The following is a 71,378-nucleotide window of genomic DNA, read 5'->3' on the forward strand; positions in this document are numbered from 1 at the left end:
CCCGCTCCATTAGGACCTACCAGAACAAGAGATTCGGCGAGACGTTGCGGTGGGAGATGGCTCATCATTGATACAAGGCTAATTATATTCGCATTTATTACTTCTACCCTTGAAATTCTGACACAATATTGGCGTCAGTACTCCATTTGGGGGTGGGGTGGGGATAAACTACTATAACTAGATGATACCCCGCATGTTGTTGCGGGAATATTTTGCAACATATCTCAATGTGATTCATTGTATGAAACATATATAAAAGGATAAAACTGAAACTACATATAATTTATTATGTTTGATCACTATATAGTCGTAAAATGTTTATTAGATATAAATAGAATAATAGAATAGAAATTCGCATGTTGAGATAGGTCTTTTTTCATGCATGTTTCATGATGAAGTGGCATGCCTGCATGTTGCGAGACATATGGTAGTGAGTGTGGGCCTTTTTCTCGTGCATGTTGTCCGATGATGTGACATGCTTGCATGTTGAGAGAAATAGTTAGTGGGGGCTAGCTATTTAGATATAGAAGATTTGAGAGCGCCATAAAATATCGTATGTAGAACCTGTTTGATCCACAAGATTTTAGAATGCAGAAACACAAAAAATGCATAAACCCTATAGGATTTTGGTTTGTTTGGTTACATCACAAAAATAGAGGTTAATCATCTTAAGAAAGACGCATTCAAAACCATGTCTACGAGTTTTGAATTGACGCTAAATTTTCTACAAAATAAAATACAAAGAAACCATTTGGAAAAAGCCTATGATTTTTAATCCTATGAATTAAACAACCAATAGAGAGAAAAAACCAAAGATTTTAATACTCCAAAATTCCTGTAAAAGATCCACTGAATCAAAGGAGCCTAAAGAGAAGGATGAAAACACCAAAACAAATTGAAGTGATATGACATGATAGATGTGAATTGAAATTTGAAAGAATTATTTATCAAATGCGTGCTCTGGTTAATTCATCCAAAAGTCCAAACTATTGAAGAGGTCGTACATTATACTCCAACACTTCTCATGTTTATGCTCCTCTGGAACCCCCCCCCCCCTCCTGCAACAGAAAAAACACGCAAAAAAGTACCCCTTTGGAGCTCTGGCATGGATAGTGGAAGCGGGGGTCTGTGTAAACATTAGATTGACATGGGGTCTGTGTAAACAGTAGATTGACATGGGATCTGTGTAAACAACATTACTTTTTCACGTAATTTTGCAATATTCATGTTTATCTAGTCACCTGACGGGTCGCTCTCGGGGGACTCAGGAGGCCTCCTCGCCACCGCCCAAACCTCCACACCTCAACCGCACAAACCTCCACACCACCGCCGAAGGTGGTCGTCCAAGGGTGGACGACGGCAGTGGGGCACAACTGTCCTCTTCTCACCTCAGCCCCATCCCTCCCATGGCCATCCCCCTGAAGCCAAGGTCCCGTGCCTGATCTGTTCATCCCGACCCCTCAACTCCGTCAAGATCCATTCGCGGTGTCTCTAGTTGTGTTGCATGCCCTCGATGTGCCTTGGCACTCTACGGCGGCTGTCCTGTGGGCTGGTGTGGCTGGTGGCGCTTCGGGTTGGTTGCAATTGGGTTCCTGCACCAATGGCTCTCTGCGGTTCATGGTGCTGCTGGGGTGCCGTCACGCTGGGTGTTGCCTTGGAGCCTGTTGGCATTGTCATGCTCTGCTCCAGCTTTGGAGTTTTGGATCCAGCTTCCCCAACTGTAGGGTTGTTGATCTGCACCGACAGCCCTTGCCTGCTACACCTCTACCAGATGGGTGGCCCGAGCTCCTACTCCTGTTGGGCTGTGGTGATCGTGGTCGATGTGGCTGCTACGTCCAGATCCAGATGCACCGTTGCGCGACTGTAGACTTCAAGCGATGGCGACAACGTGGTTGTGGTGCGACGGTAGGCGAGAAAGGGGCGGTCATAGTGCCACGATCGGGAGACGCGACACTGAACTGTTGGTTGTGCGCTCCTGATCTAACGGCGGGCATGCACTGGTGATATGCTTTTCTTGCTCTAGCTTGGGCCATGTCGTGCAATGGACCGACGGGCCTGGACATGGCTCTTTTTGATGAGGTGGTAGTCTCGGTGATGGTGTGCGCTGCCATTGGTGTTGGTGGTGCTTGTGTTGAACACTCCTCCTATGGCGGCAGACTCGTTGCGGATTGCAGTGATCATCGAAGGTCTTCATGACGGTTTCTCTCTTCACATCCGGTGGTTGACTTCGACGGGGAGATGCAAACTATGAACGGTGACTTGACGCAGAGGGATGGTTGTGTAGCGGCGGCGATCGATGTAGCTACTTGGATTGGGGTAAAGTGGGGCGACAACACATAAATGACGTCGACGGTGCTGCTACTCGAGCACCCAGTCTTGAGCTCCGGGGTGAAAACCTAGGTCTAACCCAAATTGGCTATACCTGGCAATGATGATGTTTTTACATCGTTACCTTGTTGAAAGCATTGCTCGGATATCTCAGATCGGTTTTTCAGGGTGAAAATCTAGATTTTGGCCTTCGGTGGTTGGATCCGGTGACAATGACATTTGAGTGTTGCACCCTTCCTGAAGGTGTTGCTGTTAAAGAATGTCATCTTCCATGTGCTATCATGAGATGGTTGGTGTGGATATGGTCATCGTTATAGTTTGCCGATTACGAATCTGATAGCTTCGGGTTTTTTCTTTTTTCCTTGCCTACGGATAGCGTTGGTCTTAAAGAAGCTCCAACGCCGACCCTCAAACCACCTGCAACCATCCAGACCGGACCGCGCGGTCCACACGTGTTTTGTCATCCAAAGCGGTCCTGCATCGGTTCGCTGACCGTTTCAGACGTCATTTTTCCCGTAAATGGGAGACAAACTGGGCGGGGGGGGGGGGGGTTACGGGCGTCCAGACCACTACGGCATCCGTGTTGGATTAACTTGGCCCAGCAAAAAACCCTCCCGTGCTGACACGCTTTTCTGCGCAAAGCTAACTGCCCACATTCACGCTGCTCTAGAGCGGCTGCTCCGTATTGACACCGACCCAGAGCGGACGTGGCCGCTTGCTGGTGCTAGCAATGAAGTGACTCACCGGATGAGGGCGCTGCCCATGTCGCGTCCTCTCCGCGCCTGTTCAATGCCAGAGAGACGTTTACTGGAGGGGATTGATATCTACCACACCCGTTCAATACTCGTCCGTTCGTCTGTCACCATTAAACAGGCTCGCCAGCCGAGAAACCAACTCTGGTGCATGTGCATTGACGCACCCGGACGTTTGGCCTCACTGGCATCCACTATTTAAGGGCGGACACACCCAGCGAACAGCACACACAACCCCATCCTCTCCAGTCATCTTACCAAGCACCACATCCGCCATGACCGCTAGCGGGAACGCTATGTGGGAGAGCCTGTCGGCGGAAATGAAGCACGAGGTCGCCGCCCTTGCGGCCGCCTAGCAGAGCTGCCGTTCTAGGCGGATCGAGGCCGGCATGCCGGCCAACTCCCCCGAGCTTGCAACGATGAATCATTAACAGAGCCTGCGTTTGTGCATGTCGTCTTGACCATGGAGCAGGCACATGCGCACTTCAACGCCACCATGGCACAGGAGCAACCTTTGTCGGCGCCTATGTTGTTGCTTCGACAGGCGGATGAGGAGAAGTGGTACAACCTGATCCTCCTCGAGCAACACCGGCTGGTGGAGGGCCAGATCTACAGCGAGCGAGTGAGGAAGCCGTTGCCCCATGGCCGCGGCGAACTCCAACTTCGTCGACGAGCAGCAGGCGCTCTACGAGGCCGCTCGCGCTCAAACCGTCACTTGCACGCACAGGCGGCGCTAGCTGCGTAGGCGATCATGGACCAGAACGCCACCAGCTGTGCGTCCGACGTGCCGTCAAACAATGTTTGGCCGCGCCGGTGGGACGACGAGAGTGCTGACAGGTTATGGACTCCTCCGAGGCCGAGCGTCAGGGCATTGTGTCCCAAGTGGGCCAGTCTATTTCCCATGTTCTACTTTTCCTCGCCAGAGACCAAACCTTTACTTCACGGGTCTTGTCGCCGCCGCTCATCGAGACATCAGATGGAGGACGCGGTCGCCGGAAGGGAAGAACAAGGATTTGGATGGCGGACACCGCTGTAGTCTAGGTTTAGGTCCAGTCCCCCCCCCCAAAATGAAAAATGTCTAAAATATAACAGATGTGCTTCAGTTATCATCCGGTTTGCTTGAATTTCTTCCGGTTAGTTGAAATATTGTTTGAAATGTATGCGGGTAGACGGATAGTGTTGGATGACCGGCTTCCGCATCCGTATTCTTGGACTGTTACCCTGTCCGCGAACGGATGCGTTGCAGATGCCTTATGTATCTTTGCTATTTGTCGGCGACTCGGCGTATTATTTAGGTGCATGTGTTGATATTGCCTGTGCGGGTGTGCTCTTTGGGCGTGTTTGGTTGACGTTTTGAACAGTTCCTGCATCGCATACACTTCTCAACCCAGCCTGGTTGAGCAAAAACAGGCCCTAATACGCCATCTGCAAGTTGTTTGGTTGCCTGCATCTAGTGTCCCTGCATTAGGTAATACGCAAGTGCACTTTGTTTGGTTGCCTGCATTGGCCCGAGCGGGTACATAGACGTTTGGTTGCATACGGCGTACATGTTGTGCTTACCTTGTACCCTAGTTGGTGAGCTTACCCACAATGATCACACCTAGCACACCAACGCCACAACACAGCAATGGCGATGAACTGGGTGAAGATGATGAAGTTCTTCAGCTTCAGCCCAAACTGACGATCCACCTTGACACCTCCAACCTTGCCACTGTCAACACTGCTGCCTCCGTGCTTTTGCACCCAGTCAGAGTAAGCTTGTTCTGCTGCCTGCCTAGTCTTGAACCCTCTATGGCTGCTATTGCTATACGATGCCACTTGTGCACTGGCTTCTTCCCATGAACTGTAAACCCCTGGAGCCTTACCGATGAACACGGCATACCACTTGCCGTAGCAATGCACAAGAGCAAGAGTTGAAGCAGCAAATCAATGAAGCAGACAAGTAGCAATCAAAGAAGCACACAAACAACAATGGAGCAGAAGAGAAGAAGTAAAGCATGCATGATCATACTGCATAGCAAGTTCTACCTAGCACTACCTTGGTGTTAACCTACCACCACATCCAAAAGAGGGTGTCGTCCTACCACCGCAAGTTCACCATCAGCGTGAGGGGTTAGTATATACCACCACACCAAAGTATATAGACCATCAAATAGTTTTTGAGCCCTAGCTACACAAAATGTACGTCGTCATCGTCATCGTCGTCGTCGTCGCCACCGCCATCACCGTCGGGGATCATGCACGCTCACAGGCAGCACTACTCTAGTAGTAGTGCTTGCCCAGCTAGCTCCTGAGCCACATCACCCTGTGAGCGTCTGCCATGGCAACGAACCCAACACCCTGGGCCTTGTTGTCAAGCAGGTGGCTGAGAGCTACCATGAGAGCCTCGTCGCTGAAGCCACCCTGGGTCATGACAGCGCCATACAGGTCAGGGTGGACGTCGAGGGGCTTGCACTCCCTGACGGCTGTTGCCACCTCCTTCACTGCCTCAGTCATGCTGCAAAAGACATTGATCTCCTCCTCCATCGGGCCTCCTCTCTTCCTCTTCCTATCATGGACGGGGTCAAATGGCTTGTCGAAGGGCTTCACGAAGGGCTTGGCAGGGCCATCAAGGACCTCGACGTCCGAGGTCCCGGAAGTCTAGCATGGGAGAACCAAGAGGCTCCCCTGAGCCCATGGCATGCTTCCCAGTTGCCAGCCCGAAGGAGAAGATGTGTTGCATATGGATGTAGTTCTGTATGGGTGTGCTAAGGAACTCAGCGTCCCTTGGGTGGTCCTAAGAATGAAACACAAGTGGTTAGTTGCGATTAGGAGTAGGAAATGGTGGACAGTATGAAAAGGAAGAGGGTTGTGTGCTAACCGCGACATGGCCGGCGTAGTGCTCTGCCTCCAGAACTATGGAGCAAGTGTTCTCATCCCATGAGGCGCCGCTAAGGTCTCTCGGTTTGGACACTTGGATCAATCGACCTCTCCACTTCCTCAGGTGGTTATACACTTGGGTGGCAGACATCTCCTGCCCACAGAACTCGAACACTTGCTTCGCAACGGTGTTCAAGTGCACCTCCTTGAAGCCCTTGTCAGTCCTAACTCCATTAGAGATGAGCTCACACATCTTGTTCACCACGAACGTGGACATGAACCGCTGCCACTTCATGTTGTTCGACCTACCATCCATCTTTGCCTTTGCTTTGCTACCTTGAGTGCAACGACAGCAACAACAGCAGGAGTTGGCTCAACGAGCACTACTGGCACATAGAGGGAATCAGACGCGAACACCTCTGAATCAGGTGCCATCTGGGACATAGGCTGCGAGTCCTCGACAAACGATGGAGCAAACTGGCTGTCAGACAGGACAAGGGCCTGACTAAGATCTTGCGTCTGCGTGGTCATGTCCTATAATCGTAGCACGCATTGACAATAAGCATAGCACACAACATACCGGACAATCCGTGAAAGCAGAAGCATACATGTACATGGTTCATCACTATCATAGCAAGCACATGCTTCATCACTATCATGCTAAGCACATATGGTTCATCACTATCATACTAAGCATACCGGACAATCTATGAGCGCATCGCATACATATACAACAAACAACATGCTACAAATGGACCATCAATAGCTACAAATCACAGATCTAAGCACGAATCAACACAAACACAAGGTTCAACTTCAAACTCTACTACTAATCTAGCCTACCACATGCTTGAACATCTAGCCCTAGCATAAATTGCAACCGCAACATAGCAATCAACCATATGAGCTCACAAATCAGACCACTAATCAACCATGCATCTAGATCAAACCCTAACTGCAGCTCAGATCTAGCTAGAAGGGACAGAGAGAACGGGGGATTGAACTCACAGAGGCCATGGCTGCAGCTTGAGGACGAGGGGGGACGGCCGTAGAAGAGCAATGCCGGCCGGTGAAGGAGCACCGACGCCGTCGACCGCCAGCCGATGAAGATGCGCCGCTTACCTGCTCGTCAATGCCGATGCGGGTCGGCGGGAAAGTTCGAATGGAGGGAAATGGTGGCGGGAGTTGGGGCGGTGAGGGAGGGGGCTAAATAGGGGTGGACTCAGCGGGAGGTGAGCCAAAATCCTCCCGCTGATTTTTTGGCGACGCGGGTGAGCTCGCGCCTTCTCCCTGGTCACACCAGGAGAGAAGCGCGTCGCCCTCCCCTGCCTCGCCCAAGCCAGGCTCGCGAGCTACTGTCGATTTGGGCGTTTTCCCTGGGCCTGGCTTGTACGTGCTTTAAGTTCCGTGCGATGCGGGCCACGTAGTAAACTCAGGCAACCAAACGGGCCAAGTTCTTCCCATGCGGATCAGGCTGAGCCATATGCAGACAACCAAACACGCCCTTTGTGTATTCTCTTGCTGCTTCATTCATTTGACCGGCAGTGCGGCAGTACCCTGTACGATGGGGACCCCGGGCGCAAGGCCGGTGGTAGTCGTCGCTCTTCTCGTTGACTGACCTTGTATGTGCATGCCGACGCTGCACGCATGCATGTAGTGTGAGCACGTTCCTGCAAGTAAAGAAAAAAAAAGAGAAGGTGGGCACGTTTCAAGGCGCGTTTCAAGGCTTTGAACGCAAGAGGTCTACTGACGGCCGTGCAGATGAAGCGAGACTTGGATTGCTTGATGTGACTGCACAGGAATTCATGAATCGTCCACAGTACGATCGTGACTTGATGTAATTGACTTGGTAGTAGATTTCGCACTCCTGTATTATTCGATGTGGTTAGTGGATACCGTATTATATAGCCACTCCAGGTGTAGCAGACGCGCGTACTTGGTTCTTACTGCAGCAGTGCTGTCAAATTAATAAACATTTTTAAACTACAATCTGACTTTATTAAAGTATATGCACAGATAGTATCCCTCCGTTTCAAAAACGCAGTGCATATTTGTTTTTTCAACAAATTTTATATAGCTTGATTAGTTTTATTATATGGGGAAAATTATCAGCATGGAGGATACTAAACTTGGTGCATTGGTAGATTAACTGGCACAAAAACTGCCGAGAGGTGCCTCTTTCCCGAAGAGCAACAAGCTACTGTTGGTGAAATCAGTGCCATGCGCAATTCCGATTCATGCGATGCTTGCTCTCGGCATTCCCCCAAAGACGGTCGGCAACGAACATGATTTGTCGTGGGTTCTTGTGGTGCGCCAAATCAGAGGCTCGAGGTGGCTTGGGATGCGGTCTGTATGTCGAGATGGGCTGGTGGTTTGGGAATCCCCAACCTGGGCTGGCTTAGTATTGCTGCTCAGGCGAGGTGGTTGTGGCTCTGGAGAACCGACGACCCTAGGCCATGGTAGGAGTTTGCATAGGCTATTCCAAAAGAGGCTAACTTTTAGGCGGCCACGAGATCAGACGTTGACGAAGGAAATAACACATTATTTTGGGAGGATAGATGGTTGGATGGGATGCGTATATAGGAGCTAGCACCATCGTTGTATGACTGAGTACCAAATAGGATCAGGTCGATTAAGATGATTTCTTCGATTCCCGTGGAGGCTGTCTGGGCTTGCGATTTTGGGCCCAATCTGAATTGGGGCCACTCCATGAATTCCTGGTGCTATGGCCAGGGATACAATAGGTTCAACTGATTCCTGGAGTGGAGGACACGATCAGATGGTCCTGGGAACGTGATGGTGTGTTCTCGGTCAGATCGGCTTATGCGGCTAAGTTTGCTAACCGAGCGGTTGCCCTGGCGGCGGATTTCATGTGGAGTTCGAGAGTGTAGTGTTAGTTCTTTGCTTGGTTGGCCCTAAAAACCAATGTTGGACTTCCGACAAATTGACGCGTCGTGGCCTTCCCCACCAGGCGGCTTGCCCGTTTTATGATCAACGGGAGGACACGATCTTGCACATCCTTCTTACATGTGTCTTCGCTTGAACCGTTTGGACGTAGATTTTGCAGGCGATGGGCAAGGTAGATTGAACGCCTACTACGGACGATTCTTTGATAACGTGTCAGCGTCGACAGTTCGAGTTCTCCATAGGATCACCTCCAAAGTGCGAATATGGAAGCAGACAGGGCTTCTAAAGATGGAATGGGATTCCTTCTTTGTGGGCATGGCTAGGTGGGCGAACCATGTGTAGTTAGTTGCTAGCTTAGGTGGATCTCAGGTGGCTGGAGTGTATACCAGAGTTGTAACACTTCAAGTGGATGGGCTTTTTTGCCCTTTCTTTTATAATATATGATACTCATATTTGTGCGTATTCTAGAGAAAAAGGATAGTAAATCATCAAGAAATATATTCTAATATGGTATATGTATATTTTGTCCCTAGCTCTATCTCCCGTTCCCTCCTAAAATGGAACATACATGTAGATAATTTTCACTATAAATTGGTCATAGTTTCTAAAGTTTGACTTTTGAGAAAATAGATGTGCATTATATTATTATATTATGAAACAAAGCGAGTACGACAACACATCCAAGAAACTGAACATCTAGCACCGACAACCAGGACGTGCATTTCCAGTGGCGATCGACGTGCCTTTGCGGCGACACTGATGGAGGGCAAGAAACTCCGATGTGTGGTGACGTCGGTGGATAGGGTGGGTGGGGACATAACCGAGATGTTGGAGGATGTAGGTGCGGAAGTTATTCCTAAGGGGGGTGATCTTTGCATGCCATCAGTACTAGTGTTGGAGGGTCTCAAAAGATGCAGAGGTGGTTTCCTTGGTGGCCAGAAGATCAACGGTGGTGACATCAGTGGGGAAACGGCTACAATGGCCAAGGTGGTGGATTCAACGGAGTTACCGCGACGACTGTCTACGCTGGAGGCCCTGGTTTTGATGAATACGGTGCCAACAGCTACTACGAACACGGAGGTTACTGGAACTAGTGCCACTTGGCGGTCGTGACCGTGTGCATGTACCACCTCCTCAAGCTCCATCGCCGATGGCTATTGTTGGCACCGGTGCTATTTCTAGGGTTGTTATCCACATTGAGCGTTTGAACCTAGGTAAATCGTTTTTTATCATCTACTTCTTCATTCGAGTATCGTCGAAAAGATCCTTGTATTGCGCCCACTTTCATGTTTTGTGTACTATGTATTTCCCCATATACACAGATCTTTAATCCCTTGCAACGACATCCCCGACTCAGGCTCCTCGTTTTCCAGGCACTCGAATATTTCCCATGCCTCACCACCAACTTCCCTGAATACATTGTCGTTGGGGTCTCCGATGATTGATACATCCAAAACGTATAGCTAACTTTAGAAGTTTCCATAAATGTTTCATATCATTTTATGCAACAATTTATAACTTCTTCGAATAACATACTAATAAATTGCCAGATTATGGGTATAATTTTTATATCACACAAGTTTAGGAGACCAATTGTGTACCGCTTCGATAGATAAAAATGTCAAAGCCAACATGGAGTAGAAGAAATTAGTGTGCATAAAATAACAAGAGATTATTGCAAGTGCTAAAAGGCATAATCATGTTGTGTTTTGTTGCCAGAGAGTTACAAAAATGTAAATAGCAAGAAATGTAAAAGTGTGCAACTAGTGGTCCATCCCTTAATTGTGATAAGGACAAACCGATCGTGTTTCTTATGTGAATTTAAGACATAATTCCAACCATAACATTATCCTCTAGGCTCCCTATTCACCCGCCATGTTATACCTCATAAACTCAGGGAATAGTTATTCTGTCACTCTGGCCCTCCCTTCTAAATTTATTAATAATACAATGCTTCCACGTATGCGTCACATCGCCAAAAGAAGAACCGTATCTTCGAGCATAAGGTCGATGATTGCGTCATCTCCAAACCCGAGGCCCTCAGCGGTGCTGCCTATGACCACTTCACCAACATCCTGGGGACTTCCGAGGACTGTGACTTCTCCATCTCTCTGCATGATCTGCATGCTGGCGCTTTTGATCTTGACGTCCTAGATGAGCCCTTCTCTGAGGTTGAGATCTGGCACTCTGTCAAGGCCTCGCCTCTGGCAAAGACCCAGGGCCGGACGGGTTCACCTCAGAGTTCCTCATTAGCTGTTAGAACATTTTCAAGGAGGATTGTCCTCGAGCCTTTGGCAAATTCTACTCCCTCAACGCGCGAGGCTTTCAAAAGCTCAATGAGGCATTCATTACCCTGCTCCCGAAGCATCCCGACGCTGACACACTCTTCGACTTCCAGCCAATTACCCTTATGCATTTGATGTCGCACCTTGGCTAGATGCTCTCTACCAATCAGAGCGCTTTTATCTCTGGTCGTAGAATTCATGACAACTTCCTATTAGTCCAACAAACAACACGCCTCCTCCACAACCTCAAAGTTCCTCGCATCATGTTCAAGCTTGACATCGACAAGTCCTTCGACTCGGTACCCTGGCCCTCTCTCCTTGAAACACTGCGGCATCTCAGGTTTGGACCATGCTCGAGAGAGTGGGTTTCCATCTTGCTCGCCACGGCCTCCACTTGCGTGCTCGTGAACAACCTTCCCGGGCACCCAATCTCACATATGTGCGAACTTTTCCAGGGGGACCCACTCTCCCCCGATGCTCTTCACCCTCGTCATCGATGTCCTAACTCCAAGATCCAGCGCGTTGTGGAGGTCGGTCTGCTTCACTGCCTCACCGCTTCACACGTTGCCTCGAGTGTGTCCCTCAACATCGACGATGTTGTCATCTTCTGCCACCTTTATAAGCACGACATCGAGACGATAATTGAGCCTTTCTCTCCTCGGCACCGCATCTGGGCTGCATACAAACATCGCAAATTGCACGGCCCTCGATCTGCTGCGAGGAAGAGCATGTAAAGGTGGTCCCCAACGACATTTCCTGTCCCGTCTCGGTGTTCCCCTGGTGCAATACTTGGGCCTCCCTATGTCAATATGTAAGCTGCACTCCTCGGCCTTGAGACCACTCATCGACAAGCTTGAGAAGAAGCTTTCCACCTTGTGCGCATTGATGCTTTCCCTTGCCGACCTGCTCTCCCTTGTCCGCCACGTGCTCTCGCCGTTCCCACCCACATCTTGACCACCACCGCCCTCAACAAGTCCACATTGGCTCGCGCCAACTAGGTGATATGCGACTTCCTTTGGGTTGGCCGCAAGGATGCACATGGTTGGCAATGCAAGGTTAACTGAGCGTGGGTCTGCCACCCTATCCAGCTTGGAGAACTTGCTGTTCGAGACCTCCATCACGTCGCCATCATGCTTCATGCCAAGTGGATGTGGCTACAATGGACTAATGATGTCCGCCCCTGGGCTCGTCTATCGATTCCGCACGACCCAGACGCGCTGACAATTGTGCGTGCTTCCACTGCTTGGCATCTTGGCGATGGCTCAAGTTGGCATCACTGGCTAGATGGGCTCTGCATCACTAGCATTGCCCCCGCTCGTCCATGTCTTGGTCTCTCATAGGTGCCACATGTTGCGGACTATCCAGGAGGGGTTGCTGCAGCGCGCCTGGATTCGAGACATTTCTGACGCGCTTGGGCCCGCTGCGCTGGTGCAATACATTGACTTATGGCGTACTCTGCATCATATCACCCTATCCCTGGCCCCCGATTGTCTCACCTGGAGATGGACTGAGTCCATTGTCTACTATGTCACGAAATACTACACCGCCATGTTCTGTGGCTCCATTGAGGATCCCAACTAGCACCTTACCTAGAAGACGAGGGTTCCATTAAATGTCAAGATCTTCGTTTGGCTCGCTCTGCTCGATCAATGTTGGACCACCGAGTGGCTTGGCGGACATGCGCTTCCTCACGCGCTCCTCTGCCTATTCCATGATTAAGAGCCCGAGAGCATGCACTTCCTGCTCGTCGGTTGTTCCTTCTCGAGACAACTATGGCATGAGCTCCTTTCGTGGTGCCGATGCACTTCGAGGCCACCGCAACGAGATGACCGGTTCCAAGATTGGTGTGTGACCTCGTGCGCCGCGCGCTCGTGGCTGCTCACAAGGGGCTCTCCTCCTTGCTACTTCTAGGCACCTGGCTTCTCTGGAAGCACTAAAACAACATCGTGTTCGGTGGCGAGGTACCCTCCCTTCATAGTCTACCCAACCTCATCATCGGTGAGGCCCACCTCCGGTCCTCCTTTGTAAACATTGGCCAACATTCTTCCTGAGATAGTCCTCATGAGGCTTCATTCTCTTCCCCTCGTTGTAACCCCCTTCCTCCTAATCCTCTCCCGCTCCGGTTTTGGAACGCTGCTAGGGCACCTTGTACTATATGTACTCTCTACCTTCTACTTTTTTTTAGGAACCTCTATCTTCTACTAACCAATGAAAGATATGCAAGCTCTTGCGTATTCACGAAAAATACGACCCAATCCCCATGCAGGTCCGTCATACACTTTTTCAACACGTGCGTGATAAGCTGCAAGACCGCGGGCGTGATGCGAACCAACCTGTGATTGGATGGTTAGGAGGACAGTGGTATCCCTAGCCCACCAGGGTTCAAGTCCTGGTGCTCGCATGTATCCTGAATTTATTACAGGATTTCCAGTGATGCACATTCGATGGCCTACGGTGACTTCGTAAAATCTCAAGATGATATGTTGGCTCAGTCTCTCGGAGGTGCTCATAGGGGTAGGGTATGCGTGTGTGCGTTTATATGGTTGAGTGTATGCGCGTATATATGAGCGCTTATGTCTGTACTTTGTCCAAAAGAAATAGACTGCGGGTGTGATATACTCTATCATGGTCTATATGCAACAAAAGAGAAAAAATCATGTAGCAACTAAATCTCAAGGTCCATGAGATAGGTAGTGACAAGAGAAAATGAATTCGCATGCGCTCCACGCCACTATACAATTATTCTAGTCTAGAAAAAGAAATCCAAAAGAGTTAATTACATCTACAGTACAAAAACTTGCAGAGAACAAACAAAATCATACACAAACTAAAAAACCCAAAAAATGGTACACTAACTTATCTAACAGCACATTTTGATACCGTTTCCGTTAATCATACCGGTGCACCGTCTTAACTGCGTCCACGTGACCTTGCTTTCCCTCTACACTGTGCGGGTCCCAATTGTCAGTGGGACAGAGTAATAAAAGGAACGAAAAATAATGCCTTTCTGTGGGATTCGAACTGCAGACCAACCAATGTACAGAGCACTCGCTGACCAAAACGCTACCACAACCCTCGTGATAAAACTGAGGAGACACGTTTATATACTCTAAGTTTCAGACACGTACTCGCCTTTTTTGACTGTTATCGTTTTTTCTGTGTTCTTCGGTTTTCCCCTTTTTTATTTTTACACATTTCTTTTTTGTACACCTTTTGCAATATATGGTGAACTTTTTTTCCAATACGGTCGACTTTTTCCTAATATATGGTGCACATTTTTTTCAAATACACACTGGACTTTTTCATATATGATTTTTTTTGTAAATACACACTGATCATTATTGTATAAATTCACACTGAACATTATTAATATACGATGAATAATTGGTTATATATATTGAACATTTTTTAATATACGGTGATCTTTCTTTAATTATACAATGAACATTTATTAAATACACACAAATCATTTTTATATATGATGAATTTATTAATGTATATCAAACCTTTTTACGCTTATATTGAACTTTTTTTATAGAACACATACTAGACAATTTTCTAAAATAATTTTTTCTACTGTATCAGAACTTTGTTTACATAACACATACTAAAAAAGAACACACATATTTCCTAGAGCAACTCCAGTATCTTACGTAATTTTCAAAAACTTGATGAAATATAGAGCCCGAACAAAACCTTGAAACTTTCATCTCTTTAAGGGTCTGATATCCCATGAATGAATTACATCGTGAATTCTTCATATGAGATGAAATTTAGATACATTATAACCGAGCACCCTCCGAGCCCTCTCAGACCATCGGCATTTCTAATCATTGGATCGCCACTTGTAGTTGTTTTTGGCCGTCAGATTCATTGTTAGTCCCACCTAAATCTCGTCTGCAGGCTAACTCGCGCGTTAGACTCAAGCGTTAGGCTGCGCTGGCCTTTTCGGGCCGCTGCTCCGGTGGCTTTTTTGGGTGTCTTACGTTCAGTTGGGTCTACTGGCCTACTGGGCATGTACTGCCCTACTCTGTTCCGATTGCGCCACGTGACATGGCCTCGGATTGCATCGGCGGCTGCATTAGGTTTGCATCGGCGGCGTGTTATCTTCAAGATGGGGTAGAACCTGTACAGTATTTGTCTAGTACACCGTATATTACAAAAGGCATATAATGTGCAAAAAACCGAAAAAACGAAGAATCCCAAGATCTGAAAAAAGATAAAACGAAACAAAAAGAATACTAAAAAACGAAAACAACCGAACAAGGCCAGCACGTGTCTGAAGCTGTAAGTATACAAAGTTATTTGCCTCGATTTATACATGGTGAATGGCGTGGAGCCATAGGACAGAGGGAGATCAAAAGGGCAACGTAGCGGCAGTTAACAGCGACAGACCGTGCACCGTTATAATTGACGGAAATTGTACCAAAACGTGCTGTTAGTTAAGTTAGTGTACCATTTTTCTGGGTTTTTTTAGTTTTTGTATGATTTAGTTATTTCCCTACAAGTTATTGTACTGCACATGTAATTAACTCAATCCAAAATAAGGCTGGCACCATCGCCTTGTTTTTTCGTTTCTTTATTTCTCTGTCCCACTGACGACTGGGACCCACATAGGACAGAGGGAGATCAAAAGGGCAACGTAGCGGCAGTTAAGAGCGACAGACCGTGCACCGTTATAATTGACGAAAATTGTACCAAAACGTGCTGTTAGTTAAGTTAGTGTACCATTTTTCTGAGGTTTTTTTAGTTTTTGTATGATTTTGTTATTTCCCTACAAGTTATTGTACTGTAATTAACTCAATCCAAAATAAGGCTGGCACCATCGCCTTGTTTTTTCGTTTCTTTATTTCTCTGTCTCACTGACGACTGGGACCCACATAGGACAGAGGGAGATCAAAAGGGCAACGTAGCAGCAGTTAAGAGCGACGGACCGTGCACCGTTATAATTGACGGAAATTGTACCAAAACATGCTGTTAGTTAAGTTAGTGTACCATTTTTCTGTGGTTTTTTAGTTTTTGTATGATTTAGTTATTTCCCTACAAGTTATTGTACTACAAGTTTGGAGTGCAGCTACTGAAAACTGAACCCGCGGCATGGATGAGGCACGGACGGACGGACAGGGTGGCGAAAGGAGGAACCCCCGGCGGTTGTCACCGTCCGGCAGCAGCTCACGGTCCAACTTCTAAATTTGCGGCTAATGAATCCAGACCGGCTTGGAATGGACCGCGATCACGATGGATCAATCAACTATTCTGGTAAGAGGAATGGAATCGTCCACCATGATATGCCGGGCCATCTTATTCAAGTCAAAGCACTGCATTTTTACATCGAACAAAAAAAAAGAGGTCAAAGCACGGCAAGCCGCTGGTATCATGGACAAGCAAAGCACAGGCTGTCGGCCCTGAAACCCTCCTTTCTCGCCGCTGGAATTCCGGTACGCGACGACGATGCCTCCAAGTCGCCGTACCCCGCTTCCCCACACACACTCGCACCGCACCGCACCACCCAACCACACACATGGACGCCGTACTAGTAGCAGTACTTGTCTACTCGAGTCAACCCGCGTCCCACTGACCAGCCGCGCCGCGAGCTGAAATCCCCCCTCCTCTCGCCGGAGGTCCCTCCCCGTCTGCCATACCGACGGCGCGCCAGCCAATGCCGACGCCAGGCGCACGAGCCCTCATCCTCCTCCCGCTCCTCGTCGTCCTCCTGCTCTCCGCCGGCGCCGCCAATGCCGCGACGGAGGCCGAGGCGCTGCTGGCCTGGAAGGCCAGCCTCGACCGCCCGCTCCCGGACGCGCTCGCCACCTGGGCCAAGCCCGCGGGCCTCTGCTCCTCCTGGAAGGGCGTGTCCTGCGACGCCGCCGGCCGCGTCGACTCGCTCGCGCTCCGGGGGCTCGGCCTCGCCGGCACGCTCGACAAGCTCGACGCCGCGGCGCTCCCGGCCCTCGCCGCGCTCGACCTCAACGGGAACAACTTCATCGGCGCCATCCCGCCGGGCCTCTCGCGCCTGCGCTCCCTCGCCAGGCTCGACCTCGGCAGCAACAGCTTCAACGGCTCCATCCCGCCGCAGCTCGCCGACCTCTCCGGCCTCGTCGAGCTCCGCCTCTACAACAACAACCTCGCCGAAGCCATCCCCCACCAGCTAAGCAGGCTCCCCAGGATCCAGCATTTCGATCTGGGATCCAACTTCCTCACCGACCCGGACTACCGCAAGTTATCGCCGATGCCCACCGTCACCTTCATGTCGCTCTACCTCAACTACCTCACCGGCGGCTTCCCGGAGTTCATCCTCAAGAGCGCCAACGTCACCTACCTCGACCTGTCGCAGAACAATTTCTCCGGGCCGATACCGGGCTCCCTGGCCGAGAAGCTCCCCAACCTCATGTACCTCAACCTGTCCATCAATGCTTTCTCCGGGCGGATACCGCCGTCGCTGTCGAAGCTGAGGAATCTCCGGGACCTGCGGGTTTTAAACAATAATCTGACCGGAGGAGTCCCCGATTTCCTTGGGTCCATTTCCCAGCTGAGAGTTCTTGAACTCGGGATCAACCCGCTCGGCGGGCCGATCCCGCCGGCTCTTGGCCGGCTCCAAATGCTGCAACGCCTTGACCTCAAGAGCGCCGGGTTGAATTCCACTATTCCACCGCAGCTGGGCAACCTTAGCAATCTCAATTTGATGGAGCTGTCCATGAACCAGCTCACGGGTGTCCTGCCGCCGGCGTTCGCCAGGATGCGCAAAATGCGGGAGTTTGGCATATCGTCAAACAAACTCGCCGGTCAGGTTCCGGCAGATTTGTTCACGAACTGGCCAGAGCTTATATCATTCCAAGGGCAGAACAACTCGTTCACTGGGAAGGTTCCGCCGGAGCTCGGCAAGGCAACCAAGTTGGATATCTTGTATCTCTTCAGCAACAACCTTACAGGCTCTATCCCAGCAGAGCTCGGCGAGCTGGTGAGCCTGAGTCAGTTGGATTTGTCGGTGAACTCTCTCACGGGGCCGATCCCCAGCTCGTTCGGTAAGCTCACGAAGCTCAAGAGGCTGGCGCTCTTCTTCAACAAGTTTACCGGCACGATCCCGCTGGAGATTGGCAACATGACGGCGTTGGAAGTCTTGGACGTCAACACCAACAATTTGGAAGGCGAGCTGCCCGCCACCATTACATCGCTCAGAAATCTTCAATACCTTGCCCTGTTCGACAACAACTTCAGTGGTACCATACCACCGGACCTCGGGAAGGGGCTGAGCTTGACCGACGCAAGCTTTGCGAACAACAGCTTCTCCGGCGAACTGCCGCAGAGACTATGTGATGGCCTCGTGCTGCAGAACTTCACGGCGAACCACAACAACTTCAGCGGCACGCTACCACCGTGCCTCAAGAACTGCACAAATCTGTTCCGGGTGCGGTTGGAAGGGAACCACTTCACCGGAGACATCTCAGAGGCGTTCGGTGTCCACCCCAGATTGGACTACCTGGACGTCTCTGGGAGCGAACTGACCGGCCGGCTCTCTTCCGATTGGGGAAAATGCACCAACATCACCCGCCTGCACATGGACGGCAATGGTTTATCGGGTGGCATTCCAGCGGCGTTTGGGAGCATGGCAAGCTTGCAGGACCTCAGCTTGGCTGAGAATAATCTCACAGGAAGTGTTCCACCTGAGCTGGGCCAGCTCAGCCTCTTATTCAGTCTCAATCTTAGCCATAATGCCCTCTCGGGGTCAATTCCGGCAAATTTGGGCAACAATTCCAAGTTACAGGCAGTCGATTTGTCTGGGAACTCGCTTACGGGGACGATACCGGCTGGCCTTAGCAAGCTCAGTTATCTAATTTTTCTTGATATGAGCAAGAACAAGTTGTCAGGGCAGATACCAGGTGAGCTCGGCAATCTTGTTCAGCTGCAGAGGCTTCTTGATCTGAGCAGTAACTCATTGTCAGGTGCGATCCCCTCAAATCTTGGGAAGCTGACGAATTTGCAGAAACTGAACCTGTCACACAACGATCTCAGTGGTTTAATACCAGCAGGGTTTTCTGGCATGTCAAGCCTTGATACAGTTGATTTCTCTTACAATCAACTCACCGGTAAGATACCATCAGGGAATGCTTTCCAGAACACATCAGCTGATGCCTACATTGGGAATTTGGGGCTCTGTGGTAATGTGCAAGGTATAACTTCTTGTGACCTCGGTTCTGGCGGTGCATCTTCAGGGCATCACAAGAGAATAGTCATCGCAATAGTTGTGTCAGTTGTTGGGGTTGTGTTACTTGCAGCTCTTGCTGCTTGCCTCATACTGATATGCAGAAGGAGGCCTCGTGAGCAGAAAGTGCTGGAGGCTAACACCAATGATGCTTTTGAGTCCATGATCTGGGAAAAGGAGGGAAAGTTCACATTTTTCGATATCGTGAATGCCACAGACAACTTCAACGAAACCTTCTGCATTGGTAAAGGAGGGTTCGGGACCGTGTACAGGGCCGAGCTTGCAAGTGGGCAGGTTGTGGCTGTGAAGCGATTCCATGTCGCCGAAACAGGCGACATATCGGATGTTAGCAAAAAGAGCTTTGAGAATGAGATTAAGGCACTGACTGAGGTCCGCCACCGGAATATCGTCAAGCTCCATGGCTTCTGCACTAGTGGTGACTACATGTACCTGGTGTACGAGTACCTGGAAAGGGGCAGCTTGGCGAAGACATTGTACGGGGAGGAAGGGAAGAAGAAGCTGGACTGGGACGTGAGGATGAAAGTGATACAGGGGGTTGCTCATGCCCTTGCCTACTTGCATCATGACTGCAACCCACCCATCGTTCATCGCGACATCACTTTGAATAACATCCTGCTTGAATCTGTTTTTGAGCCACGGTTGTGTGATTTTGGCACCGCAAAGTTGCTCGGGTCTGCTTCGACGAACTGGACTTCTGTGGCAGGATCGTATGGCTACATGGCTCCAGGTACACATCTTATGCATACAATATATGACTTTTTAATGAGATGTATAAATGGAATGTTCATTAATTACCCGGTAACAGTAAGCTTTGTCGAAACAACTTCAATAATACGAAGATCCCCTGGTGTGGGACAATAACATGAAATATTATGTTTTAGATATTTCTATTCACAGTTCATGAGAACCTAGTGAATCAAAGACACTTCTATCCTAGTTGAGCAATTGCCATCAAAGAGTCAAGTACTCAGAAGTAGTTGCTGCTGCCTTGCTAATATGTGTATTTGGATCAGTGTCATTGTATATGCTCAAATCCCACAAAATTCAGATTACCTACTTAGCAATGTCATATTGGAGCAGCACACTAACATATGATGGCTCTTGTTGTTTTGTTGCAGAATTTGCATACACAATGAGGGTGACAGAGAAGTGTGATGTTTACAGCTTCGGCGTTGTTGCACTGGAGGTCCTGATGGGGAAGCACCCAGGTGACTTGCTAACCTCTCTGCCGGCGATATCCTCATCACAAGAAGACGATTTACTCCTCAAGGACATACTGGACCAGCGGCTGGATCCTCCAACGGAACAGCTTGCAGAAGAGGTTGTGTTCATCGTCAGGATAGCGCTTGCCTGCACCAGGGCAAAACCTGAATCCAGGCCTGCAATGCGATCCGTAGCACAAGAGATAGCAGCACATACCCAGGCCTACCTCTCCGAAGCATTCCGACTTATCACAATAAGCAAGCTAACAGACTACCAGAAGTGACGTACCTCTGCGCAGAAATTGTGAACCTACACAGAAAGGTGAAAATTGCAGACCTATTAATTCTGTAAAATGCAGTTTCAGATCCTCAAGTACTTTGTATGTCAGTTTAACTGCCAAAGACCAGCATTAGGAGAGCATATTGCGATAACTCTGTGATAAAATAGTTAGCCAAACTATCCTGAAGATTGTATGACTGAAACAATGTCGCCGGTGATGTTTGTATTTCTCTTTGTAGTTTGTACTTCATTATGCTATTTCCTGTGAAGGGCTAAGCAGTAAGGTGTAAGATATAGACAATAAAAAAGCAACAAGTATTATGTCTCTGAAAATGGATAAAAAGATCTTGTCCAAATAGATAATGGATATATTTATGTGATAAATCTTCTTATAGCTTCCTAAAGAAGAGAAATCGTTTAATGTGCTATTGCATTAAGAAAACCACTGGCAAAAAAGTGTTGTGGAAAGTGATCCCATGCCACAACTTGAGTTACCTAGATTCAGGAAAACAATTTCCTCGCAAGGGTGGTCGTGGTACCCCAAGAAATCCACACCATAGTAGTAGCAATTTCTGTAACCCTCGCTGTTGCTGATCAATCATTCGTCTCCATCAACGACACTATCATCACAAGAGTCCCATCCATGATCCATGGTCTCGTCGATCGTTTGATTGACAAATCAGAAGGGGCCTGACATCCAGGGTTTGTCAATCTCTCGTGATTTTGTGGCACCGGACTGGAACTCCACTTTTAGTCCTGGTCGTGTTACGAACCAGAACTAAAGGGGCTTCACGTGGCCGACGTGGGGCGCCCAGGCAGGAGGACCTTTAGTCCCGAGATTAAAAGACAGCCACGCGTCAGCAGCTGCCAGACGCTGTTTTTTTTTTGAAAGGAGGGGTTTAGGGGTTTTGGAGGGTTTAGGGGTTCATATTGTGTTAGCTAGCTACTACATATAGAGAGAAGTGACCTCTCTTTCTCCGTGCTTGATCGACGCTAGCTACTACATATAGAGAGAACTCGACGCTAACTAGTAAGCAATGAAGAAACCATTAATTACACAACATCGTCATGATCAAATATATAGAGAGAAGTGACCTCTCTTTCTCCTTGCTTGGTGGTCAAACAACAAGTTTCCGTATATCTATTCGACGCTACTACATATAGTACACGTTGATGCATATATACGATATAACATCTCTTACAATCCCTAACATCATGTACCGACAATTGCATTGCAATTCCCCATGGTATTCTCCGTCTTCAGGTATGACGTGGTCAACAAAGAATCCCGCCAATTCCTCTTGAATTGCTATTATCCGATCATTTGGTAGGAGCTCATTCCACTTCTCCCAGATCTAATTTAAAGAAAGGGGTCAATACATATATATGAATGAAAGTCAACACACAATTGATGGTAATAAAATAAAATTGTGAATATTGTTTACGTACTTCAAATTGTTTGTCAGAGAAGCCCCGCTCAGAGGTCGAGTGGCGAATGAAGTCCCAAATATAGTATCCACATAAATTATTCCCGGATGCTTGCCACGAACCGGGACTAGTGCCTGCTGAGGCCCGGCCGACGCCCTGGCCGCTCGAATCGGGACTGATGCACCCATTGGTCCCGGTTTGTAATAGAACTCGGACTAATGCTCTGATCTGGCCAGGACCAAAGCCATGTTTTCTACTAGTGTTCCATCCCTATTTAGGAGGCTATGGCGCACACCATTTTTGAATTGTAGTGCCCCATCTTGGAATTCGCACAGGGGTCTCAAATTTCTGGAAAAACGACCCCAACCGGACACAAACCTTAACAAAACTGATAGCTGAATAAAACTGTTGCTTATTGATGATTTGGTGCGGCATACAAGAGTATATAAGAGGGTACAAACCGACTTGGGGTAGGGGTACAAAACTGACCTGGACTAGAAGTCGTATACCATAATGACTACTCTAACATCCCCCCGCAGTATCAACGGCAGGCTCGACGACGTTGAGACTGAAACAGATATCTTGAAACGGCTTAGTAGGCAGTGCCTTGGTGAAAATGTCAGCAAACTGAGCCGTAGAGGGAACATGAAGCACCCGAACCTGACCAAGAGCAACCTTTTCACGAACAAAATGAATATCAATCTCAATATGCTTTGTGCGTCGGTGTTGAACTGGATTGCTGGTCATGTAGACTGCTGATATGTTGTCACAGTAGACAATAGTGGCCTGCTCAATAGGCCTGTGTAGCTCGGAGAGTAACTGCCGAATCCAGATTGTATCTGCAACGGCATGTGCCACAGCGCGATACTCAGCCTCGGCCGACGAACGTGAGACTGTAACCTGTCTTTTCGAAGACCAAGAAATCAAATTGTTACCAAGAAAAACACAAAAACCGGAAGTGGACCTTCGAGTGTCAGGACAACCAGCCCAGTCTGCATCAGAGTATGCGGTAAGCGAGTTTGGAGAAGAATTATTGAGGTGGAGACCATGATTGAGAGTTCCTTTTAAATACCGAAGAATGCGTTTAACATGATTATAGTGAGGAACCCGGGGATCATGCATATAGAGACATGCTTGTTGAACAGCAAAAGAGATTTCAGGACGAGTAATGGTGAGATATTGGAGAGCACCTGTTAGGCTACGATAGAGAGTAGGATCGGAAAAGGGTTCACCGGTAGCCGAAAGTTTAAAACTAGTATCGACAGGAGTGCGAGATGATTGACAGTCAAGCATACCAGCACGATTAAGAAGATCAAGAATATACTGGCGTTGGGAAAGAAAAAGGCTGGAGGAATCTCGAACAACAGCAATGCCTAAGAAATGATGAAGGAGTCCTAGGTCAGTCATAGAAAATTCAGATCTAAGAAGAGAGACAATATGATCTAAGAACTTTTGAGAGGAGGCGGTAAGAATGATATCATCTACATAGAGAAGTAAATAGGCAGTGTCAGAAGTTTGATGATACACAAAAAGAGAGGTGTCGGAGAGAGATGGAGTGAAGCCTATTGTTTGAATGAAGGAGGAGAAGCGTTGAAACCAAGCTCGTGGGGCCTGTTTAAGACCGTAGAGAGATTTCTGAAGAAGACATACATGAGTTGGAAAGGATGGATTTTCAAAACCCAGAGGTTGCTGGCAGTAGACAGTTTCTTGAAGGGAACCATGGAGGAAAGCATTTTTAACATCAAGTTGGTGAATGGGCCATGAAGAGGAGACAACAACACTAAGAACGGTGCGAATGGTGCTAGGTTTAACAACAGGAGAGAAGGTTTCTTCGTAATCAATTCCTTGTTGCTGAGAAAAGCCACGACAAACCCACCTGGCTTTATATCGTGAGAGGCTCCCATCGGAGTGGAACTTTTGGCGAAAAATCCATTTGCCAGAAACAATATTTGTATTGGGAGGACGAGGAACAAGTTGCCAGGTGTTGTTTTGAAGTAAAGCATTATATTCTTCTTGCATGGCAGCGGCCCAATTGGGATCAAGTAGAGCAGTTTTGTAATTCTTTGGAAGAGAAGTGAGAGATACGGAGGTATGAAGGTTTAGGCGGTCTTGGGGTTGATGAAATCCTGATTTGGCCCTAGTACGCATGCGATGATCATTAATCGGGGCTGCTGTAGGAATAGCACGAGGGGGTAAGGTGGGTACTGGTGAGTCCGGCGCAGCGGAAGAGTCGGACGAAGGAGTAGGGCTGGGTGGTGGAGTGGGAGCAGGGCTGGGTGGTGGAGTGGGAGTAGGGGCCGGGGGTGTTGGGGAGGGAGCAGGGGTCGGGGGTGTTGGGGACGTCTCGGGTGGGGTGAGTGTATGGTTGGGATTGGCTATGGTGGGTGTTAATGGTGGTGGTGATAAGTTGTGTTCGGCAGGTAGGGGAGTATATAGTTGGAAAGGACGGGGAGAGGGGGTGTTTGCGGAGCTAGGGGTGTTGGATGGTGTAGTAGTGCGTTGTGAGAAAGGAAAAATGTGCTCAGCAAACGTGACATGACGAGAGACATGAACGTGTCCGGTGTGAAGGTCGAGACAGCGATAGCCTTTGTGCTCGTCAGAGAAGCCGAGAAAAGCACATGGGATAGAGCGTGGTGACAATTTATTTGCAGAAGTGGCGTAGGCATTGGGAAAACAGAGACAGCCGAAAACACGAACCGCGGAGTAGTCGGGGTGGGAAAGAAAGAGGGAATAATAGGGAGTAGTGTTGGGTTTAGTTTTAGAAGGTCGAATATTTAGAAGGAAGGTGGCCATGTGTAGGGCTTCAGCCCAAAACTTGGGAGGCATAGATGATTGAATGAGGAGAGTGCGAACTATATCATTGAGGGTGCGAAGAGAGCGTTCTGCTTTACCATTTTGAGGGGAGGTGTAGGGACATGAGAACCTAAGCAGGATGCCATGTTGTAAGAAGAAAGTACGATTTTTAATGTTATCAAACTCGCGACCATTGTCACATTGGATAAAGCGAATTGGGAGGAAGAAGTGAACAGACACATAGCGTTGAAAATTAAGGAAAAGAGAATGGACCTCGGATTTGTTGCGTAGAGGAAAAGTCCAGACAAAGTGGGTGAAATCATCTAGGATAACAAGGTAGTATTTAAAACCCGAAACACTTGCAATGGGAGAGGTCCATAAATCACAATGTATTAATTCAAAGGGATAAGTGCTACAAGAACTAGAGGAACTAAAGGGAAGACGCACATGTTTGCCTAATTGACAAGACTCGCAAAACACAGAATTATGAGAGTCCCTATTACATGGTATGGTAAATTCACTAAGCATAGAAGCTAAGACGGCGGGGTTGGGATGGCCCAAGCGACGATGCCAGAGATCGACGGAGGCCAGCATGGATGTTGGAGGGGTGGCGGCAGGAACTCCATTAAGAGAATAAAGATCACCGGAGCTATTGAAGCGAGCGATCTCGGCCTTGGTCAGGTAATCCTTCACAGATAAACCAAAAGGGTCAAATTCAGCCGAAACTAGATTGTCGCAAGTAAATTGGCGAACAGAGATAAGATTTTTAATGAGGGCGGGTGCAACTAGAACATCGCGAAGTAAAAGAGGTTTGGTGGAAGAGGGAAGTTGAGCCTGACCAACACAATATATAGGAATAGATGATCCATCTCCAAGGATAATGGAAGGGAAAGGAGATTTAGTGCAAGAAGATAACCAATTACTAGATGCAGACATATGACTAGAGGCCCCTGAATCAAAGATCCAATCCGTACCTGAGTTTCCTTGTGCAGCAAAGTTATTCATGGCCTGGAGAAAGGCAGCTTGATCCCAGCTCGGCGTCGCAGGTGAGGGTGGCGTCGGAAGCAGTGCCGGCGGATACGATGGTGAAGGCAGTAGGGCCGGCTGGGGAGTGTAGTAGGCATTGGCCGGCTGTGGTGGGGGTGGCGTCGGGAGCAGGGCCGGCTGAGGTGTGTAGTAGGCGCCGCCGTCGGTGCTGTAATGACCATAAGGAGCATACGTCGGGGCGGCGTGATAGGCATTGGCCGGCTGTCGGGGGTTGAGAACCCCGGGAGCACCAGTAGGCGGCCGAAGGCCGGGTTGCCAGGCACCTGAGTATGCCGGCGGAGCACCGAGGGTGGACGGAGCGGACCAGGGCATGGGCCATGCTTGAACAAGCCCCGTCCAAGGATCATGAGGAGGCCGCCATGCAACCGCAGATGGAGCACTGGTGGGTGGTGCAGGACTCGGTGCTGGTGATGTCGTAGGCGGAACCGAACGAGTCGACGGCGGCCTGTAGATAGGGTTTTTGCCGCGGTAGTTCGGACTAGGACACCAGCCTGGGGGCGGTTGAACAGATGACGATGCGGACGGCCCGGCGGCAGGAGCCGGCATGGAAGGCGGCGCTGGTGTAGACGATAGAGGAGGACGAGCCGCAGCATGAAAGACCTTGGGGCGAGAGTCCTTGCGAGCTTGTGTTTCCGCCGCGAGTTGTAGCAAGGAACGAACTTCAGCGAAGGTAGGAGGGGGCCGTATCATCGGTATGAACGAGGCTTGCTTGTCAAAGTCTTCGTTGAGGCCGACGACGATATTGATTAGCTGTGAGTCGCTAACTGTATCGCCGAGTTCGCGGAGCTCATCACCAATGATCTTAACGCGCTGGCAGAACAGGTTCACCAGGGCGTCTCCTTGCATCATATTGCGAAGCTCGGTGTGGAGAGCGTTTTTCCGAGCGTCGGTGTTGCTTTGGAAGAGCTGACGGAGGGAGTGCCAGATGTTGGCAGCGGTGGCGCCGTCGTGGTCGAGCATGTTGAAGATCTCGGTGGTGATGCGGGTGTAGAACCACTGGACGATCGCGAGATCGTCTTTCAACCATTGCGGATCGTCGGGGCGGGGAAGACAGTTGGCGGCGACATGTGAGCGCAGGTTGCAGCGGCCGAGGTGGAGATCGAAGAGATGTCTTCAATGGTAGTAGTTGTGGGCGGCGAGATCAAGAACTATGGGGATGTAGGGGCTGACGTCGGAGATTGTGTCAGCAAGAGATATTGGTGCGGCGAGGATGGGTGCAGGGTAGTTTTGTGGAGCTATGGTGAGGGCCGAGAGAGAAGCGGCCGCGGCGTTGGCAGCCTTGGCGATGAGTGCGGCCCGGCGCTCGAAGTAGTCGGGCGGTGGCGGCGGCGGTGGGGTTGGCGGAGCCATACCCTAAACCCTGGGACCGGTATCAGATACCATGATAGCTGAATAAAACTGTTGCTTATTGATGATTTGGTGCGGCATACAAGAGTATATAAGAGGGTACAAACCGACTTGGGGTAGGGGTACAAAACTGACTTGGACTAGAAGTCGTATACCATAATGACTACTCTAACAAAAACTAAAAAACATCTAAAAATGGAGTTTTTTCGTCGACAAGGGCTGGGATCAACCATGCCCCATAGCCCTAAGGCCACAGGAAACGAGGCAGATCGGCAGCGTTGCCAACGGGAAGCAGAAATCCTAGCCGCATTTTTTCCTTGAAGGAGAGACAAAGGGGGAGTTCTGTTATCTATTCCTTTTTCTACTATTTTATCCTTTTTGTTTTTACTTTTATCCTTTATTTTAAGAAATATCTGGGATTCCAAAATAAAATTCATGATTTCAAATATTATTCACAGTTTCTAAATTTGTTTGCAATTTTCCAAAATATTTCACATTTTTTTAAAAAGGTTTCCGTTTTCTGATTTTGTTCACCTTTTCAAAATTTGTTCAAAATTTCAAAAAGTATTCACATTTTTTAAGAAAAAAATTGTTCACATTTCAAATTTAGTTCACTTTTTAAAATTTGTTCACATTTCAAAAAATTGCTCCGAATTAGACATTTTTTCGCAATTTTAAAAAAACTTTTTTTTTAATTTTTTGTTCATGTTTTCAATATTGTTGATTTTTATTTTTTCCCAAAATGTTCATTTTTTTAAACATTTTTGTTCATGTGTTTAAATTTTGTTCACTTTTCCAAAACTTGTTCACATTCTAAATTTTTGTTCAAATTTCAAAATTTGTTCACTATTTCAAACATTATATGCATTTTGTTAAAAAAATCACAATTTTTCCAACAAATGGTTGAAAATTTCCAAAAAAAATGAATATGTCGCTATCTTTAGTTCTTAGATTTTCACACTACATTTTGTTCCCGTCTCAAAGAATTTCCACTTTCAAACAGGACCAATTCCTCTGATAGAATCTCGATGGGAATCCCGTGAGCAAGAGCTTTCAATGGTCCTATTGAAAACAAAGCATCCGATATTTGCTCATGTGGGAAGGGAGCATTCGACCTTTCATTCATAGCAGCTGTCACTTGTGGAACAATCGGTTCCAACACTTCATCAGCCAACAAGATGGGGTCCTTGGTATATACTTTCTAGAAATATGATTGGGCCATCCACTCCATCTCAGATGGCTCATTGTTGCAGGAACCATCAACCTTTTGCAACCTCCTTATACCGTTCTTTCGTGCACGCACACATAGCATATTATGAAAGTATTGTGTGTTACTGTCCCCCTCTTTTAACCACACAATTCTGCTCCGCTGCAGCCACATCATCTCCTCCCTGTATATGAGAGTTCACAAGCCTCTACATCCTCTGTTGAATTAATAGCCGGTCACTACTGTTTTGCCGGGGAGTGTTAAGCTCCTGCCAAGGGGAAGAATTTTCTCGCTCCACTTGACCAAAGTGTTCCTTGTTCCATTCCCAAAGCTCGGTCATAACTGATTTAAGAGAATCTTCAACGCTTCCTAGGTCACCCGACGGGCGGGATTGGGCCCGGGCGTTGCTTATAACCGCGGGTGCCACGAGTCCCGTTCCCACATGATCTCATACCCCAGGCGTCCTCGGACTCCTCCACATGTAGTAGTAAGGGGCAATGACCCGATCGCGGCGACATCAGGTGTTGCAACCATGCAAACGAAAAGAGCTCCTTCCATGCCTCGTTGACACAGGCCTGCTTCAACCAGACCTGGACGTTGCTTTGGCCCCGATGGCGATTATCATACGTAAATGACGCTCTCGAGAAGCCTAAGTCAACCTTGAGCGCCTCCATCTGACCCCCCCCCCCGCAAAGATCTTGAAAAATGTTCGTGTTGCCACCTGCTACATTAAAGTCTCCACATACCAAATCTGAACAACCCTTGAGTCTTGTAAGTGCTCCCACATGAGATATCGATTCTCAACAATTGGTTCTCCGTAAACAAATGTACATCTCCATGATTTACCTGAGCCATGATCTAACACACTAACATCAATATACCGCTTGCATAAGTCCATAACTGTCACCTGGAGGGAATCATCCCACAACAAAGCTAGCCCCCCTCCATGGTCATCACGGTCCACACCGCAAAACCTTTAAGACCCAATCTCCACTTTAGTCTTTCAACATTAACAAAAGTTTGTCCTGTTGATGACAGTAAGACAAAATTTCGAGAATTGGTTTTACAAGAACCATAACTTCACGAACTGTCTTGAGTTCTAAACTAGTTGACTCACTGCTCCCGACGACGCTCTAGATGGGAGCCCCCCGATTTGCTATATAAGTTTTCTCCATCACCAACCAACTTTACTTTTTTACTGCTCTGACTACTAGTGGATGACGCTGGGTCACCACCTCCATCAACAGTACCATCAGTAATCAACAGGGCACTGATGGCTTTGACGGGTGGCCAGAAGCCTTCGACCTAGCCGAGTCAGCGTCCATTGCCAACCTTTTACGAGCCAGTTTTTCTCGACCAGTCATGACCACATCCCCGTGTCTTTTTAGGGCTTGTACCCGTGTCCTTAAGATCATCATCCACCTCTTCTTTCTGTGGACGTCTTGGCATATATGCAACAACATTTGTATTGCGGCTACCATCAAAACCAGAATGGTTCCTAGGCAGGCGCGCGCGGGGGGGGGGGGGGGGGGGAGGGAGTAGGGGGTTGGCATATAGCCAATCGCCAAACTTGAGGTCTTTAGGTTGGTGCATACCATCACCACACTCTTTATATTCATGGCCAACTCGTCCACATAAGTTATCAATTTTTAATACCAAACAACAAAAATCTATCGTTCCTTTCCATGGATTATGCTAATGAACTTTTTTAATGGTCCCCTGACATCATGCCGGACATGCACCTGTATGTAATCACCCCGAGAATTTCCATTGAGCCTTATATACAGTACATTGCCGGCATTCTTAACCTGTTTTTCCACCAACTCTTTCTTGCAGTAGACATCTGTGAGAATTTGTAGCCATATAGGCATGCGAACTATCTCAATCTCTTCAACTTTGTTCAAACCATCATAAGGACTCAGAAGGACTACCCAATACCTGAATATTCATGGTCCTCTTTCCATGATTCGTTCCCAATCGTCGAGGCTTCAAGCTTCCACTACGAATAGGCTAGGACCAACCGGGCGAAAGCACACCTCATGCATTGGATTCCAAGCCAAACGCATCTCCTTGAAGAAGACGGCTTGGCTGAAGCTATTCTTTGTGTGAACCCCAGCTAGGGCCAGCCAACGCACACCGTTGTTCAAGACCAAATCATCAACATCAATTTCGAGACCATCGAAGCCCTCGCCTTCTAGATTAAGATGGTTGAAGAAGTATCCTAGATCACTCGGATCATCGACCCTCGCTCTGCCACTCGTTGCTGACTGCACGTCGGAAGGCACCTCCATCGAACTAGGGTTTGGATGGGGTGGGGCACGGTCACCCGACAGGGGATGGAGGAGGGTGTCCGCAAGGCGGCCGATCACGGTAGGACTCCCGGAGGTGATCGCAATCAACGCCCAAGAGGAAGAAACCCTAGCTGTGGCTTAGGGGATCAATATGCAAGTCAATAAAATGGGTGAAACTTAACACCGATGCAACATTTTATGTGGAAGATGGTATCAGAGTCACGGGAGCTGTGTCGTTGGATGATAAAGGTATTTTTATAGCTGCATCATGTGAAATTCTTCCTAATGTGATAAGTGCAGTAATTGCGGAGGCGATAACAATTTGAAATGGGCTGATATTGGCCATTCATACGGGGTGTTCAACATTGAAGCATAATCAGACTCTTTCGAAATGATTCGAGCCTTGAAAGGAAGTGATGCATTTGGTGGATCGACTCAACAATTTAGTTTTGCAGATTGTGTGGACCTGATTACGTTAATTGGGAAAGAAGAAAGTGAAAGTAAACAGTCATGCTGTTTGGTGTGATCCAAGGCCGGATGTCTTCCGCTCCAGTCTTCCTTCTCTTTAAGTAGTGTTGTCCCACGACGCGCCCACGTACTTGCGGTTAGGTTGGATGATCCGACGTCGACGGCTGATGACTAGACCCTCCCTGATTTAACGCGGCTGTTGCGTCAATTGCCATGGCAACGGGTTTGGCTGACATGGCAACACTTTTGCCTTGCACTTGATGCTTGCCCATTTTGCTGCCATGACAACGTTTTCGAATTTGGCTTCCATAGCAGCGTTTTCGTCTGTTGTCGCCTGTGCCGGAGTTAGGTTGCTAACACAACTACAGTAATGGGGGAAGTGACAACAATGCGAAATCGAAATGGGGCGGCCGTTCATATGGGGTGTTCATGATTGAAGCAGAATCAAACTCCTTGGAAAACGATTCGAGCATTAGAAGGAAGTGATACTTGGTGGACTCAACAAGTTATTTTTGCAGATTGAGTGGACCTGATTACGTTAATTGGGAAGACTTTTTAAGTTATTCCTGGTATTGGTAGGCATACTTCTTGTAATTGGGTCCATGAAGCTAAGGTTTTATTTTGAGCAAACTGATTGATGATGTAACCATATTTGATGCAATGATATAAAGCTTGTCACATGGCCTTTCAAATAAAAAACCTCACTAATATATGGGTTTGGATGACAAGTTTCAGATTTTTTTGGGTTTTTTTAATGACAATTTTAGTCATAGAAGCGTCAGGGCGGTGTTATTTCGTGTCACACGTGTGACACTTATCAGTCGGGAAAAAAGAAAGAAAAAGAAAAGTGGGTGCGGTCAGCACTGAGCTTGTCTCCCTTGTCTGTTTCCCCGAGAGTGCATCGCTCTTGATCTCTCTACGTGCCCCGCTGCCACCCCAATCACTCGCCGTCCCATCCCCTCCACAGACCCCGCCCCTGCCTGGCCTCCTTCTGTAACTCCTCCGTTTCTGCAACCCAAAAGCACCATCCATCTCCAGCAATGTCCATTCCCGCCCTCCGCTCCTTCCCCGCCGTCTACGGCGTGAAGCCGACCGCCCGCCTGGTCCGACACCATTCCCGGCTCGGCGGCGGCCTCCGGGCCAGCTCCGTCGCCGTGAACGGGGAAGTGGGGCTGAGAAACAGGAGCAGGAAGAAAGAGGACGCGGTGAAGAAGGAGAAGGACAGAGGACTGGAGCCCCTCTACGACGATGGGTTCGGGGGCGTGACCGTCAAGGACTACTTCGCGGCCGCCAGGGCCCTGTGCAAGGACGACGGAGGGCCGCCGCGGTGGTTCAGCCCCGTCGAGTGCGGCCAGCCGGCGGTGGAGGACGCGCCCCTGCTGCTCTTCTTGCCAGGTTGGTCGTCCAATCTTTAGCAATAATAGTATATAACTCTGTGCTTTGTGCGCTCCACCCTTGGCCACTGCATGATGGAGGCAGCTCATCAGCGCGAGATCACCGCCATGTTCGCGGTTACCTGAATGGTTAAGTGCTCAGTTTGCTTCTGTTCTAAGAGTTTACCTGACTGCAGGAACTGATGGTGTTGGGATGGGGCTCATTCTGCACCACAAGTCTTTGGGCAAGTGAGTATGCTGTTGCTTTCTATGTACTCCTTTAGGGAAATACTATAAGCCTGCTTTCAGCGTTACTACTAGTGTAGTAGTCTCCATGAAGTCATTATCTATCAAATTAATCAAGGCCAAAGCAATAGGGACGCAAAGACTCACCAAGCCTGGATATAATAAGAATATTACAAGTCAAATCTATGTTGATGTCAAATGAAATTTACATAAAGTTGACTTTTAGAAGACCTGTATGTGGGCCATGCATATAACATTAATATGTCGTCCAGTACTTAAGTAGGGGTCTTCTTTGGTTGATATTATTTGCAAGATGAGTCCAATAAACCGGAAATGAGGGAATAAGCCTACCCAATGTGACCTATGATTCGTCTACATGTTCCTTCTTATTTAGTCTAAAACTGCACAACGTGACAAAAACTAGACTGCCTCCTTTTGTTTCTCATTTTCTACATTGAAGTCTAATAAAACCTCACGTTTCTCGTTTGCAGGGCCTTTGAAGTTCGTTGTTTGCATATACCAGTAAATGATCGTACACCATTTGAAGGTATGACTTGTCGTTATTATTCACCTAGGCTTCACAATTACACCTTCCGTTCATTATTATAAGATGTTTTTAACTTTTTTTCTGAATTGGATGTACATAGAGGCATGTTAGTGCGTTTGTTCACTCATTTCAGTCCGTATTGGTTCATACTGAAAACATCTTATAACAAAGTCCAGAATGTAGAAATATGCATTGATTCTAGAGATATATATGTATCTCATTAGGACTACAGTTTCATTCAAGTCTAATTTCAGAAATTTGCACAAGGTATAAAGATCAAAACTAGGACAAGTTTAGGACACAAAACTAGTTTCATACCAACTCATAAGTTTTGCAGTTCTTAGAATTTTGTTTCTAGAGATATATATGTATCTCATTAGGACTACAGTTTCATCCAAGTCTAGTTTTGTTTCCCCCTGCTATTTGCGCTTAATAAAATTTTCCTTTATAAGAACGACTTCGTGCAGAGGAACTAGAGGAATACTTTCGTTTTTAAAGTTAGTTTAGACGCCATAACCATTTTGATCTAAAACTGACCAGCGTATCCACCAATGCCAAATACAGAAAACACCCGGTGGTGTGGAGATCCAACCTAAACGAGTCCTGCTCCTGAGTTTGTTGCACTCCCGCGACTCTCAGTATGATCTCATTCCACTCTACTAGATTCACCAAGAGAGCCCCGCGGAAATCAACCCACAAGTATGCCACTCCGAGGACAGAGGCAACGGTGGCATCCTTCTGACCAGCCAGTTTTGGTCTGTACCAAAAAAAAAGAAAAGAAAAAAATGCATAATGTCATCGTCGCGCTTCTTTTGCATCTCCCAATGCCTGGTAATTCTTCGGTGTTAATTACACCAACTTCATCTCCTACATGTGCATTAACTTGCTTGGTCTTGTCTCCCGGGCGTCCTCTTTGGTGAGGTCTTCTGTCCGCCGCACCATGTTGCCCCTGTAGAGCCCTCACCGCAGAAGTAGGACTACAAAATAAAATTACTGTTATGAATTATGAAGGGAAATCAGGGATAAGTACCCCGAAAGCTTCTATTGATCTAACAGCAATGAACATAAATGCTTACAGGGCTATTACAAATTGTCGAAAAATCTATCCAATATGAGCATGATTTATCACCAAACAGACCGATATATCTTGTTGGAGATTCCTTTGGTGGATGCCTGGCGCTTGCAGCGGCAGCTCGTAATCCACACATCGATTTGGTCCTCCTACTGGTAAACCCAGGCAAGTGAAAATGTTGTATTTTAGAATGTGATGAGATAGTTCTTTCTTTAGTTATAAAATAACTTGATGGTTTTTCTTCTTTTTTCTGCAGCAACATCATTTGCAAAGACTCCACTGCAGCCAATATTGCCTCTTTTGGAAGCAATGCCAAGCGACCTTCATGTTACAGTTCCGTATCTTCTTAGTTTTGTTATGGGTATACTTCTTAGCTTGTTAATTACCCTGGCCTGTGCTTTCTTCCAGTTGTTCTGTGCATCTTTTTTCCAACTGTATAATCTGATATGCTTGTCACAAAAATTTCTTGTTAATTTCATATGAACTAAAGAACTTGAAAGACATGATCTTGATTTTGAGTTATTGCTTGATAATAAAAGCATCCAGGCAGAATTCTACCTCACTGTATGTACTTTTAAAATTTAAATCTTGTTCCAATTATTTTTTATGAGCCAAGGATGTTTATGCGCAGCTGACCCTCTGAAGATGGCTATGGTTAGCATTGAGAACAACCTTTCTCCTCCAGAAACTCTTCAAAAGCTGTCAGAAAGTCTCACTTCTTTGCTGCCTTTGCTTTCAGTATGTTTCCATAGCTCCTCCTCTTTTTAAGTTTTATGTTTATCTATCCCATACATTCATTTTTATGTGACCTCCTATTCAAACATATGGAGTGCAAGAAAAAAATCCATATAGACTACAAAAAAAAATGGAGTGCAAGAAACATTTTTTTTTAAGAAAAGGAGGATGACCCCCGGCCTCTGCATCTGGGAGATGCATACGGCCACTTTATTAATTATTCTCGAGGACCTTACAAAGTATTACAGACAATATTCCTGAAACCACCATCTCGGCAACATATGCCGCTACTCTTATCCATATGATGAAGGGATGCTAGTTGGGCCACTACCCAAACCACTCACCTAAACCTAACATCAAAAGCCGGAAGCCCCAGCCGAGCCACATACCGGGTCTGGGGCACAATCCGGTCAGACACACTCTTGTGTCGTCGCAGCCATCTTCCACAGGTCCGTCTTCAGAATATATTAAGTCTTCTACCTTGTGTAGGCCACTCCGCCATCGACGTCACCATGACGCCAGACAGCTACCTCCTCCTGCGCGAGTCCATCTCCGCGCATCGGGCGGCGAGCCTCCACAGCGCCATGCCGCCGATCTTCGCCGCCATCAATGAGTGAGATGAAGTACCGCTCCACCACGGCATGTACAAGGTGAGGAAGGGCGAGGTCCCCATCGGAGACACGGCCGGAAGAGAAGCACCGCAGCCACGAGAACTGCCCGTAGCTGCGACGCGGTAGATCAGACGGGCCGCCACCAGGAACCAGACAAGCTCGCCATGCACACCCAGCATCCCCATGCCCAAGTCGGCGCCTTCAAGAAGGTGACGACGCTGTGGCGCCGCCGCCGCTTAGCCACCGAGGCTAGGGTTTTCACCCGGGCGCAGGGGAAGGGGGGAGGCAGGGGAGGTTTAGCTTCGGCGCCGCCACCAAGGAGGGAATGGCGTCCGGGACGCCATCGACGCCGTGACCGCCACCGGCGGCCAAGGGTTTCCCCCGGCCAAGCACCCTGCCGCCACCTCCGAACCAGCCACAACATCAGCAGGCGCGAGCACGCCGGAGATCCAGGCCGGCTGGAGGTCATGCATCACGAGCGGACCAGATCGCCTCCGATCTGACGAGGGGAGCCCGGGGCCTCCCCGCGCCATGACCAGCGCCCACCGGGACCTCGCTGCCCGCGCAGCCGAGGGGATCCGGCCTACCTCACCGACGAGCACTCCCCGCCGCCGGAGGAGCGCCGTCCGCACCAGCGAGGCCGCCGCCTTAGATCAGCCGGCGCGGATCTGACCAGCACAAGCTCCGCCGCGAAGAACGCCGCGCCGCCACCGGCCCGCGCGCTCCACCGTGACGTGCCGCCACCGGCCAGCAGGCCGCGCCGCCCCGCACCGACACCACCAGCGCGCGCCACCCGCCGCGCCGGCCGCCGAGCTCCGCCGCCGCGCCCGAAGAAGCAGCCCCCCGCGGCCCCTGTTCCAGGCGAGGGCAAACGAGATCCCGGCGGCGCCCGCCGGCGGCGGCGGCGGGAGGAGAGGAAGGAGGTGGGGGCTGGGTTCGGCGGCGACTAGGGTTGGGCGCCCGGGTCGCCCGCGGGGGGCCACACGGGGCAAAACCCAATCAACCTGACAAGATTGATGTGTTCTATGCTGCCAATAGTGCAAGAAACATATATGCTTATAAACTTCCTAAATGTTATTTGATCTGCTGTAACTCTATCCGCCAACGTTCATAAAAAAGACTTGATTTGTACATCTTTTAGGAGATCTCTACTTTAAGAAATGATTATTTATTTATTTTTGCAAGTCTAGAAAAGCATATAGAGTACAGACGTACAGTTGCATTTGTCGGAAAGGAGAAGTATCCATTTCTTTTAACCACTATTTTCAGAAGTACTTGTGCTCTTAGTCCTCAGAAGAATCGGTTACAACCTTTTATAGAGCTATTTAATCACCTAGATATATTTTCTTATTATTGTTTTAGATTTCATCCCTTTCATTTATCAGCAATTGGCAGATATCATACCAAGGGATGCTCTTCTGTGGAAGCTCAAGCTTCTTAAGTCAGGAGCAGCCTATGCCAACTCTCGTCTTCATGCTGTACAAGCTGAAGTTCTGTTTCTTGCCAGGTACTCATTATAATGGTGCTGCCTAATCCTCATTCTCTAGTCTTGTTTGACTTTCTATGTCTAACTGTTTGATCTGATACTCTCCATATTAATTAATTTATTTAGTGGCAAAGACAATCTTCTGCCGAGTGGAGAAGAGGCAGATCGACTCTTCAAGGGACTGAAAAACTGCAGAGTTCGATACTTCAAGGAAAATGGCCATACACTACTCTTGGTACACTCACAATTCATCAAAGCATTTCGGAGCCAGTCCGGTGTTTTCATTTCAATATTCATGCCAACCACTGTATGTTTTGGAGTACAATTTTGAACTTCATATTTTCATTGCACAGGAGGATGGTGTGAATCTGTTATCTGTTATAAAAGGTGCAAACATGTACCGCCGTGGAAGGCAACGGGACTTTGTGACCGACTACCTTCCCCCTACACTAAGTGAGTTCAAGAAAACATTTGATGAAGACCACAAGTACGTATTCAACTTCTGAGAGTGCTTCCCTACTTGCACAGATCTAGTAAGTGAAAAACTTATAACCTTTTGCAGATTGTTTCACCTTGCACTGAGCCCAGTCATGATGTCTACTCTGACAAATGGAAAAATTGTCCGTGGCCTTGCTGGTGTTCCTGACCAAGGTCCTGTCTTGTTTGTGGGTTATCATGCACTGATGGGGATTGAGTTAAGCCCATTGTATGAAGAGTTTTTGAGGGAGAAGAACACGATTGTTCGTGGCATGGCTCATCCAATGTTGTTTGGATCAAAATATGAGACCTCGCTCCAGGAGTCGTCTCGGCTTGATACAGTCTCTATGTATGGCGGATTACCAGTCACTCCAATCAATATGTACAGGCTGTTTGAGAGAAATCAATATGTTCTCCTCTATCCTGGTGGTGCTCGGGAAGCTCTACATAGGAAGGTGTGCTTGATGTCTCCATATCTCTATTAAGCCTTGACATAACCATTAGGAGCAGGTTCTGAAAAGGCATTATGGGCAGTTTAGGAGAATGATATTTCTTGGTAAAGGACTGGTATTTAAGTCAAATTTGACTAAATTCCTGAAGTTTACCACAGAATACCACTCTTCCAAACATGCTCTTGGAGTTTCGCCACACGGAACTATTTTTGCAAACACCTAATTTAGCACATCAGCTTTTGTTATTAGGAGTGTGCTCACATGTACAAAAATAGTATGATCAAGGCTAGTGTCTAACAAGTATTCCACAAGGACCACGACTTAAAAGTTAAAACACAGACAAAAAAATGGTATCTCAGAGTTATAGTAGATTTTACCTTTTTTTCTAATGTAATAATTGAGCTGGATTTGGCAGGGTGAAGAATACAAGTTGTTTTGGCCAGATCAGCCAGAATTTGTAAGGATGGCGGCAAGGTTTGGTGTTACAGTCGTTCCATTTGGGTTTGTCGGAGAAGATGATATTTTAGAGGTAGCTTTCCTAATCCTTCTTTTATTTCTATAGGAGAAATCAACACTGTTAAATCTCTATTTCTAAAAATATCATTGAAAACATATCATTTGAAATCTTGACCAGTTGAACTTTTATTTATTTATTAGATAATAATGGAAGCCTTTTCTCGGTGGAGCCAGTTTTTGGCCAAAAAGACCCAAAGTGGTCAGACCCTTCCCCGGACCCGCGCAGGCGGGAGCTACGTGCACTAGGCTGCCCTTTTAGATAATGGAAGCCTTATTACCCCCGGCCTCTCCATCATAGATACAGAGACAAAAAAAATTGACTTCGCTGAGAAAAGGGGGAGACGAAAATATCAATACAATCAAATGAAAGTAGGTAGTAACATACCGACCAAGGCAAAGACTAAGAAACCTATCAATGGCATGCCATCCAAACCGGGACATAAACCCCTCGGTAATACATTTGAGCCACTTGGCGCCAAGCTCCATAGACTCCTTGTGCTGTGCCTTCTGTAACAACGCTCAGGACTACATCCAACTCGTACACGAGAGTAACACCTGCATACATGATTGAACTTTTTGCTGTCACAAACATCGTAATGAAAAGGCAGCGCTCCTGCTGGTTGCTTTAAAAAGCATCATTTATGCATAGCCAAATAGACCAAAATACTGCTATAGCCCCAACCAAGTTGAAGTTTTGTAGTCTTCAGAAGTCAACTTACCGATTACATAAAGGTGAAAGCATGTTTTATTCAAGGAAAAATAACATGAAAGCATGGCACAGAAAATGACTTCGAAGATTTACAAGACACAAACTCGAGATCTCCGCAGGACATGTGTGGTGATAAAACATTTGTAACCAAGGTTGAGTAGCAGATTTTGGGGAAAGCTATAGCAAGTGTATTTGTGTTTTCTTTCTGCAGTTGGTTCTGGATTACAATGATCAAAAGAACATTCCGTACCTTCGGGAGTGGATAGAGTCAATCAACAAAGATGGCCAGAGAGTGAGGTCAGATTTAATTTCCAAACAAATGAATCAAGTGTTCTGATCTTACCTTTGTGGAATTGCTACTTGGACTCTTTTTCATTCTGCTGTGAATATTTGTCATTTCAGAGATAGCGTCAAAGGAGAGGAAGGGAATCAGGACATGCACATACCTGCTATTGTTCCCAAAGTACCCGGACGATTCTACTACCTTTTTGGCAAACCAATCAAAATGGAAGGGATGAACAATGTTCTGACGGATAGGGAGAGCGCAAATGAAGTGTATTTACATATCAAATCAGAAGTCGAGGACGCAATGGCATACTTGCAGAGGAAGAGGGAGGAAGACCCTTACAGGAGTATAGCTCAGCGTGCTGTGTACCAGGCAACTCAGGGTGTTTCTGCTCGAGTCCCAACTTTTGAACCATGAAGACTAGGTGCAAATATATTCCTGTGATAGTGTGACTGCACATTGGCAGATAGTAGGTATCCATTATAGCAGAGTATAACACAGTACATAATGTGTAGCTAACAGATGTATCTGAATATTTGCATTATGTTCTGAATGTACATGTTACTTACTCGTTAATAGTGATTAATTAACACCAAAATGTTACTGATTATTTGATACTTGTTCACAATAAAGGGTCTCTTTTATCTCTCTACTATGTAGTCAATGTGAAAGCACACCACCTAAAGTGACAGGTGCATCAGATGTGTTCACCTTTGTGACAACTTCTTTTAGGAGAAGATGTTATACTGGCTACCAACGATTTTATTTATTAAAAAAAAGCACTAGGTAGAGGCAAAATAGGAATTTAGACCTAGGGCTTTTCTGAACCTGCTGGCTACCTGGCATGTTTTGAAAAGATTTCACATGTACGTGGTCTGACACACCTTTATCGAAAAAAGGCGGTTTGACACACAGTAAGATACCATAGATTTCAAAAGGAAAAAAACATGCAAGTTACTGCAATAACTTTAGAGAACTCCTTGGGACTTCCACTGTTCCACACTTCAACATTTATACACTACATGGACCTGTTTATGATTTATCAAAAAGATGGCAAAAGCTGTGGTCTCAGCAGCCCGAGAAAACAAGAGCGCCACCATTATTTCTTCACTGGTGAATGATAAAACTTAAATGTTAATGAAATGGTTCAAGCCAGCGTAAGCCCGCCGTAACACCGTCAAAAATAAATAAAACTTAAATGTTTGACAGAAAGCCACTGGAAAATAAGGGCACAACGGCTTGTTTGTAAACACCAGAAAATAACTCTAAGTTTGTGAAAACAGGAAAATAAGGGCTCAACGACTGGTTGATAACATGTCTTAAAGATCATAAATCAGTAACAGAAGAAATGGAACAAGCCAACAAGATTTATATTGACATGGACACAACATAACGTAGATGCTCTGCAAAGACATTTGCCACGGAGTAAGATATAGCCCAGGCAGGCAGCGGGAAAAAAGAAAGAAAGAGGATAATCGTATCATAAGCTCCATGTTTAATATTTGCATTTTATTCTAAGTTACTAGCTATTGTGTCAATCAGCAGAGCTGAACCGGTCCAAAGATAACTCTAGCATGACACCATTTCCTCCTTTATAAGAATAAAACTTCATTCAACATCAAATCCCTTCTCTTGTAGTTCATGTGCAACCTCATTCCTCATTCGGAACCAGAGCTTTTGTGCCTCCTGGTCGAACTTTTTCGACTGCAGTTGCTTCTGCATGTTATCAGAGTCCACGTTTGTATCCGCAAAACCTTTGGGCCCGATCGTGGTACCTAGAGCACCCCCACTTTTTATGAACTCCTCAACTGCCTCTTCATCACCAGGGTAGGGAAACTCCCTGCGCTCATAAAGATGTGCCATTTTTTTTTCTTCCTGGAAAATATTAAAGATAGTTTTTAGAAAACTATAAACTGGAAGGGCGTGAATCAGTGGAAGGATGAACATTAGCAAATAGAACATCCAAGAAAATCTATCACGGTTTTGTAGAAGAGACTAGCAAGATGCCCGTGCTACGCTACGGAGGGAGTCACAAAAGATCGGGTGGACAATGTTTACTCAATAAGTGGAGCCTACTGAACAATAAAAGATGCACCAAGATATCAATCAAAGTGATGCCATATTGTTGCTAAGTACATATCGAGCAAAATCAAACATATGGTTTCCGGCCGATGAACCCTGTCGTCCAACCCAAATATTTTCTTCTCAATTTTCACCTTGCAGAAGACTTGTTGTTCTCCCTACCTAGCTTTCTCATTGCTCTCGACAGAGAACATGCGGAAGATGAAAAATATGTCCACACACATTTGGCAATTGCGACGACGCCAACCAGCTTTTATTTAACACATGCTTTTGTAGTATATTTAGACAAAGGAAAAAAACAATAGACGTCACTTACATACATTTTGTATGGGGCAATGAAACAAAATGCTAGTAAAAGTTGCTCCTGAATCATATGTATATAGGAGTGAGTGCGCATATACATACGTACAAAACTATTAGTACAGGATTAATTGTAACTTTCTTACATCTGGATGTAGCTTGAAAGATTGGATGTGGAGCTACCAAGCAAAGAAAGGCGCTGATGACAAAGAGACTTGCTGTAGGCAGCCTCCGATTTTTTTTCAATCAGAGAGTAATAAAGACAGCTATTAAAAACAATTCAAACACACGTATGAATATTTTTACAAAAATAGTAATCGTCAATGCTAAAGCAAGTGCCTAGTTGTCTTTCTGAAAGTCCTCTCCACTGGGAGCAGACATGCTTCTCCACATATGCACAATCTGAAGTCAATACAAGCAATGGACATAGAGAAACATAACATATAACTAACGCAGAAGTAACACTTTTCTCATAAAGGAAGGAATGCAGAATTAACAAAACAAACGCTGCAACCACAACATTTTTCAGTGACAATTTACTCGCTGCATCTATCAAGGATGAAAATGATACAATAGGCATATGGTACCACTACAGTCCGGCACACAGAGGCAAATGCTAATTATTTTATCTCTAGGGCATAAGCCAACAATAATGAACGACAATAGTGCTGCTGTACTTGGGTGCTCGTGATGAAATTACATCTATTGGCAGCAAGGACACAAATAAATAGAACTTGCCGGAGTGCATTACTTGTATTAGGAATTTAAACAGAGATCATCCACCTAAATACTGAAAGTAAAGTGGCAGCTCTGAACTATTGGAAACGCTAGTTTACAGAATTTTGAAGCTCACCTTGCAGATAAAAAGAATAACCTGACGATATAATTACTCATGCATGAGCTTTTACATGGTCAAGCATGTCAAGCATACAAGCTTCCTCTAAAGGTATTTACAGATTTGTACTTCGATTATCCGGAACTTTAATTATGTGCATGAAACTTTTCTCCGTGCAACAATGAGCTGCTCATATGTGTTGGAGCACACAACAACAACAACCAACAATTATAGAAGAGAACCTAATGATCTATTTACTATTGTGATCCAAATTCTGAGCATAGGCAAGAAAAAATATAGAAGTATAAGCAGAGATCCATGCTGTTGTTCGACATATAGCTATAGATGAGTATCCGCTCATCGCATTCACTGAAGTAAGCAAGGAGGCGGACAACATTGTCGTGCCCGAGCCTAGCCATCACCTCCATTTCTCTTGCGAAATCACTATTGCATTTCCTTGTCAGCAGACTGCCTAAGCCTCTTCAACCATCGTTCTCCCTGTCTCCCATCAGCTAATTGGCCCTAGTGATTACAAGTTATTAAGCTACTGTATTGATTAGTCTATATCTCTAAAAAGAGCTGATTAAACTATTGCAGACCCGAAGTTGATCAAATAAGCAATATTGGGGATGAAATATATGTGCGTACACACCAGCACTGACATTGGGCACGGTGCACCAATGGAGGCGAGTGCAGCTCCACGTCCTTGGCAACGACAGCCTGGACATCCCGCCGGGTGGCCGGGAGCGCAGGCCAGGACGACGCGGCCATCTTTCTTGGTGGGATAATTTGGGATATCACTGAGGAAGAAACCTATTAGATTTAAGAAAAAAAGGTGTATATGACCCCATAAGTATTACATTTTGGCCACATAGCCCCCCTGAGGCCCTGACCTCTAAAACAGGGATCTTAATCCCCTCTACTTTCTAAAACCAGACAAATCAACCCCGATGCTCTGGTAGGTGGTTTTGCTCACGTGGTGGTGAGGTGAGATGGGAAAGCACCAATGTGATAGCCATTCCGTCGAACACTTTAGGTGCCCCCATTAGCGTGCTCCCAGCATACATGTCGACCGCATCTCCTCCAAGAAATGCCACAGGATGAACCTGGTGAGCACCGACGCACGACTAACTCTACAGACTACAACCCATACACATGCCTCCACAAAGCCTACCTCAATGGAAGCCACTGGAGGACACAAGGAGCCGACCGGCAGCACGCGTTCGACCGGCGGCACGAGCGTCTACCTCACTTTCGACCCACTGTCGCGTTAGATCATCTACCACTCCAGCCTCCAGGGATTTCGGCTCTCGTGAGCAGGGCCGGTCAAGAAATTTCGGGGGCCCGGGGCAAGATAACACAGAGGGGCCCTGACACCACATAAACATATGAGTATTCATATTACTATTTTTTGCAAAAAAAAAACTCAGTACACTATAATCTATGTTGCATTGAGTATTCATATTACTATTTTTTGCAAAAAAAAAGTCAGTACACTATAATCTATGTTGCATTCTGATCTAGAGTACGAAAAAACGAGATCATGAACATTGAAGGTAAAAGTTGTTCGTTCTTGTCCATCAACACTTATATGCGGAATATTAGGTAAATTCGGTACACTTTCGTACCCACTCAAGTTATTATCATCCTTAATTTTTCACAGGTTGTTTTTAACAGTAACTAAAGCTAATTATTCAGAATTATAAGCAGTTGCATCTGTTCTAGAAAAGTGTCAATAGTTCATTTCTATGACTCCATCAAGTCATTAGCAGATGGATACATTCTAGATGACATCTTGGTAAATTAAGAGCAGTCTTGTTAGTTACTGGAGCAAGGCATGGAATTAGCACACAAACATATGATAGAAGAAACTAAAAACGCTGCTGATTAAACTAAAAAAATGCAAAGGAGGGCATGGAACCAGGCACCTGAATCACGTAGATGGCTAGAAAAGAAAATTAGAAATTGCAAGATCTTGTTGCTGCTTACAGTTCACGGACAAAAATCTGGGTTCCTCTTTTCTAACTCCAATCAACACGAGCAATCAGAGTGCTTGACACAGCGATGTAGGAGGATGACCTTCACGCAAGACCTTGCCTTCACGAACAAATGAACAATCAGAAAAGCCTGTAAAGGGAGAGACGGGATTTGCAAACTGCATTAGGTTCTTCCATTAATCACGCCAACAGCCAAAAATCACAATTAGACTAAGCAGACGAGGCGCCGTGGACCTGCCTGATTTTCCGCCAATCTCGGGGAAGAGAAGGAGTAGAGGCCGAGGAGACTGCGCGCGCGGAGTGCCCTCAGGACCGGCCCTGCTCGCGAGTACTTCGCGGTGTGCAGTTGTGCGCGGTGCTGCAGTGCGATGACTTCAGGTACCACTCCCGGGAGTACGCGGTGCCGCCGCCGCCCCTGCCAGTGGCGGACGACACGCTGCTCGCCTGCGTCGGCGGGGTGTTGTACTGGATGAGCGACCCGCCAGAAGGCTGTCGTATTCCTTCGTCCCGCACCAGCCGTGCTACCAGACAAGACGGAGGACAACAACTTGAACATCGGAGCGTGCGCGCAGCAAGAGCGACCGGTGCCCATGTCTGAGCGCCCGGAGCCGCCGAACCTTGTCATCCCGATCCGCGTGCCCCATGGCCAACCGGGTCTTCGCGCCCGCGTCGAGGTCAAACTTGGATACGGCAGCAACCACCTCCATGTCTCCTTCTCCAACGGCCTGCACCGCTGCATGCCAGATCTAGAACGAAGGAGTGACGCCGGGGAAATATCAAATCCAAATCTGCTTTATTGAGACCGTAACTGGGACGTGACACTCCGTCCAACTCAACTCCAGCGGTCGCCGGGGAGGAGAGCGGAAGGGCCAACAACGTGAAAATTGGAAGGGGTTCTAGAAGAATCTGTTTCACGAGGGAAAGAGAAACCTCCAGAGAGGCAGAGACCATGGTGTTTCGGCTGTTGCACATCTCAGTCACAATCTCAGCCTTAGATTACAGATCCGACGGTACATATCGCCCAAAGCAGACATACTATCATCACCAACTCGCATTTTTATAGGAGTAGAGATATTCACCTTCAGGGGTTGTTATAGATAATCATACTTCTCCACAAGATAATTTTGGTGCCACGTAAGATATATAATCTAGTGCATCCCATAGAAGGTCCTTTTCATTATAATTTCATGTTTGAGTGTTGAAGGTGACATATAAGGAGAACCCGTCGAATGATAATCAATGACCACAATATACTGTTTCAGTAAAACCTAAGGCATGTGCAAGATACGACCCATGCATGATCAACCACACAAAAAGTTGTATCAATTGCATCTCGTCAAGAAAACGGCATGCCTCTTATTAATTGCGTAGCCAAAATCACCACGTAGTTGCAGCCTTGGCTATCGTTATGCAGTTATGGATGGATGTCATACAACAAAAATGTGGATTTCGACAAGCAGTTAGTGAATGTAGTCTCCCACGCGTTAGGCAATTTCTCAATCACAGTTAGAGTAGAGCTCATTGGAAGTAGCGAGTTTTTCTGGATGACAACTGTCTACGGCCCGTCTGATGATGAGTAAAAGGAGAACTTTCTGACAGAGCTGGCTGCGGTGGCTCCTCCTCCGATTGAACCATGGATGTTGAACGGCGATTTCAACATGATTTATGAAGCGAGGGACAAAAACAACACAAATTTAAATAGAAGAATGATGGGGCGATTCCGCAAGGCAATTGATGTTGCTGGCTTAAGAGAAATTAAGTGCAAGAATAGAATATTCACCTAGAGCAGCGAGAGAGAAGATCCTACCTTACGCAGCATTGATAAGTTCGACGGCAACAATGCCTGGGAGGCAATGCATCTGGCGTTCATGCTTGCTGCAGCATCGACATCTTTTTTGGATTGTTGCCCCCTTGTGCTAGCAAATGCAGCAGCTCCAATTAGGCAGGCCAGGTTCTGTTTTGAAATTTTTTGGCCTTGGTTCCCTCATTTCTATGAAACGGTTCAGCATGCTTGGGAAAGACCAGTGCAGCATGATTGTGTTGGGAATCGTAGCATAATTTTAAAATTTTCCTACGCTCACCAAGATGCATCTATGGAGTATACTAGCAACGAGGGGAAAGGAGTGCATCTACATACCCTTGTAGATCGCGGGCGGAAGCGTTCCAATGAACGTGGATGACGGAGTCGTACTCGCCGTGATCCAAATCACCGATGACCGAGTGCCGAACGGACGGCACCTCCGCGTTCAACACACGTACGGTGCAGCGACGTCTCCTCCTTCTTGATCCAGCAAGGGGGAAGGAGAGGTTGATGGAGATCCAGCAGCAAGACGGCGTGGTGGTGGATGTAGCGGGTCTCGGCAGGGCTTCGCCGAGCTTCTGCGAGAGGGAGAGGTGTTGCAGGGGAGGAGGGAGGCGCCCAAGGCTGAGATATTGCTGCCCTCCCTCCCCCCTTTATATAGGCCCCCTGGGAGGGGGGCGCCGGCCAAAACCCATCTAGGGTGGGGGGGGGCGGCGACCAAGGGGGTGCCTTGCCCCTCAAGGCAAGTGGGAAGCCCCCCCCACCCTAGGGTTTGCAACCCTAGGCGCATGGGGGAGGCCCATGGGGGGGCGCCCAGCCCACTAGGGGCTGGTTCCCTTCCCACTTCAGCCCACGGGGCCCTCCGGGATAGGTGGCCCCACCCGGTGGACCCCCGGGACCCTTCCGGTGGTCCCGGTACAATACCGGTAACCCCCGAAACTTTCCCGGTGGCCGAAACTTGACTTCCTATATATAATTCTTCACCTCCGGACCATTCCGGAACCTCTCGTGACGTCCGGGATCTCATCCGGGACTCCGAACAACTTTCGGGTTTCCGCATACACATATCTCTACAACCCTAGCGTCACCGAACCTTAAGTGTGTAGACCCTACGGGTTCGGGAGACATGCAGACATGACCGAGACGCCTCTCCGGTCAATAACCAACAGCGGGATCTGGATACCCATGTTGGCTCCCACATGTTCCACGATGATCTCATCGGATGAACCACGGTGTCGAGGATTCAATCAATCCCGTATGCAATTCCCTTTGTCAATCGGTATGTTACTTGCCCGAGATTCGATCGTCGGTATCCCAATACCTTGTTCAATCTCGTTACCGGCAAGTCTCTTTACTCGTACCGCAATGCATGATCCCGTGACTAACGCCTTAGTCACATTGAGCTCATTATGATGATGCATTACCGAGTGGGCCCAGAGATACCTCTCCGTCACACGGAGTGACAAATCCCAGTCTCGATCCGTGCCAACCCAACAGACACTTTCGGAGATACCCGTAGTGCACCTTTATAGTCACCCAGTTACGTTGTGACGTTTGGCACACCCAAAGCACTCCTACGGTATCCGGGAGTTGCACGATCTCATGGTCTAAGGAAAAGATACTTGACATTGGAAAAGCTCTAGCAAACGAAACTACACGATCTTTTATGCTATGCTTAGGATTGGGTCTTGTCCATCACATCATTCTCCTAATGATGTGATCCCGTTATCAATGACATCCAATGTCCATAGTCAGGAAACCATGACTATCTGTTGATCAACGAGCTAGTCAACTAGAGGCTTACTAGGGACACGTTGTGGTCTATGCATTCACACATGTATTACGATTTCCGGACAATACAATTATAGCATGAACAATAGACGATTATCATGAACAAAGAAATATAATAATAACCATTTATTATTGCCTCTAGGGCATATTTCCAACAGTCTCCCACTTGCACTAGAGTCAATAATCTAGTTACATTGTGATGAATCGAACACCCATTGCGTCCTGGTGTTGATCATGTTTTGCTCTAGGGAGAGGTTTAGTCAACGGATCTGCTACATTCAGGTCCGTATGTACTTTACAAATATCTATGTCTCCATTTTGAACACTTTCACGAATGGAGTTGAAGCGACGCTTGATATGCCTGGTCTTCCTGTGAAACCTGGGCTCCTTCGCAAGGGCAATAGCTCCAGTGTTGTCACAGAAGAGAGTCATTGGGCCCGACGCATTGGGAATCACCCCTAGGTCGGTAATGAACTCCTTCATCCAGACTGCTTCCTGTGCTGCCTCCGAGGCTGCCATGTACTCCGCTTCACATGTAGATCCCGCCACGACGCTTTGCTTGCAACTGCACCAGCTTACTGCTCCTCCATTCAAAATATACACGTATCCGGTTTGTGACTTCGAGTCATCCAGATCTGTGTCGAAGCTAGCGTCGACGTAACCCTTTACGACGAGCTCTTCGTCACCTCCATAAACGAGAAACATATCCTTAGTCCTCTTCAGGTACTTCAGGATATTCTTGACCGCTGTCCAGTGTTCCATGCCGGGATTACTTTGGTACCTTCCTACCAAACTTACGGCAAGGTTTACATCAGGTCTGGTACACAGCATGGCATACATAATAGACCCTATGGCCGAGGCATAGGGGATGACACTCATCTTTTCTCTATCTTCTGCCGTGGTCGGGCATTGAGCCGTGCTCAATTGCACACCTTGCAATACAGGCAAGAACCCCTTCTTGGACTGATCCATATTGAACTTCTTCAATATCTTGTCAAGGTATGTACTCTGTGAAAGACCAATGAGGCGTCTTGATCTATCTCTATAGATCTTGATGCCTAATATATAAGCAGCTTCTCCAAGGTCCTTCATTGAAAAACACTTATTCAAATAGGCCTTTATACTTTCCAAGAATTCTATATCATTTCCCATCAATAGTATGTCATCCACATATAATATGAGAAATGCTACAGAGCTCCCACTCACTTTCTTGTAAACACAGGCTTCTCCATAAGTCTGTGTAAACCCAAACGCTTTGATCATCTCATCAAAGCGAATGTTCCAACTCCGAGATGCTTGCACCAGCCCATAGATTGAGCGCTGGAGCTTGCATACTTTGTTAGCATTCTTAGGATCGACAAAACCTTCCGGCTGCATCATATACAACTCTTCCTTAAGGAAGCCATTAAGGAATGCCGTTTTGACGTCCATCTGCCATATCTCATAATCATAGTATGCGGCAATTGCTAACATGATTCGGACGGACTTCAGCTTCGCTACGGGTGAGAAAGTCTCATCGTAGTCAACCCCTTGAACTTGTCGATAACCCTTAGCGACAAGTCGAGCTTTGTAGATGGTCACATTACCATCCGCGTCCGTCTTCTTCTTAAAGATCCATTTGTTTTCTATGGCTCGCCGATCATCGGGCAAGTCAGTCAAAGTCCATACTTCGTTTTCATACATGGATCCTATCTCGGATTTCATGGCTTCTAGCCATTTGTCGAAATCCGGGCCCGCCATCGCTTCTTCATAGTTCGAAGGTTCACCGTTGTCTAACAACATGATTTCCAGGACAGGGTTGCCGTACCACTCTGGTGCGGAACGTGTCCTTGTGGACCTACGAAGTTCAGTAACTTGATCCGAAGCTTCATGATCATCATCATTAACTTCCTCCCCAGTCGGTGTAGGCGCCACAGAAACATTTTCCCGCGCTGCGCTACTTTCCGGCACGAAAGGGGCGACTATCACCTCATCAAGTTCCACTTTCCTCCCACTCAATTCTTTCGAGAGAAACTCCTTCTCTAGAAAGGACCCGTTCTTGGCAACGAAGATCTTGCCTTCGGATCTGAGGTAGAAGGTATACCCAATCGTTTCCTTAGGGTATCCTATGAAGACGCATTTTTCCGACTTGGGTTCGAGCTTTTCAGGTTGAAGTTTCTTGACATAAGCATCGCATCCCCAAACTTTTAGAAACGACAGCTTAGGTTTCTTCCCAAACCATAATTCATACGGTGTCGTCTCAACGGATTTCGACGGAGCCCTATTTAAAGTGAATGCGGCAGTCTTTAAAGCATAGCCCCAAAATGAGAGCGGTAAATCGGTAAGAGACATCATAGATCGCACCATATCCAATAGAGTGCGATTACGACGTTCGGACACACCGTTTCTCTGAGGTGTTCCAGGCGGCGTGAGTTGTGAAACTATTCCACATTTCCTTAAGTGTGTACCAAATTCGTGACTTAAATATTCTCCACCACGATCTGATCGTAAGAATTTTATTTTCCTGTCACGTTGATTCTCAACTTCACTCTGAAATTCCTTGAACTTTTCAAAGGTTTCAGACTTGTGTTTCATTAGGTAGACATACCCATATCTACTTAAATCATCAGTGAGAGTGAGAACATAACGATATCCTCCGCGAGCCTCAACACTCATTGGACCGCACACATCGGTATGTATGATTTCCAATAAGTTGGTTGCTCGCTCCATTGTTCCGGAGAACGGAGTCTTGGTCATCTTACCCATGAGGCATGGTTCGCACGTGTCAAATGATTCGTAATCAAGAGACTCCAAAAGTCCATCTGCATGGAGCTTCTTCATGCGCTTGACACCAATGTGACCAAGGCGGCAGTGCCACAAGTATGTGGGACTATCGTTATCAACTTTACATCTTTTGGTATTCACACTATGAACATGTGTAACATCACGTTCGAGATTCATCAAAAATAAACCATTGACCAGCGGGGCATGACCATAAAACATATCTCTCAAATAAACAGAACAACCATTATTCTCGGATTTAAATGAGTAGCCATCTCGAATTAAACGAGATCCAGATACAATGTTCATGCTCAAAGCTGGCACTAAATAACAATTATTGAGGTTTAAAACTAATCCCGTGGGTAGATGCAGAGGTAGCGTGCCGACGGCGATCACATCGACCTTGGAACCATTCCCGACGCGCATCGTCACCTCGTCCTTTGCCAGTCTCCGTTTATTCTGTAGTTCCTGTTTTGAGTTACAAATATGAGCAACCGCACCGGTATCAAATACCCAGGAGCTACTACGAGTACTGGTAAGGTACACATCAATTACATGTATATCACATATACCTTTGGTGTTGCCGGCCTTCTTGTCCGCTAAGTATTTGGGGCAGTTCCGCTTCCAGTGACCACTTCCCTTGCAATAAAAGCACTCAGTTTCAGGCTTGGGTCCATTCTTTGACTTCTTCCCAGTAACTGGCTTACCGGGCGCGGCAACTCCCTTGCCGTCCTTCTTGAAGTTCTTCTTACCCTTGCCCTTCTTGAACTTAGTGGTTTTATTCACCATCAACACTTGATGTTCTTTTCTGATCTCCACCTCAGCTGATTTCAGCATTGAATATATCTCAGGAATGGTCTTTTTCATCCCCTGCATATTGAAGTTCATCACAAAGCTCTTGTAGCTTGGTGGAAGCGACTGGAGGATTCTGTCAATGACCGCGTCATCCGGGAGATTGACTCCCAGCTGAGACAAGCGGTTATGCAACCCAGACATTCTGAGTATGTGCTCACTAACAGAACTATTCTCCTCCATTTTACAGCTGAAGAACTTGTCGGAGACATCATATCTCTCGACCCGGGCATGAGCTTGGAAAACCAATTTCAGCTCCTCGAACATCTCATATGCTCCATGTTTCTCAAAACGCTTTTGGAGACCCGGTTCTAAGCTGTAAAGCATGCCGCACTGAACGAGGGAGTAATCATCAGCACGCTGCTGCCAAGCGTTCATAACGTCTTGGTTCTCAGGGATTGGTGCTTCACCTAGCGGTGCTTCTAAGACATAATCTTTCTTGGCTACTATGAGGATGATCCTCAGGTTCCGGACCCAGTCCGTATAGTTGCTGCCATCATCTTTCAGCTTGGTTTTCTCTAGGAACGCGTTGAAATTGAGGACAACGTTGGCCATTTGATCTACAAGACATAGTGTAAGGATTTTAGACTAAGTTCATGATAATTAAGTTCATCTAATCAAATTATTTAATGAACTCCCACTCAGATAGACATCCCTCTAGTCATCTAAGTGATACATGATCCGAATTTAACTAGGCCGTGTCCGATCATCACGTGAGACGGACTAGTCAAGATCGGTGAACATCTCCATGTTGATCGTATCTTCTATACGACTCATGCTCGACCTTTCGGTCCTCCGTGTTCCGAGGCCATGTCTGTACATGCTAGGCTCGTCAAGTCAACCTAAGTGTATTGCGTGTGTTCCGAGGCCATGATGCCACTGTTGGGAATCGTAGCATAATTTAAAATTTTCCTACGCTCACCAAGATGCATCTATGGAGTCTACTAGCAACGAGGGGAAGGGAGTGCATCTACATACCCTTGTAGATCGCGAGCGGAAGCGTTCCAATGAACGTGGATGACGGAGTCGTACTCGCCGTGATCCAAATCACCGATGACCGAGTGCCGAACGGACGGCACCTCCGCGTTCAACACACGTACGGTGCAGCGACGTCTCCTCCTTCTTGATCCAGCAAGGGGGAAGGAGAGGTTGATGGAGATCCAGCAGCACGACGGCGTGGTGGTGGATGTAGCGGGTCTCCGGCAGGGCTTCGCCAAGCTTCTGCGAGAGAGAGAGGTGTTGCAGGGGAGGAGGGAGGCGCCCAAGGCTGTGTGTTGCTGCCCTCCCTCCCCCCACTATTTATAGGACCCCTGGGGGGGCGCCAGCCCTTGGGAGATCAGATCTCCAAGGGGGCGGCGGCCAAGTGGGGGGAAGGGGTGCCTTGCCCCCCAAGGCAAGGGGGAAGCTCCCCCCCTAGGGTTCCCAACCGTAGGCGCATGGGGGGGAGGCCCAAGGGGGGCGCCCCAGCCCACTAAGGGCTGGTTCCCTTCCACTTTCAGCCCACGGGGCCCTCCGGGATAGGTGGCCCCACCCGGTGGACCCCCGGGACCCTTCCGGTGGTCCCGGTACAATACCGGTAACCCCCGAAACTTTCCCGGTGGCCGAAACTTGACTTCCTATATATAATTCTGCGAGAGGGAGAGGTGTTGGATGTAGTGGGTCTCGGCAGGGCTTCGCCGAGCTTCTGCGAGAGGGAGAGGTGTTGCAGGGGAGGAGGGAGGCGCCCAAGGCTGAGATATTGCTGCCCTCCCTCCCCCCCTTTATATAGGCCCCCTGGGAGGGGGGGCGCCGGCCAAAACCCATCTAGGGTGGGGGGGCGGCGGCCAAGGGGGTGCCTTGCCCCCCAATGCAAAGTTGTGTCAAGGCACTTCATCGAGAATAGATACTCTGCCCAATGGCAAAAATACTATGGAGGTCTGTCCACATAGCATTTAATATTACTCCTCCGAATACTATCAACACATTATTTGGGACGTGGTTAGATGGAATAGATTCAGAAACGGCGAGACATATCCGTGTAGGAGTATGTGCTTTATTATTGGCAGTATGGAACTGCAGGAACGATATGGTTTTTAACAGAACAACAAATTTTCATTTCTTGCAAGTTATTTTCCGGGCCACTGCATTGATCCGTATGTGGTCGCTACTCACTCCGACGGATGCCAGGGAGCGTATGGTTACTGGGTCTATCCGGTGGGAGACGGTAGCACGGGCTATCTTCAACCGGTTTGGATGGCGGTCATGTTGGGGAACGTAGCAGAAATTCAAAATTTTCTATGCATCACCAAGATCAATCTATGGAGTAATCTAGCAACGAGGGGAAGGGGAGTGCATCTACATACCATTGTAGATCGCGATGCGGAAGCGTTGCAAGAACGCGGATGAGGGAGTCGTACTCGTAGCGATTCAGATCGCGGTTGATTCCGATCTAAGCACCGAAGAACGGTGCCTCCGCGTTCAACACACGTGCAGCCCGGTGACGTCTCCCACGCCTTGATCCAGCAAGAAGAGAGGGAGAGGTTGAGGAAGACTCCGTCCAGCAGCAGCACGACGGCGTGGTGGTGGTGGAGGAGCGTGGCAATCCCGCAGGGCTTCGCCAAGCACCGCGGGACAGGAGGAGGAGGGAGAGGGGTAGGGCTGCGCCGAAAGAGAGACGTTCTCGTGTCTTGGGCAGCCCCAAACCTCAACTATATATAGGGGGGGAGGGGGCTGCGCCCCCTCTAGGGTTTCCACCCCAAGGGCTGGCGGCCAGCCCTAGATCCCATCTAGGGGGGCGGGCAAGGGGACGAGAGGGGGGGGCGCCACTAGGGTGGGCCTTAAGGCCCATCTGACCTAGGGTTTGCCCCCTCCCACTCTCCCATGCGCCTTGGGCCTTGGTGGGGGGCGCACCAGCCCACCTGGGGCTGGTCCCCTCCCACACTTGGGCCATGCAGCCTTCTAGGGCTGGTGGCCCCACTTGGTGGACCCCCGGGACCCTCCCGGTGGTCCCGGTACATTACCGATAACACCCGAAACTTTTCCGGTGACCAAAACAGGACTTCCCATATATAAATCTTTACCTCCGGACCATTCCGGAACTCCTCGTGACGTCCGGGATCTCATCCGGGACTCCGAACAACATTCGGTAACCACGTACATACTTTCCCTATAACCCTAGCGTCATCGAACCTTAAGTGTGTAGACCCTACGGGTTCGGGAACCATGCAGACATGACCGAGACGTTCTCCGGTCAATAACCAACAACGGGATCTGGATACCCATGTTGGCTCCCACATGTTCCACGATGATCTCATCGGATGAACCACGATGTCGGGGATTCAATCAATCCCGTATGCAATTCCCTTTGTCTATCGGCATGTTACTTGCCCAAGATTCGATCGTCGGTATCCCTATACCTTGTTCAATCTCGTTCCCGACAAGTCTCTTTACTCGTTCCGTAACTCACATCATCCCGTGATCAACTCCTTGGTCACATTGTGCACATTATGATGATGTCCTACCGAGTGGGCCCAGAGATACCTCTCCGTTTACACGGAGTGACAAATCCCAGTCTCGATTCGTGCCAACCCAACAGACACTTTCGAAGATACCTGTAGTGCACCTTTATTGCCACCCAGTTACGTTGTGACGTTTGGTACACCCAAAGCATTCCTACGGTATCCGGGAGTTGCACAATCTCATGGTCTAAGGAACTGATACTTGACATTAGAAAAGCTCTGAGCAAACGAACTACACGATCTTGTGCTAGGCTTAGGATTGGGTCTCGTCCATCACATCATTCTCCTAATGATGTGATCCCGTTATCAACGACATCCAATGTCCATGGTCAGGAAACCGTAACCATCTATTGATCAACGAGCTAGTCAATTAGAGGCTTACTAGGGACATGGTGTTGTCTATGTATCCATACATGTATCTGAGTTTCCTATCAATACAATTCTAGCATGGATAATAAACGATTATCATGAACAAGGAAATATGATAATAACCTATTTATTATTGCCTCTAGGGCATATTTCCAACAGGTCATGTAATAGGATAGGTGTTTAGTTTCCTATCTTCTTTTTGCCTGCCGGTTGTGGCTATCCTGATCTTTTATGTTTTTGCTCTGTGTGAGCATTTCTTCTATTATGAGACTTGAAGACTTTGTTGAACCTTTTGCTTATTAATAATATGGCCGTATGAATCGTTCTGATGCAGAGGCCGGGGGATAACCTCCTTTCGGAAAAGCCGGCTCTGCTATTCAAATTAGATATCGCAAGAGCTTTTGATTCAATTTCATGGGAATATACTATGGAGCTTCTGCAGAGCTTGGGTTTCAGTCCACGATGACGTGATTGGATCGCCATATTGTTTTCCTCAGCCTCCTATGCTTGTCTGCTCAATGGGACTCCAGTGGACCAAATTTGGCACAGCCCTGGTCTAAGGCAAGGCGGCCCTTTGTCGCTGTTGTTCTTTATTTTAGCAATCTACCCACTGCATCGGCTGCTTGCCGCGGCTACTGAACATGGGACTCTAGCTCCCCTTCCTGGCAGGGGAACAAGCATGCTGATCAGTTTATACGCGAACGATGCGGTTTTATTTGCCAACCCGATCAAGCAAGAGGTTGACACTCTGATGGAACATCTTCGTTTCTTCGGAGATGCAATAGGCCTGAAACTAAGCTCGTAAAAATCCTCGGTGGCTCCCATCAGATGTGAGGAGTTGCTATTGTCGGAAGTGGTACAGAACTTTGGGGGCAAATTAGTCAGTTTCCCGGTGACTTATCTTGCGCTGCTCATCTCGACAACACGTCTAAGGATTGTGCATCTTCAGTTCATCATCGACAGAATAAGAGCTCGCTTGGCCGGTTGGAAAGGGAAGCTAATGAACATAGCAGGTAGAAGGGTCCTCGTCAAATGTGTGCTCACTGCTCTACCAACCTTTGCTTTAACAGTTCTGGAAGTCCCGAAGAAAATTCTCAGGGAAACTGACAAGGCGAGGCGCCGTTTTCTCTGGGCACAAGACGAAGGCATCGCCGGCGGTAAGTGCAAGGTGGCCTGGGACAAGGTTTGCTCACCATTGGAGAGAGGGGGGCTGAGCGTCCTCCACATTCATCGTTTCAGTCGAGCTCTCAGGTTAAGATGGCTCTGGATTGCATGGCAGCGACCACTATGGCCCTGGGTGGGTTTCCAAACGCCGTGTGACGAGCAGGATCAGGCCATATTCGCTAATGCAACGGCGGTGACTGTAGGCGATGGAAAGACAACCAAATTCTGGAAGAGCTCGTGTATCGAAGGCGCGCCGCTGCGCATGGCCTTCCCTGCCCTTTTCAGTCATGCACGGTGCAAAAACAGAACTGTTGCTGAAGCCCTGAATAATGATCAGTGGGTACTTGATCTGCGGCATGGGAACACCACGGCCATCGCCAATGATTTCCTGAGACCGTGGCGCCTGCTGCACAACACTGAGCTTCGTATCAATGAAAATGAGAGTGACAAGATAAGATGGATGGGGGGAAAGGACGGCTGCTGTTCTGCAGGCTCGGCCTGCAAAATGCAGTTTCAGTCGACAGCGTCGAGCGGTTTTAAACCCCTGATCTGGAAGGCATGGGCCCCTGTCAAGGTGAAGATGTTCGCATGGTTGCTGCATTACAATAGACTCTGGTGCAATGATCGGCTTCAGCGGAGAGGTTGGCCCAATGGATATTTTTGCCCACTATGTCTGCGTAACCTGGAGACATCCATGCATCTCATATGGTACCGCCCCTTCTCCCGATAAATTTGGCGCGAGGCTGCAACCTGGATAGGATGCTCTCCATTGCAACCGATGGACCGAGTGCATTCGTCTTCCATTAAAGTTTGTCAGTCCATAATCAGGAGAACTGCAGCAGAGCACAAGAACGGCATTAAGATCATAATCATGATGATCTCTTGGGAATTATGGAAGGAGAGGAATGCAAGTGTTTTCAGAGATAACATTCCAGGGGCCTCTGATGTCATTGCTGCAATCAAAAGCAACATGGAACAATGGAGGCTAGCAGGTGCTAAAGACATTGAGAGTTTGAGACCCCCTTTGGGGAGATGACCGCGAGATAGCAAACTATGATCCTGGTAGTTTGTTTTTCTTTCCTTTTCTCCGCAGCTCTATGTACCCCATGATCACTTGATCACACTATTTTCCGCATGCTCTCTGCTAAATCAATGAAGCCGGCACAAACCGGATCTTAAAAAGAAAAAAGAAAAACTGTGGCACGGAAAGTGCCTTACTGTAAGATACAGTGTGGAACGCATTGACATTATCTACTGGCAGTTCTGAACCATAGTTCCAAAAAATGAGCATTCAGGTAGATGCATTTCATTGTACTAGTAAAACAAAAGGTGGCACCAATTCATTTCTGCCTCAACCAAGGGTCACCAGGCACCAGCCATAGTTGATAGTACCTACCTTGGGGCGTGGCTTGAGCGTCCACCAACCAAGCGGCGACGTGTCATTCCAGAGCCATGCTGCGCCGAAAAGCGCGTAGGTGCAGAGCATGCCCTTGCCCATCTGCTTAAAGAAGTAGGCATCCCTCTTCTCGAACCCCATCCTCCTGATCCCCAAAGCAACAAGAACAGAGACGACATCAATAGTTTACCTAATCCGTGCGTAGAGGGAGAGGGAGAGCCAGCTATCATGGGATGCTCGTGCCCGCTTACCTGAGGAGCGGACAGGCCTGAGGGAAGCTGCGCAGCATCGCGTCACCTGCGGCTGCGGGACATATATAGGAGGAAAGTGAAGACAAGAGGGTTTTAGTGCGGCATTTCGTCGAACAGATAGCGTATGCCCGCCGTGAAGCGATTTGAATCACTGTAATTAACAGAACTAGTGTCCTTTTACTCAGAGACTGAGACAGTAGTACTAGAATAGAAGAGGAAACAAGTTAGGAAGGATAATTCACCTAACATACGGTACCGGAGATATTTTTTTTGAGTAAAATGCACTAGCGGTCATTGAACTTATCTCGATAGTTCACTTTGGTCACTGTACTCAAGAATACGGTCAATACGGTCACTGTATACGACTTAGGATGATTGTACAGTCACTGGCTTAGCGTATAGCTTCGTATTTTGTCTAGTTGACCGGTCAAACAGTCCACATGCGCCTCATTAGCTTGTGTTTTGTCTCTATCTATCTATGCAGACCCATCTGTCAGCTTGTGTTTAGTAGGCTAACTCGTATCGGTTGGAATCAAACCACGGACCAATCTATGCGTGCACGAGCTAGCTAATTGAACACAAACTCCATTTATATACTCCTACTTCTGTGATGCCCGCATTGGCACACAGCATGCACAGTGCACAGAACACACACTAGCACTCGTTGCAAGCGTGCACACACTCATGCTCACGCAGTCACACATGACCGCTCTCCTCTAGGTAATGCATGCACATCGTCTCTCAGCCAGAGTCCTGCTCATGGCCGCAGCGGCGAGCCCGTCACCTAAGGCGGTGTTTGACATTACTGCGCCCGACGCTTGTCCGCGGCCTCTGCTAACGCCAATCATATATATATTCGCCTAGCTCAACACCAACATCATACTTATGGTTGTGCGCCGAGCTGCTCGACATTAGCCACGGCTCCGCACACGACGCGACAACATGGCTCGGTAACTTACTCACGTATACCATCCTTTGTACCCATTGCACATCAGTGTGTGTTTGATCGATCCATCCATTATTCATACGTATATCTAACCGACAATCCATGATCGAAAGAACATGTATGCATGGTTGTGTGTGCCTCTCATGATGATTGTCGAAGGCTAGCTAGCGACGAGAACGGTTGCATGGATGCCCGACTGTCTGTACGTGCCGTATACGATTCAAAGACTTGATGTCCATGAGTTCACACAACATATTTCAGCACAATCATAAGCGTGAGTGTGTGTGTGCGTGTGGGTGCTAGTGTGTATTGTGTGCTGTCTACGCGTGTGCGTTGTGTGCTAGTGTGTGCGTGCGTGTCGGGTCCGTGTGCGTGCCCGCCGCGTGCGTGCATGCTTTGTTCGCGTTGTGTGCGTCACATGTTGGGTGTGCCCGCGTAGTGTGCGTCGCGTTTCTTCTTTGCAGTAATAAACTACTCGTATCATTCTACACTTCTAACACGAAGAAGTTCGCTCTCAACTGGGTCGCTTGTGGGGCTTTTTACACGGCAGGTTCCAGGTTCAACCTCGCCCATGCATAATTTTAGTTTCTCTAATTTATTTGTTTCACCAATTGACAGGTGGGGCCGCATAGGTACAGAGAGCCTCGGGCTGTCCAGGCGCATGTGCAATCTTTGACCGGTCAACTAGACAAAATACAAAGCTATACGCTGAGCCAGTGACCATACAACGAACCTAAGTCGTATATAGTGATCATATTGACCGTATTCTTAAATACAGTGATCAAAGTAAGCTATCACGACAAGTTCGATGACCGCCAGTGCCTTTTACTCTTCTTTTTTTGAGCAAAATACGGTACCGGAGATGGAAATGCTAGGGTTAGAGGGAGAGCAAAGGAGAGAGAAGCAGCTCACAAGGGCCCGTGAGTCCGTGACCAGGAGGGCTGCCTCGCTGGCCCGCAAGATTGGATGGTCTTGTGTAACGTGGCGCTTACCTTCGTGTCTTCTTTTTCTTTGGACAAAACTTTCGATCAGTTAACACTTGTCATATGGCAGTAGTACAATAAATATATTAAAGTAACAAAACTTATGTGCAGGTCCGTAGACTAACTAGTGATGATCAAATATTGTAGCGAGTCGAAGATGCACCGCTGTCATCACCCTTTCCTCCTCGCCAGAGCTGGACAAAACCTGTTGTGAAGTCGTCGTGCTACACCAGCCGTCTAATAAAGAAAAGCATAGATCAAAAAGATCAAACATGTAGACACATGACCGAAGACTGGATCCAAACAGATCCACCAAAGACCAGCACCGATCGAATTTCACGAGATCCGACGAACACACACTGTCACATACCCTCTGACGATGCTAGACGCGCCATCCAGACGGGGATCAGACATTGGAGACATTGTCGCCGCCACACAACCCTTACTGAGACGTTGAACCAAACAAGACCGGGAGTTATGTCCCTCCCGCCTGGTGAGGGGTTGGAGGTCCTTCGCATCTCCATGACTCAAACGACATCGAAAGCGGGGCAGACCGGCGACAATGCCAACGGGAGGAGGGAAAACCCTAGTCACCTCAGAGTTACTTCTTGGGGAGAATTACATGTGTGCCTAATATGTAGCTTCTTAACTTGTGTGTGTCCAAATGTTAAAGGCCTCATCCAATGCGTGTGTGCTTAAACAATGCGCTAAGTGCATGAAAGGGCTTAACAACTAAACTCATAAATGCATAGATTCAGAGCTTTTTGTTGCTAAGCTTCATGCATTTAATCAGTTGCAGACTCTAAATTGTGTTCCCGCCTAGGTATGTGTGTCTAGCATCGTTTCTTTCTAGTCATCAAACTATTTTTTCTCCTTTTAGGGCCAGTTCTATTGGCCGATTCTCGTAGAATCGAACCTCTTCCCAGCTTCTCTCAAAATCTTCAATCCCTATTCATTTGATAGTCCTAGCAAACTAGACCCTAACTGCAATTTAATTGATACACAACTGTAATTAATTCATCATATTATTTTTTAGTTAAAGAGACGCCACTGGTGAAACTATGGATCCCAATTCATTCATCCCTATTGCTTTCAACCTCAATCAACGTACTTTCAGTTAATTTTTCAATTTGAATTTATTTCTCTTATTGTAATCAATACATCTAAACATAAGTTGCTTTAATTCTTGTAACTAGCAAGGCTAGTTTCGCTTGGGGCCAAGGCAAATTCTGTATTTTTGGGTGCAAGGACCGATCATTAGCAGCAATTCAGAGCTCATGTGTGTTCGATAAACCTTTAAGATCATTCACTTGGGAAAAATTGCTGCTTACTACAAACCTCTGCAGTCGAGGCCCAACACCTTCCTAGATTAGAGGAAGCACATGTCAAGGAGCTAATCAATGCATTGGTGCCCGGATGAAAGCCGCATGGAATCAACCGCTCTCTCCAAGCATGCTATAACGCACGACAACAGACTGATCCACTTCTTATACACCAACATTGAATCGTAGTTATAATCCCTTAGCACAAAGCCAAAACGTCCCTGCAAAACCCAATGGCTTGCAAGGCAGTCTAGTCATACGCATCAAGGCACCTTGCCAAGCAACGCTCCAGAAAAAAATCTCTTCGGCGAGGGTAAGACGCCATATCGAGGCAACTCGGTTTTTATTTCGGCCATCACAACCCGTTAGTCTGCAACCTCACACACATAGAAAAGCGTGTCAAAGCAAACCACATCTTCATGTTCTCCAAAATAGGGATTATAGAAAACACAACAAAACTCATTTTGTACGCATGAATTAACAAAGAAATGCAAAAAGCTGCAGTAAGAAATCACACGTAGAAACACGACGCACGGGTAGAGCAACATGAAGAGAATCAACCATTTTAGACATGCAAAGGGCAGCGAGACATCCACAAAGAAATCAAACAAGCAAGCAGACGTGGGCGAGGAGAATGGTAGTCCACCTAATCGAATAGCAACAGTGGCCAATTGAGCCCGTCGGGAGCCATAAAGCAAACAAACCTTCTCAACCATTAGAGATTAGAATACAACCATTTCATCAGACAGAGTACACGGAGATGACTGATGAGATAGCTCACGTGGAAAAGCAGGGATCCAAGAACATCCATAATCAAACTTTACGAAGAAGCCCACTGGATCTACAGCCGCAAGGGCAAAGAGAATGTACGGTCAGCGAGAAGAAGAAATCACGCACATTGAGCAAGGAAATGAAAGCCGAACCTAAGCAATGAACACCATGTTAGCCAGGGAAGAAAATAGAAGGCGGTCGTGCAGGAGGACCGATGAGAAGCTTACATAACCCCTTCCATTGGCGAGGAGCGAAGGGAAGGGAACCTACCGTGCTTTGTTAGATGTGAAATGGTGGGCGTGAAGAACAATGTCGCAGGAGGAAGAAAAGGATATGGGGAAGGAGGCAAGGCAAAGTAGTCTTGACACCACATAAGCAAGTGAAATGATAAAACTGACCACACGCAGTCCCACACGTGGACGCGAACCAAGTACCAGGGAAAGAAGCACCAATAGGTACCCCTCCTTGCATGTAAGCAAGACGAAGCCAAAAAGAACACAGAAAGGACGTCGAACGAACAACGAGGGCACCGTCGGCACAGAAAGATAAAGCATGAAGGACCACCCCCGCCTGACACAGCCCTTCTCGGCGTACCACAAGAGAGCCTAGGGCTTCATGCCACAATCACTCCCTGCGTGCTGCAACCAACCAAAAATAAAACCCAGACAAACATCGACACACGCCACTAGAAGGATAACACTAAACACTCGCAGAGCAAGGCAACACCAAACGACCAGGAAAGCGACATGCTTTTACCCAACCAGACAAACGGTAAACACTCCGACCATTGGGTTAACCCATCCAAGCCATCAACCCAACAAACTAGCATGTGGACCAAAATGCCAACCCGATGCAAACATGCACCTAGGTAGACCGAAAACGAGTATCCAAACACTAGCGTGGGCAATCACGAGGGACGTTACATGAACCATCCCACGGCCACCCACCGCGCACGGGGAAAAGAAGATCAAAAAACCAATCGAGCGATTATAGGACATGTTTTCACCAATCCAGCTAAACGTTAACCCGTTCAAGACGTCGACCCAACACACTAGCAGGTGGACCCAAACCATAGCCCGGCCCCAACAAGCAGCCCGGTAGGCGCGGAATGATTGAATGAGCATTGGAGCTCCAGCGTGAGCAACGAGAGTGAAGTTACTTGTCCCAACCCATGTGAACCCACCGAGTACGGAGCAAGATGTGACAAAGAGGAATGTTACCCATCCAATCCCACGCTCGCCCACCCCATACGAACCAAGAGCATAAGCCATTCTTTTATCGACTGAGTTAAACGAGACCACACCCTTTCGCACACCCAACACACCGCCATGCGGGACCTGCTCAAAACTGGCAGCCTCGCCAGCGCCCCATCTTCGGGTGTGGGCACAACAGTGCCAAGCAAGCGCCGCCTGATCATAAAATGGCCAACGGACTTGACCAAACAAGTTGCGCCACCCGATCATGAAACATCCATCTAGCAGACTCGACCAACCGGGCAACCCTCGGAGAGTCTATCAGTCGGGTGGATCGATTAGACACCACCAAACATACAGCTTACAGCCACAACACCGGGCAGCCCCGGCAGCACCAAATAGCCAGGCGAGCACAAAGAGGGCAGGGCAGGCAGCCAGAGAAACACCGTACAATCACCGGCACCCAACCCACACAAACAGTGCACGAGACGACACACGACGGATCGACGTAAAAACGCCAGACGCGTGGGCCCCGCGCGCGTCCGCGACCACGTGCCATGGACCGGTGAGGCACGAGATTACACGATATGAGGGCAAGCCGGCATCGGGCGCGTCGTGGCCGGATCGGAGGGCACGGATGACCCCAGGAGGTGGGTACTCCAACATCCTTTAAAGGAGTAATGAACTCAAATCAATTGCTCACAGTCGAGATTGCTTTCAACACATGGCTAGCTAAACTGTTGTAATTTTCCTTTCTTTTATTGTTCTTCTTCCTTTCAAGCCAAGCTATAAGTAAATATTGTGTTCTAACTAATAAAAGAAAAAACATTATCTTGTCTAAGAAAATGAATTGCTCCTCCCTACGATCTTGGCTCATTCTAGGTGATTTCAACCTAATTCGTTTCGCTTGTGGAGAAAATGACCTCCACCAGATAGATGCTAACCTTTTCAATGACATGATCAACAAAAAGCTCCTGCTAGAGCGCCCTCTCCTAGATCGACGTTTTACTTGTCCAATAAACGAAAACAAGTAGTACATGGTAATTTAGTTCACCTTGAGCTGTTGCATGCAAATGGTAGAGCGGCTGTTGTTTATGTGAAAAAAGAACTTTGCAAAGGTACTAGTGGAACAAAATTAGCAAACTTGTAGAACAAAGAAACTATGACATTTAAAGTAAAAGGACGCCAAGTGAAGCCCAAATATGCATGATATTATTTCCCCTCCCCACTACATGAGAAAATGGGACGAAAAGTTGCCTATTACAAAACAAAGTTCATAAGGCCCTGTACAATGCAAGGTGCTTGGGATAGGTGCTTAGAGAAATAAACCAGTTTTTCTCTAAGTATCGGTGCTTATTTGTAGAGGGTAGACGCTTAATTAAGCGTCTGTCCTATAGAAATAAGCACCGGTGCTTAAGAAGAACTCGGCTTATTTTACTAAGCATCTTCCTAAGCATTTCCCATGGTACAAGGCCTAACATAGCATACATACATTCTTGTGTTTTACAGCAAAGCAAGAAACAATTACATATATTGATCATTACTACTTTTTGAAATAAACTGGTCAATATGCGACACCTTCTGCATAATCTTGGATTGCATGCCATCGACAGAGAAGAGAAGAGCACATCTCCAGGTCTCAACTGAAAAGAGCAGTCCAAACCATAGCCAAAACCCAAAAACAACCCCAGCAGTCACACAGTAGTACAGCCACTGGTCCTCCCCTTCACCGGTTTTCTCATCCGAAGCAGGCGAAGTATTTGGACAATCCTCTAGAGGAAATCCGCAAAGGCCGGAATTGTTCCGGTAAATCGAAGGGTCGGTCAACGTCTGCATCTGGCTCCCAGTAGGTATCTTGCCTGACAAATGATTGTTCGAGATGTTGAATGTGCTGAGCCCGGACAAGATCGAGATGCTCTGTGGAATGTTTCCATAAAGCTCATTACATGATAGATCAAGAGACTCGAGATTCCTCAAACTACCAATATCTTTAGGGATGCCGCATGACAGATGGTTTCTTGACAGGTTTAGAAATCGGAGGCCTTCCAGCCTAGTTAACTCTTCAGGGATGCACCGAGACAACATATTGCCTGACAGATCGATGCCGGTTAATAACCGGATCGTTCTTTGGAAGATGAGCTCCTGGCCCTTCCAGATTATATCGATTCTATCCTGATAATTCGACCCATCCAGCGCTGATGCCTGACTCGACACAATTTCTGGATGCCTCATGGAGGCCATGTTGCCGAATGCTACAGGGATTGGTCCTGTCAGTCTGTTGTTGGCAAGGTCGAGCAGCTGGAGTTTAGAAAGCCGCGACAACTTCGAAGGGATTTCTCCTGTGAAATTGTTTGATCTAAGGCTAAGGATTCTCAACGATGGAACACGGGTTCCTATCCATGGAGGGATGGCGCCGAAGAACTTATTATTCCCGATGTCGAGGGTGGTCAGCGAATCGCAATGATCCAAGACCCGCGGGAAGGTGCCGGTGAAGTCATTGCCGGCGAGATGGAGCGACTCGAGGGAGCAGTTGTGACTTGCCTCGGCAGCGGGGATTTGACCCGAGAAGGAGTTGTTGGAGAGGTCCATGAACTGCAGCGCCTGCAGATTCCACCAGCAGTCGGGGAGCTCGCCCGTGAGCTGGTTGTTGGACAGGTCGAGGATCTGGAGGGAGAGGAGCCTGCAGAAGGCCGCGCCGGCGCCGGAGCTGTTGGAGGAGTTGCGGCTCCGTACGCTGAAGCTCTCAGGCACGGTGCCGCCGGAGAAGGTCTCGTGGTTTCCGCCGGCGTCGAGGTACATGCCCGTTGCCCGTTGGGCAGAGGATAGCAGTACTAGGAGGCAGAGGGGGAGGCACAGCAGAGGTGTTGTTGAAGCTTGGGCGTGCCCTGCCATGGTTGGAATTCGAGTGGAGCGAGTTGTTTGGTCTGCACGACGCCCACTTGTATGTGGTGGCGGTGGCAGGACCGGGCCGACCGGCAGCGAAACGTCGACAACAGCGACCGAGCGACGCCGACTCTGTGGAATTCTGGAGCGCGGCATGCGTTTTCCACACGGCATACCAGTGGACTGACTGACCGACGGGAAGAGTAAAAGACTCGGGATAGTTACACGTGGGGACGACGAGACTCTGATGCTTGCTTTTTCTTTCTTTTTTTTGACGGGAGACGCTGCCATGCGCCCGCTAGTCGTTGATACCAGTGGACTGTATCCGCGTTGTGGGCCCGCCCAATAATTCTTCCCAATGCCTGTTCGCCGAGTTTGTGGTGAACGAGAAGCAGACGAAAACCAAAACGATCGAACCAGAAACTCGGCGAACGAGATCGCTCGATTGCTTCACAAACTATTTCACTAGAAAAATGTGAAGAAGAAAAAAATAATCTCTTTTTCAATAGAAACATGTGAAACCAACCTATTTCACTGTAAACCTTTTTTTTTTGAAAACCCCTCCCATATATTAATTAATTAAAATTGTTCATACAATCGTCTATTACAACTTCAGCCATGCATGGCGGAACACTATTAAGACTCACACCATCATACCTATTAACAAAACTGAATTTAGCAATTTCATGCGCCACCTTATTGGCCCTTCTGTTAATCTTGGAAATCTTGAAACTTGTCATCAACCAGAAAATGCTCAATGCTTTCATCATACAGATCAACTAGGGAAGACCCGTCCAAATAATCGTTTCCTAGAAAGGAGCCACAAAAGAACAATCAGTTTCTAAGATGATGGGCTTGTATAGAGTAATACCGATGTAAAGCCCTGCGAGGGTCGCTCTAAGTTCCGCTTCATCCACGCTATTGCAAACCCCAATATAATCCCATGAAAAAATGATCACTTCTCCTAAATGATTCCTGGCAACCACACCCACACTCGCAGAGCTAATGGCCTCCACAAAGCTTGCATCAACATGAATCTTAATGGACTCCGGGTCAGGTGGCTGCCAATTCGCAACTTTTTCTTTCACTTCAATGGTATCATAAAACCCATCGACCCTTTCCTTACCTTTGTTGGTAACCTCCATCTTCCTATTGGTATGACAGGACGAGAAGGACCCCCAGTAGTTTTGAATAAAGCTTACAGAGGTAGAGATAGTTTCCTTTCCCTATTTAACCCAAATACGAAACTGAAATGTCAACTTGTGCACTTGATTATTTAAAATGTGTAATAATTTATTTTCAAAGAGTGAAATGTGTTATTTCAAAAATGCGCAATTGAAATATATGTGTTTTTTGTGAAACAAACTAGTGGAAAATGAAATGTAGGTTCTCAAAGTGTAATATAATATGAAACTGAAGATGTCAACTTGTGAAACTGATTATTTAGAAATGTGTGACAATTATTTCAATAGAGTGAAATATGTCTCGAAACATTAATTGAAATGGATGCGGTACTGAAACTGGTCTGGAAACTGAATTGCGTGCGGTCTGGAAAATTCAATTTCATATTTTAGTGTCACATTATATATACTAGTTACATTCTGATTTCATATTTCAATCTCACATTAATTGAAATGGATGCATTACTAAAACTGGTCTGAATATTGAAATGGATACAATCTGAAAATTTCAATTTTTTATTTCATATCAGTGTCAGATTATATATATATTAGTTGCATTCCAATTTCACATTTCAATCTCAAATTAATTGTAACCAATGTGGTACTGAAATTGTCTGAACATTGAAATGAATGCGATTTCAATTTTATATTTCAGTGTCACATTATATATACTAGTTGCATTCCAATTTCATATTTCAATCTCACATTAATTGTAAAAATATATCTTTTAGTTGAGTGAAATATGTTTTTTGTAATCGGTGAAATAAAGTTACTTGAAATGAATTCAATATTGATCTTTTTTTTGAATAAAAAGGTAGAGCATTTTCTACCTTATGCATTCAAAACGGGTAAAAGTACCCGGATGACCGGAGTCATTTACATGAAGGTGATGTTAGCGCCGCACATTGTGTGCAGCAGGCCATCACCAGACCTGAAAAAGGATACAAAGCAGAGGGTGGGAGAAGGAGGGGCGATTTCTGGAAAGGCTAATTAGTAGCGAGAGCATTTGCCCAGAGAAAAAGGCTATGTCTATCATGTGGTTTAGCGCGTAGGCTCCATAGCCTGACGAGATCGGCAACCTTGTTGTATAACTACCTCTCATTCCAAAAGGACCCGTCAAACACCTGAGCATTCCTTGCATTCCAAAGGGCGACTGCGCATGCTGTGAAGAGGACATGCCACTTGGTGCCGTGTCGAGCCCGCGAGTGCTGCGAACACAAGAGATCACCTGCTCCAATAGAAGATGAGGCAAGGTCTTGTACTCCAAGCTTGGACCATATGGCTTGAGCTAGCTTGCATCTTAGCAAGATGTGATTCATTGTCTCTGCGGCCGGGCATAGATCACACCCGTTATGTGACACAAGTCTGTCCCAATGCTTTTTTAGCATATTGTCTCTAGTGTTGTGTCTGTCCTGGAGGGCAATCCACAAGAAAATACGGTGCTTGTGCGATATGATCCTGTCCCAGATGTATTTAGCTGACGGACAAAACTTCCCTCTAAAAGTGAGCAGTTTGTAGAAGTATGCGGTGGTAGCAGATTTGTCTCCCAAAAGAGGCACTATGATGTCTGGTGTACCTTCGTGTAGCTGAACATTGCTCAAGCACGCAGACATGTCCTCGAGCTCTTGTGTTGCTATGGAAGAGAGGTTTGGATGAAGTTGAATGTTCCATTGGCCATCTCTAAACTGGGACGCAAATGTGTAGAACTTGGACGCGGAGAAGGAGAAAAGAGTCGGGAAGCATGTCACGAGTCGACCACACTCGAGCCAGTGGTCGTGCCAGAAGGCAGTACCCTGTCCGTCCCCAACCTTGCATTTGGTAGCCTCCATGACCAGACGCAAGGTGGACCTGAAGCCTCTCCAGATAGCGGTGTCCCGATTGTGAGGAGACCAGGAAATTTCCTTGTGAAAGTATGTGTGTGCAAACCAACTGTAGCATGGAGCGTCACGCTGTTGCAAGATCTTTGCCATGAACTTGTAGACGAGGGCCCTATTGTGTGCTGCAATGTCTCTTACCCCCAACCCTCCATGCTCTTTTGGCAATGTGACCACTTCCCAAGCGACAAGGCATTGTCCTCCCTTGGTCTGGTTCTTCCCTTGCCATAAGAAGCCCCTTAGGATTTGTTCAACCTTGTGTAGTGATTGTTGTGGTCATAGAAAACAGCCCGTGAAGTAACTGGGCATCGCTGCCAGGACTGCATTAACCAAAGTGAGGCGTCCCCCCCAAGACAGAAAGGTTGCAAGCCAGCCAGACAGTCGCTTGTCCACTTTGTGAATTGTGACGCCCGGATAATTAAGCTACAGTAAATCCCTGCTAATGGTGCCACATCATCACATTACTGTTGCTAATCCTCACTTGATCCAAATCACTATTCATATTCAAACTCAAATTTAAAGTTAGCATTCAAATTTGCCAAACATGAAAACTAAAATGTTCAAAGTGTGGCAAATAATCCCTGGGTATTTGTCATGTTGGAACCAACCTCTTTTGGATTTTTGAAAGTGCCCCTGGAAATTATTTAGTGGTCCAGCATCATTTGAAATTGGCCTTTTCAATTTCTAAAAATGGCTATACAACTCCTTTTGACCCCCATACTTTTTGTTCCATCGCATTATATTGTGTTAGAATTATGCGCCAAGTTTTGTTGAAAACAAAACTCATTTGTTACTAAAAGGAAATGCAAAACGAAGAGGTTTAAAGAAATGCATCAAAAGAAAACTGACACTGTACATCTGGGCTCTAAGTCCACAGTGCACAGCCCAGCCCACCTATCCCTCTTCTCCTTCCTACTGCTCACAGGGAGCTCGGTGGCCTCACTTGTCGCGTCCACGCCGCGGATCCTCCACGCGGTGGCCATCCGGATCTCCCTGGCATCAACAAGACTCCCCCCTTGATCCTGGACGAACCCTAGCTGCCTTATCCCCTCTCTCTCGGTCGCCCCCTTCTCGACAGCACGCACCCGCCGCCGCCGTCATCGTTCCCGCGCTCTTCGTCGTTCCGTGCCGCCAGCTGATGTCCGGGATGGATCACCGTCGTCCTCTACGTCGCCTACGCGTAACCGTTCGAGCTCGGAGGCTCG

The 71,378-nt window shown here is 47.5% G+C and overlaps 4 protein-coding genes across 12 annotated transcripts; 2 read left to right on the plus strand and 2 right to left on the minus strand.

Moving 5' to 3' along the window:
* Positions 1–16,585: 16,585 nt before the first annotated feature.
* Positions 16,586–21,167, plus strand: LOC123180995 (probable leucine-rich repeat receptor-like protein kinase At1g35710). The gene is made up of 2 exons (XM_044593200.1): positions 16,586–20,079; positions 20,471–21,167. The coding sequence occupies exons 1-2, from the start codon at positions 16,791–16,793 to the stop codon at positions 20,836–20,838; spliced, it is 3,657 nt and encodes a 1,218-aa protein (XP_044449135.1). The 5' UTR covers positions 16,586–16,790; the 3' UTR covers positions 20,839–21,167.
* Positions 21,168–32,346: 11,179 nt separating this feature from the next.
* On the plus strand, positions 32,347–40,535 carry LOC123180996 (acyltransferase-like protein At1g54570, chloroplastic). 2 transcript variants are annotated; one of them, XM_044593201.1, is made up of 13 exons: positions 32,347–32,810; positions 32,986–33,037; positions 33,526–33,581; positions 34,660–34,818; positions 34,910–35,014; positions 35,285–35,391; positions 37,385–37,506; positions 37,612–37,720; positions 37,839–37,972; positions 38,048–38,417; positions 38,830–38,943; positions 39,851–39,936; positions 40,042–40,535. In XM_044593201.1, the coding sequence occupies exons 1-13, from the start codon at positions 32,456–32,458 to the stop codon at positions 40,340–40,342; spliced, it is 2,070 nt and encodes a 689-aa protein (XP_044449136.1). In that variant the 5' UTR covers positions 32,347–32,455; the 3' UTR covers positions 40,343–40,535. The 2 variants fall into 2 exon arrangements, with proteins under 2 accessions (XP_044449136.1, XP_044449137.1); XM_044593202.1 differs by lacking the exons at positions 32,347–32,810; positions 32,986–33,037; positions 33,526–33,581 and adding an exon at positions 34,190–34,412.
* Positions 40,536–41,231: 696 nt separating this feature from the next.
* On the minus strand, positions 41,232–59,058 carry LOC123180997 (uncharacterized). 8 transcript variants are annotated; one of them, XM_044593205.1, is made up of 3 exons: positions 59,021–59,058; positions 58,770–58,914; positions 41,232–41,800 (listed from the first exon to the last, which is right to left on the minus strand). In XM_044593205.1, the coding sequence occupies exons 1-3, from the start codon at positions 59,056–59,058 to the stop codon at positions 41,534–41,536; spliced, it is 450 nt and encodes a 149-aa protein (XP_044449140.1). In that variant the 3' UTR covers positions 41,232–41,533. The 8 variants fall into 8 exon arrangements, 3 of the variants coding, with proteins under 3 accessions (XP_044449140.1, XP_044449138.1, XP_044449139.1); XR_006491434.1 differs by lacking the exons at positions 58,770–58,914; positions 59,021–59,058 and adding exons at positions 42,454–45,269; positions 45,374–46,042 and having other exon boundaries at positions 41,513–41,800; XR_006491439.1 differs by lacking the exons at positions 58,770–58,914; positions 59,021–59,058 and adding exons at positions 43,795–45,269; positions 45,374–46,042 and having other exon boundaries at positions 41,569–41,800.
* A 6,367-nt stretch (positions 59,059–65,425) lies between these two features.
* Positions 65,426–67,217, minus strand: LOC123180999 (receptor-like protein EIX2). Its single transcript, XM_044593206.1, has one exon. It carries the CDS (start codon positions 67,125–67,127, stop codon positions 65,760–65,762), a length of 1,368 nt encoding a protein of 455 aa, XP_044449141.1. The 5' UTR covers positions 67,128–67,217; the 3' UTR covers positions 65,426–65,759.
* Positions 67,218–71,378: the final 4,161 nt, after the last annotated feature.

Source organism: Triticum aestivum, chromosome 1D (genome assembly GCF_018294505.1).
Source record: "Triticum aestivum cultivar Chinese Spring chromosome 1D, IWGSC CS RefSeq v2.1, whole genome shotgun sequence".
In the NCBI taxonomy this organism is placed as follows: Eukaryota; Viridiplantae; Streptophyta; class Magnoliopsida; order Poales; family Poaceae; genus Triticum; species Triticum aestivum.

Coding starts and splice junctions, on each gene's coding strand:
- LOC123180999 (XM_044593206.1), bottom strand. CDS start 67,127: ATGGCAGGGCACGCCCAAGCTTCAACAACACCTCTGCTGTGCCTCCCC.
- LOC123180997 (XM_044593203.1), bottom strand. CDS start 45,878: ATGCAGCGGTGCAGGCCGTTGGAGAAGGAGACATGGAGGTGGTTGCTG. Junction 45,270..45,377: donor CGAGATTGGCGGAAAATCAG/GCAGGTCCACGG, acceptor CTCCCTTTACAG/GCTTTTCTGATTGTTCATTT.
- LOC123180995 (XM_044593200.1), top strand. CDS start 16,791: ATGCCGACGCCAGGCGCACGAGCCCTCATCCTCCTCCCGCTCCTCGTC. Junction 20,080..20,470: donor GTATGGCTACATGGCTCCAG/GTACACATCTTA, acceptor GTTTTGTTGCAG/AATTTGCATACACAATGAGG.
- LOC123180996 (XM_044593201.1), top strand. CDS start 32,456: ATGTCCATTCCCGCCCTCCGCTCCTTCCCCGCCGTCTACGGCGTGAAG. Junction 35,015..35,284: donor TCTTCTTAGTTTTGTTATGG/GTATACTTCTTA, acceptor GTTTATGCGCAG/CTGACCCTCTGAAGATGGCT. Junction 37,721..37,838: donor ATGGCCATACACTACTCTTG/GTACACTCACAA, acceptor TTCATTGCACAG/GAGGATGGTGTGAATCTGTT.